The sequence below is a fragment of the Falco peregrinus genome, chromosome 4, assembly GCF_023634155.1.
Source record: "Falco peregrinus isolate bFalPer1 chromosome 4, bFalPer1.pri, whole genome shotgun sequence".
NCBI lineage: Eukaryota > Metazoa > Chordata > Aves > Falconiformes > Falconidae > Falco > Falco peregrinus.
In genome coordinates this window covers 40,284,522-40,356,610 of record NC_073724.1, presented here as the reverse complement: position 1 = coordinate 40,356,610, position 72,089 = coordinate 40,284,522, and the positions used below count along the sequence as shown (strand labels likewise).

At 41.3% G+C, this 72,089-nt stretch overlaps 1 long non-coding RNA gene across 1 annotated transcript; it reads right to left on the bottom strand.

Moving 5' to 3' along the window:
- Nucleotides 1-39,061: 39,061 nt before the first annotated feature.
- LOC129784412 (uncharacterized) lies at nucleotides 39,062-46,486 on the bottom strand. Its single transcript, XR_008747124.1, has 3 exons — nucleotides 44,169-46,486; nucleotides 42,543-42,643; nucleotides 39,062-40,682 (listed from the first exon to the last, which is right to left on the bottom strand). It is a non-coding gene; the product is annotated as an uncharacterized LOC129784412 (long non-coding RNA).
- Between the last annotated feature and the right edge of the window lie 25,603 nt (nucleotides 46,487-72,089).

The window sequence follows — 72,089 nt, the reverse complement described above, 5'->3', positions numbered from 1 at the left end:
TCAATCTATCTGGATATTCATACAGTCTCTCTAGTGCAACAAACAATGGTATGGTTGCAAAGTGTTTGGGGTTGAGTTGGTTTCTTTGCCGTATGAAAGGGCGTGATAGTGGCTACCAAATGTGTTTTGGATTAATTAACTTTATTATAACTGGACATCATGGTGAGCTATAGGGGTAAATAAATCATATTTTATTACGCTAGTGAGTATTCTTCTTGGTACTGCTTCAACACTTAGAAAGCCACCTAAAACTAAGATTTCAGTGTGCTAAGTGCTAGACAGAGGCCAAAACCATAGTCCATGCCCCAGAAAACATGCACTATAAATATGAGACAAAAAAATAACTGTTTGGTGACCAGGAAATATGAGACAGGAATAATGGAACTAAATGAACAGGATTAAGATGGCATGGGATGTCAGTGGGTGATAATCAGTCAGTAAGATAACTTGCAAACCACAGCAAATTCACATGGCTATTAAAAGAAAAATACTTTCTCAAATACTCAAAAATAAGACATGCCAGGGGACATTTTTACCACATGAATTTTTGTATTGTTTTGATTACAATATGGGGGTAGTACAACTTGCTGCTACATCTGGAAAAGAAAAGGTTAAAAAATACACTTCTAGCCCCAGGGTTGTGGGCCTGGCAAACCTGTGTAGCATAGGCAACAGTCCAAAGAAGGACTGGCACAGACAAAGGGAGGAGGCAGAAAAAGGGAGAGCTCTGTTGAGGTCCTCTGCTTGCCCTGCCCTGGAAGGAGAGCTATCTTTAGAAGGTGGTCTCGTTCCCCTAAGGAGAGGACTTTTGGAAATATTGAACATACACTTTCTGTAAGGACAGTAAAAGACCAAGACAGATTTTTGCTGTGACTGCCCCAGAGTCCTTAAAGCTGAAATCTCTGGCCACAACTATTAGGTATTTGGCACTTTTACAGTGTAAACCTGACTGCAAAAGGCCCCCATTTCCCCATGTGCACTATGATATTTGTTCAATGTATCTCAAGGAATGACATAGGACTTCTTCCTGCCTCTGTGCAACCTGAGGATCAGCTAGAGGATTTGCATCTGCGGGTTTTTTTTCTTCTCATTCTTGCACCTCTCTATTGACCTTGATTCCTTGTCATTGATGCACTCTACATATTTTCTTTTGTCCAGCTGCACAGCCTCACTTAGTTGTAATGAAGGGTCTAAGGCAGAAAGCTAAATGAAGCCTATATGTCCCCCTTGTAGACAGGATATCCTTAGTTGTAGCACAGGGAGGCAGCTAATGAAGAGGCTAGCTTTGCTGCATGTCAATATGGTCTGTGCAAGCCAGCCAATTTTCTCTGTTATTCTATGAGAATATAATTTCTTTCTGGAGTGTTGTGAATACTTGCTCTTTAATATTGATGGGTTTAATGGATCATTTCTCTAGGAACAGCACACAATACTGTAGGGCACTTGACATTTATATCAAGGATGTAGGGCAAAATTCTATTGTACTTTATGAATAGCTGTGCCTATGCTATTAGAAACCAAGGGCCAGATAACATCAACTGCCAGAGCATTTTGTCCCACGATGGTTCATAGGGCATGATTCCTAGGAGTAAAAGTAACATCTGTAACGTTTATAAAATTTATGAGATGTGTTTATCTCCACCATAGCACTGTGTGTGCTTTGCTGGACTTTAAACAACAATGTATGATTATCAACCATGAAAATATCTTCCCTTCAAAGTTCCAACAAAGAACAAAAGCCAAAAGCTTTGGGGCCTAGGCCACTGAATTTTCCTGGGAATTTTTCCAGTTTATCTTTCATATATTTAACAGCTCATAAATTGGATTTCATATGTTTATCCTGGAAACCAGATTCTCTTATATTTAGGTTCTTATCTCACCACCCTTGTCTCCTAGAAGAGCCTAAAGCAATACAATTAATAGTCTACTCCTGAAACCACTGATCTACACATCCAATTATTTTAGAAAGACAACGATACAAATGCTGTGAATTTGTAGTCCTGTCCTTGAAAGAGTGGAAAAACAATACTGGTACACAGAGGAATTCAGTTTTAAAGAGAGCTTGAATATTCATGTGCTGTCTAAAATGCCTTCTCTTACCAACAGTATAAGAGTGATATATTCAATGTATCTGGAAAATGCACTCTCTGAAGTAAATCTTCACCTAGCATGCTTATAAACCTAGCCACAGTAAAGACTAATCACAGTTAACAGTGAGTAGTGTGGGGAAAACAGACTAGAAATAAACTGCCAGGCAGTAAAGTCCTCACATAGCAGAACCCTCTTGAAGAGCCAATGCAAACATCCCCAGACTCCTAATTTATCTGACTTCTCTTATTTTATTCACTTTCATGCTTCTTATAAATATCTGTCACATATCTGCTTAGCTGCATTAAGCCACTGAAGAAGGAAGACTTTGAAACAGAGAATTTAAAATGTTGAACAGGCCAGTGATCACAGGACTACGTAATTAACCAAAACAAGTCATTCTCTTCTATGGCATTACACATAAAATAACTCCCCAATGTTATTAAAAAAAATTAGAATACCACCAAACAAAATCAAGGCCAAAGTATCTCTGTGTTCTGTCAGTTTTCAGTTCTCTGTGCCCTCTCAGTCAGAACAAGCATCAGGAATAGTATCTTGCCAGAAAGGTTGCCTACACCACCACAGCTTTGGACTGAGATGTGAAATGGAAACTCATACTATCTCAGGCAGCACCTCTTACCAGTGCCACATTCACATAAATTAATTTGTCGTTACTTCAACTTCTCCTTGAATTCTAGATGGACAGGATTAGCTTACAGATTCAGTGCAGGAATCTCTTGGTAAAGCTGTTGGTTGCTGTTGCACCAGTCATTTGCCATTATCCTTAGTGACTCTTGTGGCATTAAAATCTCTCAGCTTCTGCACTGGCCCCATTTATCCCTAGCCTGGATGGTCCACCTACTCCTCACCTCTCGGAGTCTCTGCGGACAGTAAGCATTATTGACTGACCCAGGCAGCAAACTATAACTTGGAAAGGGGACATTAATTTCAAAATTTCTGATTTCTCTTCAGTTTCCTGAAAGGGCATGTTAGGCTTGAGTCATGAGGTTTAACAGTCCTTGTCAGGCAGGCTTGAATGCTCATATCTGCCTCTGTAAGAACAGACTTTAGCAAAGCCACAGGATTTGTCATATACCATCTCTGTATGTGACACAGCATCTTCATTTCCCCCCTGGATCACCAAACAGGACATTTACCTTCCTGCCTGATGTCTGGTGCTTCTGCTCCAGTCCTCAGCCCAGTCCCTTTTTTAACTCAGGCTATATGTCTTCCTGACAATGGCATCACTGAGGATCAAAGCCAGCTAAGCCACAGGGGTGACTCAGTGACCAAAAAATGTCGGTTAAAGTGCCACTGTAGAGTGGCATTCTCTGGATGTATTGGCATCACCAACATTTAGCGCTCCCCAGAACTGATTTCTGAGGTTAAGCCCAGGGAGAGCTGTCTCCCTGGGGCTGGTGTCATGGGTATTAAACGAAGATAATAACTTTGAAGGTTTTATCCTCTCTCCATCTCAAAGTAGAGAACAGAGCTCTGCGCAGCCCAGAGGGAGAGGGAAGCAAGGATCACTCCTCCTATTTTATTTCCTTAAAGATTAATTTCTCATGGAGAGAGATTCAATCAAGGGGCTGGAGCTTCAGCTGCAGCTTTTAAGTGAAAATTTGTGTTACGAGACTTTCATTTATTTGAGAGAGGTTTGTTTTGTCCTTGCAAACTCTTAAAAAGGATACTTTTCAAGCGTCTTTTTTAATGGAAGATAGTATAAGTTTAACCTCAGTCTTGCAGCTGATGATGATGCAAGAAAAAAACCCAAAGACATCCACTGACATTGCATATTAAAATATACCATATCCCATGATGGTGCTGGATTCCAAACACTCACAGAATCAATAGAAAATGATGTTTTGCATGGGTGGTGACCACGACCACCTTTTCTACCTCAGCAATCTCTTTAGTTGGCCAAGACTGTAACTGTATAAAGCTGGCACATTAATCAGTTCCATTGAGTAAGGTGTCTTTTGGACTAATACTAATACTGAATTTCTAGTGTGAACCTTCTAAGGTCAGGAATCCTGACAGAGATTCTGAAATGGCCAGAGTAGGGGCTGGAAGGGTATTCAAGCACATATTAAAATGTCAAAATCATGTTTCCTACCTCTCCTTTCCAAAATATTTTATAAATCTTAAGTAATGAACCCCAACAGCATGTAGTTTCATAAAGAATAGTAATTCTTCATTTTACACAAGAGAAGGGAATTCATCCTGGCCACAGAAAAAGCCAGTGTCAGAACTGGAGCCTGTAGCTATCAGTACTAGCATCTAAACCTGAAAGCAGCCCTTTAGATTCTGCCTAATTGCCAGTCTAAATTAGCCATTAATGACTTCTCCAACTCCCATTTCCTTACTGCAGCAGGATAAAAATCAGAATGCAAGAGGAAGAAAATGCCTGTGCTGGGACTCACAAAATCTGAAAAAGAAATTATTTGCAAAAGCTGTTTTTCTTCTTAGATGTTATGATGACAGCTGCCCTCAGAAAAACACAGACAGACAGATGGATAGGGAATACTTTTGTCATGAGCTGAACCCAACATCTATCTTAATAGTTTTAAGTCAGGTGTCCCATTGTAAAAGAAGAGAAATGGAATAGAACATGATAATGAAATAAATTTTCCACTGGATCTTCCTCTTGAGGGATGGGGATAGAAATACTGCAGGGATTTCTACATCTCTCTGCTTAGCCGTTTTTAGAGGGAGCCCCCTGGCCACATTAACCTCCTGAAAAATGTCCTTTTGGGTATCCTTGGGGATATGGAGAAATGCTGCTGTAGGCCAGAGCCAGAACACTGTTCCATTTTTCCTTGCCCTGCCATCAGCTGCAGAAGTCATGGGCTGTGACCCTTGGAAGCCAGGTGGCTGGGTGGGAGTAGAAGCATCTAATTTCCCACAAAGACAAAGGAGTATCCAGTCACAGATCTCTTCACAACAGAGAGGATACCAAGGCCTCCTGCTGACTCTCTTAAAGGCTAATTAGACTGGAAACTGTTGGCAGGTCTTTACAGGAATTGTGCTGCAGGGACTGTTCAGTCATTTCAGTACTTCTAATAAGGAGACTTGACATATAGTACCTGCAGAATTCTGTGGCCTATCTCTGGATGCCTTTCTTTCCTCCCTGCTTGCACGCCAATGTCACTATTGCATGCAACATTTATTCTCATTTTCAGACTTCTGCTGCACCTGAGCACAAAGGAAGACAGATCTGCTTCCATACATCTGCTGTTTTGCAACCGTGCCATGGGCAAGTTCAGCTTGCAAAGTTAAGGAGCATGGTTTAGTTCCTATGTGCTCGCAGATGGGCCATCAAACATAATGTGAGCTGAAACAAAATATCTCAACTCATTGTGCCTGGCAAGAGTTGCTGTAGCAGATTCTGGGGGTGACTGTTTGTATTCATGTGCAGGCTCCCAAAGCATTGCTGAAGTGACAGCCTGCTTCTTTAAGAACTGCTGCTACAGAACATTACAATACAGTGATACAAGGAAATTGCTGCAACTCCCTGCATGTTTGATTTCTTGAACTATCAGTAGAAATGCTCCATCTGTGTCTTCCCATCTGTACTGCACGTTTTGGCAAGACAGCATGCCAAAACCGACTTATCCTCTATCTCCCTCCTCCCCGCTAGGACCTCATCCCTCCTCCTCCTCCTCTAGTTCTTTTTCTTCAGAAACACTGGGGAGAAAACAGCATCCAATACAGAGTTGCTGTTTCTGTCTCTTGCTTCATTTCTGATTACCCCGAAGGGAGAGGATAAACCACGTCATCTTCCCACTCTGCCCTGCAAGGACTACATGGGTTACAAAATTCAAAGGGTCTGGCTCTGGGTAAAACTTGTGATGGAGGCAGGAGGCTCCCGAAGAGAAAGATTATGTTGTCTTTTAGCTGCAGGGAACCCTGGGGGAGAGAGCCAAAGCTACTGTAGGAGGAAGCGTGGGGCGTGAGGCCAGAGGGAATGGAGATCCGATGGAGCTGAGCCCAGGAAGGAAGAGGAAGCCCTGCAGGGTCAGTCTCCTACTGCCAGGGGAGAGGGGGGGTCAGCACTGCTGCCCTTTGCCTCCCGTAGTGCTGCTCTTCTCCTCATGCATCCCAGCCCCTCGTTCTCTCTCGGCAGCAGCAGCAGCCTCAATGTGCATGGGTGTGCCACAGGCAGGAGAGAAAACATGGCCCCTTTGATGCTCCCAAAGTCTGCTGCTGGAGGCTGCTGCTTACTCTGTCTGTGGCTAGCTGTCCAAATGAATTCCTCTAGTTTGAATACTTATGGATTCCCTTTGGGTTTTATTCTCATATAGTCTTCTGACTACGGCATTCTAGTAGGTATGCCTGCTAATCCTAAAGTTATCACTTATTTCATCATAAGAAGGCTTGTTTGCCTGGATAATTTTGGACTGACAGGGCAGAGGAGGGGGTAAGACTGAGATTTTTTAAAAATTGTGAATGTCTTTTAAAAATACCAGAAACATGCTGGGTTTGTATTTCTCATTTTTTACACAACTCAGCCACCTGGTAGAAAGCACTAAAAAAAGACAGAGTGACTTTGCTTGCCACAAACATCAAATAATGAACAATCAAAGCAAAGTGATTACAAGCAACCCAGAGGCAGAAAACAATTTAGTAGGGTGACTCAGATGAACTGTCACAAGAAAGGAGAGCAGTTAGAGACAAAGCGCTAAACCTCAAAAATGGCCCAGTGGCACACACCAGGTAATCCTGAAGGGGGTCTGACCTGTAAGAGCTTTTAAAGCTCCTTCCTCTCCTAGATTGCCATCCAATAAATCTTTTGAGAACAGCCTTATATGTGAATGTGAGTAGCTATAATGGAAACTTTCATATGCCTGCAGTTAGGCATGTGCTCAAGTACTTTACTAGATCTACTATGTAAACGTGAGCAAGATTTAGTGTTTTACAGAAGGTAGCTGCAAATAGTAAAATGAGCAGGAGGCACAAATCCTTTTCCCTGGGATTTCTGGAGCATGTATGGTATTTAATTGATAGTTACAGTTTCTCATTCCTACTTCTTCCTCTCTCCCTCCCTCTTCCTCTGCCAGCATGAAAAATTCAAACACTCACACACACAGAGACTCTCACGGTGTCCTGATCTGACCTCACCACCAGAAGCAATATGGGACATCATTTAGCTATTAAAAAAAACAGCCCACAAAGCGTTGTGAAAACAACCTCAGTGGGCTTTTTGTTAAGAATTAACATAGCTTCCTCTCAGAAGAGCAAGCAACTGTGTTTAATCTAGGTCTGGCATCAGCTTCTCTAATGGCACACCTTCGTCCCTGTCCCTACAGGCAGCCTAGCTGCAGGGCACCTGCATCCCAGCTCGGGGTGGGAGCGGCCACCACCACATGGTGCATATTGCTTCCGTGAGAAGGTGCTTGAGTTGTTTCTCCACCAGCTGGTTGCCCCTGGGGTTATTACTGAGCAGCAGCCTGTGTACCATAAGGTGTCGTTTTCATGCATGAGTAAGTAACAAGTCACTAGTCAGTCTTGTTACACCAGTGCATAAAAGCCTGCTGGTGCTATAAATAAGTTCCCCTTTCCCAGTTGTTCCCTGGCATGTTCACACCACAGCTAAGATACTGGTGTCCAACAGTATTGCCTGGCTCAGCTTAACATCTCCAGACCCAGAAATTTTTAAGGCTGGAACACCAAACTGTTCATCATCCTAAATCGGGGAAAAAATTATAAATGGTGGTGTTTGCATAGGGCTTGGCTGTGCATGTCCTCAGTGTATGAAGTGTTTCGGACATGACTGTCCTGCAGATGCCTGGCACATGCTCCTACAATGTTTCACAGCTGTGTTTTCACAAGAACTCCCCCTTGTATGAAGCACTCACTGGGCTTTTAAGGCAGTGCCCTTTGTTTCTAATAGTTATTGATTCCCTGAATGCAGGGGAATATGGATTCAATTAGCTAGTCATAGCACCATAGTTCAAGGCTTGTCAGCATTTCCAGTATATAAGCTTCTGTTTTCAAGGTTTCTATAACATATATATATGTGTATATATATATATACATATATATATATTTATATATAACATATATAAATTTATATAAACTTTATAAATAAAGTTGGTATTCAAGGTTCTTTTACAGGTGATTAGTTCATAACATGCACTAATTACTTTTTTTATTTTAGTACCAGCGCTTACTGCAAACATATAGTGAGTTTCCAACAAAAGTTTCTTATTAAAGATGGGCACTTCCACTCAAGGCAGTGCTAGGCAGCCATATTCAGAATAAGTTATTTTTCTGATTGGGTGAAAAATTACTTGCAGAGACTTCTACAGGCACTATGAACTGCCACTCCAGAGCACAAAACTTTCCCATTGCAAGGAATGGAAATAATCTAATAGCCTCTGAAACGAACGACCCTTTAATGTAGGCATGACCTATTCCAATGTTTTTGAACAAGCTACTCTACTGCTATGTCTTTTCTCCAGAAATATTCACTTTTTCACGTTTCTCTTCATTCTCCAACAACAATTGGGCACCAGTGCTCTAGCAAAATCTTTAGGCAGTACTTACCCACATCTTTACCTTAGCTTTAAAAAGGGGACATCTCCCCACCTGAATAAAGGACTCCCATGTACACACCTTTAGGCTGTTACTGCACTGCAGCCTATGGAGATCTCACTGCTGGCTCTGCAGTGCCCCTGCCGCCTGGCCCTCCAGTTGTGTATTTCTTCCTGCTTTGCACCTGCTCTAACATCACTTTGCAGCCAGGTCTAGAAAAAGGTCAAGCCTGTGGCCACTGACAGCTGCACTGGCTAAGGCAGTGGTTTCCTCCATGGCAAAAATACACAGTCCAAAAAGCCATCTCACCCAGCATGCTCCTACATTTGCAAGGCAGCTTGGATCCTAGTAGTATCTTCCCAGCAAAACCAAGGATTTCCTAGATGGAAGTTCCTCCTGAATTAGCGCTCAGCAGTAATGTGAGATGCTGACGCTTCGGGGGACAGTATCTTGCTTGGAACACACTGGGGGCTGTGATCCAAAAACCTTTGGTGCTCAGTGCAGCAAGACACTGCCAGCCAGCTGACTGGCAATATCGCAGCACTGTGAGAGGCAGCCTGCCTCAGCTTTCTTGCTGCAGCTGAGCCAGGAACTCATCAGAGCTGCTGCTTCTCATCATGGCAGGATAATGCTCTTGTAGGAGGTGCTGCTAGCTTTCCCCTGCTACTGCGATCGCAGGTCAGAGCAAGCAGGATCCACCATGTCTTGTTGTGGTGGGCTTTTGTCCACGTGAGAAGCAGCTGCTCTTGGCTCCCAGCTCCTGTGGAGCTCAGCGGCAGACTGGTGAGTCTGAAACTATAACCCCTGTCTATTCTTTTCCTTCTTTTCTGGGTTTAGTGATTCAGTGTTTGAAAATAAGAAGTTCCTACTATCTTCCAGAAATTGCCTAATCCACTTAACTGGAGTTTTTTTGCTCTTCTAGCTCTAAACCTTCCTCATCTTATCAGTTCTTGGCATTACTATACCAGAGCAATACTTCCACCCATTTTGCTCTTCTTCAGGGGCATTCATTCATTCTTTTCCTCCTCCTATTCCCTGACAGACAGCTGAAATACACTCAGGATTTCAGTGCCTGCTATTTTCAGTGCACGCCACTGAGCTGCCTATCATGGAAGGTACAAGTTTAACATTCAGAACAGTTCAGCCTGAGACCACTTTGCATCACCCTGTTTGCTCTGCCTGGGTGCATGTCTTTGCCACTTCCTGACAGCAAGCCAGGCTGGGATGTGGGAACACTGTTCCTTTTTCCATGCTATGCCCTGTTTGGTTTCCATGTGAGGGAAGCACAGTGGATGGGCCAGGTGAGTTGCAGCTGGGCCTCTGAGCTGGGCAGCTTGGGGACAGGAAAGGTTCACCCTCAGAGCATGTGCCCTTCAGGATAGATGCAGCCTGAATATCTGTTTTCAAGATGTTTAATTGTTTTTTAACTTTACCCTTTCTATGATCTAATATTGCTTTTCTAGCTGTAGTGTCTTTTACTGTGAGTGTTGTTGAAATATACTAACTCCTAAAATACCTAAAATAACACGGATGTTTTTAATATACTTGGTATAAGGATGGCATGTTAAAATGTATTTACATCTCAAAAAATTTAACCCGAAGCAGACTTGATACTATCTAAATAATTTGTTTAAGAGAACACAAAATAATTTCCTCCTTTTCCAGGGGAGATATAATATTTACAAAATCTTATCTTCACAAACAGAATTTGTATTTTAAACATGCAAATTAGAATTTGCACACTAAGGACAGTCAAGCTAAAAAGAAATTAGGAATATGTGATCAGCAAAGGAAGAAAAAAACTGCTGGAATGTATCGCCATTACAACATTGATATATGGCAATCTTATGACAGGTAAATGTATAAGGACTTATTTGCCAATGCAGAACACTCTCTATGGAACATTGATTTAAATATAGCCATGCCTTCCTCTCTTCAGTGGGTCATAATGTAGTAGTAGTATGTCCTCTGATGTCCTCTACTTTCACAGTTGATACAGGGACCCAGGTAGAAAGATTAGAGAAAATGGGTGGGAAGTATCGTAGCAGACTGCAGCCATTGCCTTGATATATGCAGTGACATAGGACCAGTGCATTTCTGGAACTGGTAAGAATTGTTATTAACATCATGCTGGGAATATGCATCCCTGCAGTCACTCAGCTATGGTTTAAGGTGACATGCATTGCAGCAGCACAAATTGTACTGGCATCATTAAGGCTGAGATGCCATTGCTATGCCATGAATGGTAGCCTCTCCATTCCTTTTCTTCTATGTGTATCTGTATAGGTACTAGCATAATGACAATTATGTATTCAGATTGTTACAATGTGAGCAACAGTAATGGCTATAAGGGAGCTATAATGCTGTGTCAATTAAACAATATGCATTTTAAAAGTGCTTAAGTCTGAAGCCACATAATAGCTTGCAATCATTCAGAAGGGCTTTTAATAACATATTACCTAAATCAGTCTGTGTCAGCTGTCCTCTGCCCACTGTGGGGTGAAGGTCTTTTTTGCAGTTTTCCTGACTGGTTGTGAACCATGATTGGTTACTGTAGGCTGGCAATAACAGGATGACTTTCTTCTCCAGGACTTCCCCAGGTGCTCTTTCCCAATTGAAACGTAGGCTCATCCCCTCCTAAAGATACTGTGACCTTCACTGGTGTTTATTACTTTCAACACATTTTCAAAACATGGCCAGATAAACATAAAGGGATTTTTAATGCTGCCATAACTGCAATATATTTCCTGTGGATTAGATAATTTATTTATTAGAAGCTGTGTGCTTGTAAGTAATCTGCCACTGGGCCATCCCTTCTGCTCACCCCAGCCCTTCGGGGAGAGGCCAGAGCCTCCACCTTAACAGCTTGTCTTTGCCTCCATGTGGTCAGCCAGATGGGCTGCACTGGTCCTGTCCAAGCTCTCTGAGACAGCACAGGCTGCTGAAAGAAGCTTAAGCCTTTTGTCTAGGATGGCACCTAAAGATTTGTCTGTGACTATGCCCATGAGTGCAACAGGAAACACCTGTGCAGCTGCTGGGGCTGGAGCCAGACCCAGGATGGCAGCGCTGCATGCCAGGGCCTGGCGGCTGGAAAGCAGCAGTGAGGGAAGATCTCCAGGAGGCCTCACCGGCCTCACGCTGGACACCATCCCTGTCCCTGCCAGCAGGAACCTTGTGCTGGCCTCGGGCCCCGCCACCCCCTTGCTCACTGGATTTTGCAAAGATTGTGCAAAACAGACCTGTAAAACTGCCGCCGTTTCCCCACAGCTGCAGAGGGGAGCCATGCCACACAGTGGCTACGCGCCCACCCTCGCTCCTCAGCCCCGGCACCCTCTGGGGCATGAGGACACAATTTCCAGGGCAGCAGCTTCTCTGGTTGCTTAATAAAGTACCCACAGAGGCTCTGGGGCTTTTTTCTTCTTTTTTTTTTTTTTTTGGCTACATTTTATTGAGATGATAATAGTGAGGTGTCAGACTTTTCTGAATGCTCGGAAAGAGCTCCTTTCTGGATCTTCTGTCTAGTCAGCTTGTCACTCCAGGGCATTGTGTTACAGAGAAGGTGAGAAGAGGCAACAACCACTGCCACATGCAGTTGATGGTGTTTTATGGGGTCAGTGGTTTCTAGCCTCTGCAAAACAACCTAGAGTGACTGAATTTGGGCTCCTCCTCTGGCTTGTTCTCCTCAGGCAGGATGAAAGCACCAGCTCTGTTGGTGCTTTTGCCGTGCCAGGCTTGCACCTCTTCTCACACCTCCCAGAGACCATACCTCTCTCTAACTGCAGGTACTGACCAGCGTGTAAAAGCAGGAGAACTGTATTTTGTAGCATAAGGAGGCAAGCCAGGCTTAATTTTTCTTTAATGTATTATGTTTCTGTGGTGTTTTTTCTCTACATGTTGAGCAGTATGTGCTACACAGTTAACTTTGGGGAAACTCCACAGGTTTGGCATTGACATCGCTCAGGATGAGCCCAAGCTGACCCACAAAGCACTGGAAAGGGGTCGATGGTAACAGGTGTTTCTGATCACTGTTCACAAAGCCTGTAGAAAGGTGCCATTGTCATTTTTAGTCAAGTGCTTGTGTTGCAGTGCGTTGCAGCGTTACATCCAGCCACAATGCTACCCCTATAACACTGAGGGCTGGAAAGTATGTGGGCATCTGGAAGTGCAGCCCAACCTGTGAGGTATTCAGTATCTGCAGCATTTTGTATAATTGTCTCAGCTTGAGGAGTAACTGCTAGAGCCATAAAAATGCATGCTTGGTGGGGTCAAAAATGGCTAGTGCAGGTTTTGGATTTTCTAGATTTGAAAGTTCACTGTGGACATGGGTCTGGTTCTCATTGTGCCAGGAGACATGCCTCTGGCCTTGCATCTCTCCAGCACTGGAACTTCTACAACATTGTGCCTGATTTAGGGAGTTACAGAAAATAAGGGTGAGTACCAGATGAAGGAGAGTCTATTGACCCCTTCCATTCTTTTCACCTAACTCAACAAGAACTTTTTCTTAACCTTCACTTATCCTACCATTTTTAATTTTTCGTTTTCTATCTCTCAGATTTGTTTCCATGATATGTTTTCCTCCATTTTCAGCTGTTTACTATTTCTCGCCTTCCCTTTCAAAAGATTTCCCAGCATACTTTAAATTTGCTGTTGTGAAGTTTCATCTGGCAAATCCTGCCCTCCATTTGGTTTCCTCAGAGGCACATTTATATGCTAAATGTGTTCAGTTCTTCTACAGAAAATGGAAGTTCAGGCACAGAGGGATGTGAAAGGCATCTAGCTCATGGCTCAGTTCCATGCTTTCTCCCACAGTGCAAATGCAGAGAGTGAAGTAGCCACCACAGGAGTGTGCCATGGTGAGGGAGAGATACCACTGTGCAGTACATCCTCACCTTCCTCTGGTCCAAGTAGCAGCTGGAGGAAGACAGCTTACTCAGATGATGTATGCAAGCCTCCTGCTATCATCCCCACCAAGGACTGACACTGAAAGAACCAGGACTTTCCTTTATGTGGCCCAGTTAGATGCCACCTAGATACAGTAGCATGGCAACAGACTGCTTGGTAGCTGTGCTAGAAATGAAGCACTAACCATTTCTCTGTGTTGCTGTCTCCAAGGAGAAGTTCAATATAAGTCAGCCCCTTAACATCAGTTTGACATCAGCCTATGTCTTTGCCACATTAATTCAATTTATTACCCATTTTGATCCATGCTTTGCATTCTATTTAGGATGTCAGGGGACCTGTTCATCCCTAATGACTAAGGAAGCATTTGTGTTTTATAAGCTATTTGGGACACACCATAAGGAACTAAAAGTGTCTGGTTTATTTTCATTGTTAAATTTACCATGTACCCAATTCAGATGCTGTTGAAATTGATAGCAAACTTACCAGGGACCACTGCAACAGAAATGCTTTCTGAAATTTAAGAAGCCCCATCAAAGATGTTCTCCCTCCAAAAAGGGCCTACTGGCGTCTTCATAAATAATGCATGGAAATGTTATCGGGGTGGGGAGGAAATTACAAAACGTTAGTTTGTTGTTCTGTCTTTTATCTCTAGCTAAACTTTGATCTCTAGAAAGTGTATCTACTGTCATGTATAAGAGTTTCCTTAGTCTTTACTTGGTAGCATATTAAAATTCAGCTGACTAATTTCACTGGTTTTCTTTGATCTTTTCCCTTCAACATGAATTACTCTAGCTGAAGAGTTCATATTTGCTGAAGCAAAATTCATCTTCCTTCCTCTGTACCATCAGACATTTGGGAGTTTCACTGTGCTGCTTTTTTTGCCTACCTGTCCTTGCTTATTAGGTGTATAGCTCTTTCTCTTTGCCTATGCTCTTGTTTCCATGTGGTGTTTTGCTGTCTCAAGTATTCAGATTGCTGCAAGTGATGGGTTTCTGGGGCACTTCCCCCAGATGCCCCTATGGATTACAGAGCCATATAGGACAGTTTCCCCACTGACATAACTGTAAGTAGCCCATCAGTGTCCATACTCCTTTTTAAAAGAATGTATTTATTTGGGAATGAATGTTACGGATTTTGGAGTGTGGGATAGGAGATCAGTAGTGTCTGTTAGGGTGCAATGGTAAGACAAGTTTAGTAACAAACCAAGAAAAAGTATGTCAGGTTGTTGGCTTCTTGCATACTTCTGCTTTTGAGTCTGTATTTTTGCAGTGCTTGTGATTATATGGATGCTTGGACCACACAGTTTGCCCATCCCCACCCTAGGAAAAATGGACAAGCCATGGCAGGACATGGGCCAGGAGCACTCTTCCTCAGAAGTGCAGCACAACACGTGTAGGCTGGGCTGTGGAAGCAGTAACATCCTTCTCAGCAAACTCCCTCAGCCACCCAGAACACAGATGATCAGAGGCAGATGTGCTCCCTACATGTCCCACCCACTCACTGCTCATTTGCTCCTGAAGGGAGCAAAGAAAACATATTTTTCTTGTCCCCATATAAATAGACTCCATTGCTGTCAAACCCCCAATCTATGAGCACCATGCACATATGCTTGTGTACTCACACTCATACTCCACCTGCTTCTTTCTACACAAGTACTATATTAACTCTCTGCAGAACAAAAAAGCATTTTAAGAAATCCTTAGAGATGAAACAAGGATCGGCTAGAATGCCATTTACTTGTTGTTCACAATTTCACAGTTATGAAATCCTACTACATGTTACGGTCCATGCTTCTTTTCATATAGGCGTGTATTGCCTGTCCTCAGGACATGAAGATGTTTTTTCACAGGACTGTTCAGAACTTGGAGCACAGTGCTTTATCTAGATGGATCCTCAACATGCAGTGATTTCACCTGTCAAGGCTGCCAGGGGATACTTGATGCTTAGTTAGAATTATGTATTAGAGATGGAGATTATACTTTTCCAGACAAACAGTTGTTCATGCTATATTCTAGTAAAATACTCCTTGTGATTTGACATAGATCAGTACAAATTAAAAGAGGAATGAATCTGCAGGGCTTTGTGCTAGTAGAGGGATGCACTGGATAAGAAATTACAGATTCCAAATAAACCTCAGTGTCTTGGGACAAACCCATTAAGCGGTATTCCACCACAAAAATTATTTTCATTCAGCTCCAACTTTCGTCCATTATCATCAAACCCTTGGTAACATGTGGAGCTTGAACTGCAGAAGTTCAAGCCAGTTAACCCAACTGATTTTTTGAGACACACAAACCCAAGGTATCTAGGCAGCTGAGATCTCTGCTCTAACAGTGCCCCACTTAGCCTCCTGGCATAGAAAAGCCATTTGAGGTGCAAAGGGAATTGTGTATTACTCATTCAATGTGCCAGTTCACCGACTCAAGTTTTTCCTCATATTCACATTGAACTTCCTGTGTTTCAGTTTGTGCCCATTGCTCCTTGTCCTGTTGCTGGTCACCACTGGGAAGAACCTGGCTCCATTGTCTTGACACTTGCCTTTAGGATATTTGTAGGCATTGATAAGATCTCCTCTCAGTCTTCTCTTCTCCAGGCTAAGTTCTCTCAGTTCTCTCAGCCTTTCCTCATAAGGGAGATGCTCCTGTCCCCTAATCATTTTTGCAGCCCTCTGCTAGACCCTCTCCAGTAGTTCCCCGTCTCTCTTGAACTGGGGATCCCAGAACGGGACACAGCACTCCTGACGGGGCCTCACCAGGGCAGAGTAGAGGGAAAGAATAACCTCCCTCAACCTGCTGGCCATGCTCCTAATGCACTTTAGATAGCATTGACCTTTTTGGCCCCAAGGGCACGCTGCTGGCTCATGGGCAACTTGCTGTCCACCAGGATTCCCAGGCCATTCTCTGCAAAGCTGCTTTCCAGCAGGTCAGCCCCCAGCCTGTACTGGTGCACAGGGTTGTTCCTCCCTTGGTGCATGACCCTACACTTGCCTTTGTTGAACTTCATTAGGTTCCTTTCCACCCAGCTCTTTAGCCTGTCCAGGTCTGACTGACTGGCAGCACAGCCTTCTGGTGTATCAGCCACTCCTCCCAGTTCTGTATCGTCAGCAAACTTGCTGAGGGTATGCTCTGCTCTGTCCCCTCATTCAGATAACTGATGAATAAGTTGGACAGGACTGGACCCAGTAGTGACCCTGGGGAACACCACTAGCTACAGGCCTCCAGCTAGACTCTGCACTGCTGATGACTGAACCCTCTGAGCTCTGCCATTCGCCAGTTCTCCATCCGCCTCACTGCCCACTCACCTAACCCACGCTTCCTGAGCCTATGTATGAGGGTGTTATGGGAGACGGTGTCAAAAGCCTTGCTGAGGTCAAGGTAGGCAACATTCACTGCTTCCCCTCGGCTCTCCAGCCAGTCATTCCATCATAGAGAAGACTATTAGGTTGGTCAGGCATGATTTCCCCTTGGTGACTACTCCTAATAACCTTCTTTTCCTCCACATGCTTAGAGATTATGTCCAGGATGAGTCTTTCCATCACCTTTCCAGGGACAGAGGTGAGAGTGACCATCCTGTAGTTTCCAGGGTCATCCTTCTTGCCCTTTTTGAAGACTGGAGTGACATGGGCTTTCCTTCGTTCCTCAGGCACCTCTCCTGTTCTCCATGACCTTTCAAAGATGGTGGGGAGTGGCTTAGCTGTAACATCTGCCAACTCCTTTAGCACTGGGTGGTGCATCCCGTTGGGGTCCATGGATCTGTGGGTGTCAAGTTTCCTTAAATGATATCTAGCATGATTCTCCAGACTTCCTCTCTTGCCTCCAGGGTCTGGGATTTCTGAGGGCTGGCCTTAGCAGTAAAGACTGAAGCAAAGAAGGCATTCAGTAACTCTGCCTTCTCTGTATCCTGACTCATATCTCAGACAAATGCTGTGTATGACAGCACAACAGCTCTCACCCACAGGGTTATACTGAGCTCAGCAAATCAATGCTGTCTGCTGAGAAGCAGGAAGAAAGTCTCTACCAACAGAGGAGGGGTGAAGCACTCACTATCATGTCAGATCAAATCATCTCATGAATGCATCATGCAAGGCAGCCCCTCTGAAAAAGCAGTTTAACTCTGCGCTGCCATCATGCTGATGATGAGATGGTAATTTAGCATATCAGTACCTGCATTCTTTCCTTATCTGAGCTCTGGGTCCTTCAGGCCAGCAGAGCTAACTGTTGATGGTGTTACTTCATGATTTACCACGTACTTGACAGCCATTTAACTTTGTTACTTTGTGCTGTGTCTTTGCTCTCGATACACTTTACAATGAAACTGCAGCTCTGTTGTTTTTTCCGCTAGCAGGCAGACACCACAATCCAGGACAGAGATTGCTGTAGGACAAGTGTGGGGAGAAATGATAATTCTTTTTGCCTTAACTCCCTGCACGTCTGGTGGGAACGACAAGCAGAAAATGTCAGTCCTCTCTGCCTCTAATTTGCCTTCTCATTTCCATATATCTCCTCTTCATACTGACATGCAGCTCCCTCTTCCAGCTTTGCCCCTGGAAATCACAAGAGCTCTGAAGATTACTGCTTTTTCACAGCTCCATAGGTATATGGCAGTTGATTTCTCCCATTGAATGCAAAGGTCGTGTGCATCCAAAATCTAGTATTTACACTAAAACTTCTCTTTCACTTTCATAACACTGGCCAGGTAAATCCACCGAGGACAGCTGGAAAAGTGGAAGCTTGCTGTCTTCAACCTTCCTGAGTTGCTGCCAGGACATGGAAAGCATGTTCTCTAGTATTTATAGGATGTCATTAATATCTAGGAGTAAAATACAAAAAAAAAAACCCACCAAAAAAACCAACCAAAAAAAAAAAACCCCAAGGGGTTACAGCCTCCTTCAGGTGCATCCACCTGCTCCAGTGTGGGGTCCTCCGTGAGCTGCAAATAGATATCTGCTCCACCATTAATTCCATGAGCTGCAAGGGGACAGCCTGCCTCACCGTGGTCTTCTTCATGGGCTGCAGGGTGTCCTGCTTTAATCCCAGCCATCAACTAAGTATCACACAGCTGCTCGCTCACTTCCCCCACAACCCTGGTGGGGTGTGGAGGGTAATTGGAAAAAGGTAAAACGTGTGAGCTAAGAACAGTTTAATAATTGAAATAAAATCTAATATAATAATAATAGGATAATAATAATTGTAGTGAAAAGGGAGACAACAAAAAGAGGGAGAGAAATAAAACATGAGAAAACCCAAGTGATGTGCCATACCTGCTGACCGATGCCCAGCCAGTCTCCCAGCAGTGATGGCCCCTTCCCAGCCAACTCCCCCCAGTTTATATATATACTGAGCATGACGTTCTATGGTATGGAATATCCCTTTAGCTAGTTTGGGCCAGCTGTCCTGGCTCTGCTCCCTCCTGGATTCTTGTGCACTTGCTCCCAGGCAGAGCATGGGAAACTGACCAGTCCTTGACTTAGGGTAAGCACTACTTAGCAACAGCTAATACATCAGTAGTATTATCAACATTATTTTCATATCTGATCCAAAACACAGCACTGTATCACCTACTAGGAAGAACATTATCTCCATCCCAGCTGAAACCATGATGCAGGGGAATCTCTGCTCCAGTGTCTGCAGCACTTCCTCCCCCTCCTTCTTCACTGACCTTGGTGCCTACAAAATTGTTTCTCTCACATATCTCACTCCTGTCTCCAGCTTCAGTTGCTGTTGTGCAGTTTTTCCCCTTCTTAAATATGTTATCCCAGAGGTGCTACCACCATCATTCATGGGCCTTGACCAGAGGTGGTTCCATCTGGGAGCCAGCTGGCATTGGCTCTATCAGACAGGGGGGAAGCTTCTAGCAGCTTCTCACAAAAGCCATCCCTGTAGCCCTCCAGCTACCAAAACATTGCCACACAAACCCAACACAATTAGTTACTTACATAAATGTCATACTGTGTGGAGGAATAAAGAGCACTGAGCACCCCATCACACCAGCACTGTTTTTGCTGTAGAATCTTGAAGGTTAATTTCTTCCCAGCAAAAGTGAGGGTAGGACAGTATTTGAGCTGCAGCCAAGTAAAATCATTCACAAATCAGAAGATAGTGGTATTTCCAGGGAGTAATTTACTTCCTCTATAACCTGTATAACCTTTTGGGCATAGTTTTTCTTTCCACTGGCTTTAAAGGAATTTTAAGCCTTATATATATATATATATATATATGCCTAAAGTTAGGTGAGGTAAATCCAGATTCTGGGTTCTGTTCCATAAAGGGGCTCCATGTGGTCAGATCCTTTGTCAGATCAGATCTTCAGAGCAGGTCTTCACTTCAGAATAGGTCAACACAAATATGAATTTCTACTTTGGTGGTTTAGAGCCTTACTGGGGCAAGGTTCTCCTCAAAATTCTTTTGCCTCCCTTGCCTTTTGTAAGAAACAGCACCAGTTTTAGCCAGTCCTTGCCCTGCTTTAGTAGAAGCCAGCAGTTGTGGCATCACGTGACTCTATTAGATGAGTTTTAAACCAACTCTACTTGGACTTCTAGTATCAGCCAAGTCTTATTTGACTTTTAATTATTGAAAGCAGCATTGTATTATAAGAAAGCACATGGTATATAAAGACTCCTGGTGGGAGAAAAGACCCATCTTTGCTGCTCTATAGCTCACACTATTGTTCCTGTGAAGCAGCACTGACTGTTCGTAGGCCAGATAGCTCCCACATTCTGCTTCAGAAAAGGAAACCAAACTCATAGGCAAGCTCTTCTCTCTTTCTCAGTGTTTTCCAGACTATTTTGGATGTTATGTAGCACTAGAAAAGGTTCCACCAAATCACAATCACTTGTCTCCTTTAGGAGGAAAAGCACTGAGATATTATTGAGTTTCAGGCATTTTAGGCTGTCTTATCAATCTATAAGGCATGGGGAAGGGAAGCAGGCAACAGAGAGATCTTCTAGAATTCATTGAAGCACAATTGCTGAGCTACTCACCATGACTGTATTGTTCCTTGCGGATATATACAGAAGCTGAATGTGGAAGGTACAGTGCATTTCAACTATCCCAAGCTTACAGATGTATAACGAAGGGATAAGAAGTTTAAATAAAGTTTAATGTAGGAGACATAAACAAGGGCATCCACATGGTAAGACAAAGGCAACATGCTCAGCAATTTCCCCTTCTGAAAAAGGTCATTTCATAAGCAGCAAATACAATTTAGCCTGCTTTCAAGTACATCATCCTATTACACTGATCTCAGTTCCCCTCATAATTTTGATATTATTTCTTTTTTCAGTACCCTCACAGCAGACTGTCACATTTTTCACCTAACTTTTCCAAGGGCCAGAGGCAGCCAGCCTTGGCACACACAGTCATAGCGCTGGATTCATCAGCAAATGCTGCCTGGCTAATGGACTACCACCCTCATTGCTGGGCAGACCCCACTGTCAGATAATCACCAAAATCTCCCAGTGTCTTTCCCAGGCAGTGTTTTCACAGGAAATCAGAACTGGATTGAAACCAGGTATCACGAAGCTAAGGATGGAAGATGGATGACAATAAGATTGTGCATTTTACCTAGTGTTTGTCAATTCTAATTTTGTCCAAATGAAGACATTCACTTTTCATGGGTCTGTTTTGCCTTTTTTCCTCTTCTTCTGAGAAGCAGATTGCTTTGTGGAAGGCAGTATCACATTCTGCTCCCTTGGAAGGGCTTTTGTATGTCTGCTCTGATAGAAAAATATTTAGAAACTCTTCCTCCATGTACTTCAGGTAGCATTAGGAATTATAACAGGACAGAAAAACAAGTTACTTAGCAAAAGCTCTAACCTACAAATAAAATAGCCTGCCTATTTTATCACCAAAGCAGACCTGTGGATGATCTGACTCAAAAATTGCAATGCAAATCACCACCGTCAGAAGTTAATGCCTACCTTAGCAGTGTGTCTTAGGCACTGATCCCATGTCAGAGAGGCAGCCAGGTGCTATCCTGATAATACTGTATAGGCAGTCCAGGGTGTAACTTCATCGTTTGACACAGAAACAAGACTTTAAACAACTTAATTCTTCACCAATCTGTTTGAATTCCTTGTAAACCATGGCCTATAGCCAGACCAGCTTGATTGTGATCCCACCAGCTCTTAGAGGTCAAGCAGGTGAGGTGCAAGGGGAGCAAAGGGATGCAGGAGTGAAGGAAGAGACCTAGACATAGTAGAAAGGGTGTTATCAGTTTACCATGTGCCGTGACTGCTTTGGACTCTATAACTCAGCAACCCAACTTTGTTTTAGAGGAAAGGCTATTTTCATGAAAAGTGAAATAACCTTTTAAGGACAATCCTCAGTCCCTGAAGATACCCAGACTCAGTTTTAAAAAGTGTACTTTCTGGAGTTGACTTATCACTAAGGATTTAGCAGTGGTGGAAGTTTCAGAAGAGTACAGAAAGCAAAACTTTCCATCTCTGCTGTGCTATGAATCATGCCTTCCTAGAGAATGTGTCTCATCTTTTCCCACAAAGGCATCTGCAATTGATTTGCAAGTGATCACTTAGCAGAATGGAGCCCTGATCTTGAAAATGCAGTACAATACAAATAAAGGATAATAAATGGCAGGCTTCATAACTCTTCCTAAGGCATGCAGATACAATCTAGTCACCCAAAAATTTAGAGCAGATTGTCAACTGGAGCACTCCACGGTGCCTTTATCCAGTCCTTTAAATGTATATTTAAGAAGGAAAGAAAGATAATCCTGTGATTAATCCCAAGAAATGAGTTCAAGGGGAATCTCAGGCCAGTGGCAGAGTTAGAGATTGGCTTACTCAGTAACTGTCAGTTAATATGGCTTAACATGTCAATGCCTCCATTTTCTGTCAATGAAGGGCAAACAAGAATTCACATCACTTTGGGAGTGTCTGTCTTGAAGCTTTCACGTTTTTGAAGGACTTTGGGACTGCTAGGTGGAGACTGTATATTGCACAGTCTGTACAGCCCTTTTTGTGGTTTACTTAAAAGTTTAAATAGTCCCTTTGGTGAACTCAACTGCAGAAGTACCACCTGTCAAAGATATAGAAAACAGTGTTTATTTCAGGGACATTAGGAGGGAATACATAGCAAATGTTCCTCAAAGTAAAATGTTAGAGCTATACAGAATCAAAATAATGAATTTTTGTGGATGGATCCTCAGTAGTTCTATGCTCATTTGAAATTGTCAAACTTATTTTTCCACTGATTTAGCTTACATTTTTTTCCACTGTTCCTAGACAAAGACAGTGAGGTTTAAATTTGCAAAAGTCTTCAAGGAAATTTGCTCTGGGCAACTCCCAGTAACATCAAGGAGAATTGTAAAGCTAAATCCCAAACACTGGAAAGTCCTGAAAATCTAGCTGAGTTATATGCCATAAAAATAAGGACTTTAATGAAAATCCTGTTAAATGCAGTAACGTGAACATGGAAATGAAAGATATGAGCTATAGAGAAACTAAAGGGAGACAGTGTCTATAATTCTGTAGGCAGGCTATTTTCATAGCTAAACCTGCTTGTGCATGCTGGATGATAAATACCTCATGCTTTCAAGGAGCTCTTAAATAAAAAAAGGCTCCTTGAGAGATGCCTACCAATTCTGTTGCCATGGCAGCTGCAAGCATCAGTGATAACCCAGGATTTCTAGGTTATAATGTGCATGCAACCCCATTAACAAGTCCCACAGAGTAGTCCGTGTTAGTGATAGATGAGGTCATCTGGCGGCCCAGTCTCAAAACTTGGAACTCAGAGATCTATATCAAAGCAAGGTCTGTTTCTGATACACTGTAGTCCCACATGTTCATGATACACAACTGTCAAAGATGCATAATACCTTTCAGACAAAAATTTTACCTGAAGTTTGCAGGCTGCCCATGCATTCAGCTGCTGCAGTCTGGACTTGGAAGTTAGGAAACCAAAGCATAGAGAAATCAGAAAGCTGGGCACAGAGAACTCAGATCACATGCCAGTAATCAAGAATAAATACTGTTCTTTTGCTGTCCCTCAGCCAGGTGAATGTTGTTTTCATTACTCAAGCATCAGCTCTTCTAAAAAACTCACTGACAGATTCTTGCTTCCTTTCAGTTCAAATCTGGGACATACTCATCTGTTTTAAAGACTCTCTGGAAGCAGAAGAGACAAGGACAAAGCACAGAGGGGCAAAAAGTTACAATTTTTCCTACTGCTTAGCCTCAGATTCACCACTGTGAGGTAATTTCCTACCAGTCATTGGTGTTTAGTGCTGTCTTGCCCTATGTTATTGAAGGAAAAGGTACATGTAGCTATCTGCTTGCTAATGCGTGCCTCTTACCAAAACCCTGCAGAGTGCCTAATAGCATCTTCAGGAGCAATCATGGTTCTGGACAAAAGGCATTGCCATCCTGCCCCAGGATATTCCAGGCTCAAAACACTTCAATTCCCTGTTACTTTGCCTCTGCATCACCCTTACCTGTTCAGAAAATAGAGATGATGATTTCCTCTTCCCCACCTTGCTGTGTGTTCCCTGTCCTTGGCTTGTCAGTTCCTTTGAGCAGGAGCTATCTGCAATGACATGTATGCATGGCATTTAGCACAACCAAGCCATTTTTCAGTTGAGGCATCTCCTAGATACAATAATGATATAACACTGGTAACAAATAATTGCGTGAAGATGGTACCTCCCAGTTCCATAGATTTTAGGCTTCCTTTCTTTTGCATACCTGACTAAAGGAGAGAATTTCTGCCAGAGGGAAAATGAGTTCTGGCTCTGGCTCTAGGGTCACTAGTACATATGTGCAACTTCCCTTTCTGTTTAGATGACTTTGCTTTTCTGTTCCCCAGGTCCACTACTTTCATACATCTTTTCAGACTCAAGGAAGTAATTTATTGTTACGTCAGATAGTGCTTTAAAGTAAATGAGAGCATTAATATGCCACTATATATTGGCTGTCCTTTTGTTTAAGGCATCAGTAAATAAATGTTCAGATTGTTCAAGTGAAAGATAGCTCCTACTCACAGGCAGCTTTCCATAAATCTCAAACATCCTGAAATATATTGAAACATTCAATATATCTAAATAAATTTTTCTCCTCTTATAAAGGAGATTTCTGTGAATGGACTGATCATCTTAACTACTAGACTAGAGAAACATGTTTATTTCACATATTTTATTATTCCATTATTTTTGTTTCAGAGTTTTGTGGTGAAATGTGATAGAAAAATCTGTTTGTATTGCAAACAATGGAATCTAGTTCATATTTTATCCAACCTAAACTAGACATTTTTTTTTTCATAAGACTGTTTTTAAGGGACACTAAAAAATTGCTGCTCATCTTTATTCCAGAATATTGTAATTGATATTAAGATCTGTCACTGTTATATTACACTAATTATAAAGCAACACATATATATTTTCTGAAGCTACAGTGGTATAGTCGCACTATCATTAATACTGCATCTATGCACTTCTGGATTTTACAGGACTGCAAACTGGATGCAGATCAGGCTTAGGTATAAAGTTAAACCTGTGCCACATTAACTATAGTGCAAAAAGCTGATGCATATATGCTTGTTTTATGCTAGCTGTGAGAATACAGATGATATCTGGTTTCTTATAAAGACTGCCACTGCAATATTAAACCATAAAACTAACTCTCTGAGATAATCTGAACCAGGAGAGAGAGTTTTATCTGGACCAGTGTTTTGTACTGTATGGCTGCATCATTTTTTATTTTCCATCAGAAGCCCTAGAGCTGAGGTTATTGAATTGTTCAAGCACAGTCCAAATAACTTCTTAAATTCACTCGCAGGCTTGATAGTATATATCTTACCCTCTACAATCTTCCTTAGGACAGCAAACAGACCTATGATAAAAGTACATAATATGCAGAAACGTGAAGGCATGCTGCCATTTCTTGGAAATGAATCCAAGATTCCATTCTGGTTAAGATGAGAGGCAGAAACTTCAGTCATTCATTATTGCCTTAAGGCAGAGTTTAAGAAGGGGAAAAAAAAGAAAAAAAAAAGATCCTCTGTGGTTGCTAAAATGCACAGGCGGGCAATGATGATTTCAGTTCCTCAAATAGCTACACTGTAGAATAGGGCAGGATAAAGATAGAGTGCTCTGAGATCCCCCGGTGAAAGGTATTATCAGTAGGCTGAGTATTTTAATTGCTTTTATACTGCTGATTTCAAACTTGAAACCATTGAAGCTGCATCACTTGATATGTCAGAAAGTTCCTGTAAAGGTGAGGAAAATAGAATCTTCACATTTGCTGTCATTTTCAATCTCTTTCCTTTAACACCCTTCCTGCTGCCATTCTCCTCCTTGCCCCTATTTCCGTTAAGTAAACTAAAAAAAAAATTAAAAAAAAATCATTTAACATTTTGCAGAGAATGAGTGGAAGAGTTTCAAGGCAAAGTAAATACCCAGACAGGCCCATTTTTTTCCTACCACTAAATAATATTGCACACAAACCATTCAAACAGTTAAAAAAAACATTTTTTTTCCTAATGATTATTTTCATGTTAAATTCACTGAGGTGAAGAGCATAAAATTTCAACAGGCTGCAGTGCTCTTCTGGAGAAGAACAGCTGGTACATTTTATGCAGGTAGCAGAATTAAAGTGCTCTTTCCAAGGAGAAAGGATAGATATTTCTGGAAGATTTTTTGAATGTTTTCATTTGATAGCTTTTCTGTTTTAGCAGTGAAAGCTGGGAACACCTGGACCTACAGAATCCAGGGTTCATTTTGCAAATTGGACATCTCCTTCCACACCTCTCCCGCGGATTAGGTAAACCAAGCAAATTTTAATTCTGTGCCAGAGAAAGCATTGAACATGGACACCACCACCCCAGATGCTGCTGGCCAAAAATTACTTATACTGGTATGATTCAGCTTTAAATATCTTCCATGGACACCCTGTTTAATCATCCAGCTGTACTGTCACATTCAGCTGTGTGAATTTCCTTACCTTTAGAGCACTCTTTTTGTAACTTAACCTGCGTCTTCCAGGAGCATTTTAAACCTATTGTGACGAACTTTGCCTTTGATACTTAATGAGAATAATAGGTTTCCAGTATGCAAGGAAGAGAAGTCTGGTGTTGAGCAAAGCCTGAGGGCTGCCCCTGAGAGTACAGACACAGCTATTATCTTTCCTGTGAAGACATTTCAGTTCCATAGCTCCAGGAAACATACAGTAAAATGTTCAATTAAACTGGATTACATGTTCCTAGTTGGTCAGCTGTAATACCTAGGCTTGAGAAAGTATTAGGGGATCCAAGAAAGAATGCTGTTTCTTTAGTAACCTCAGAGCGCTGCCCTTTATGTTTGTAGATGCATTTTGCTTTCACCTTCCTTTGCAAATTTTCCTGGGAGCAATCCAGTTTTACAGAATGACTGCTATTACTACGAACATTATATCCTGCGCAAAATCTGGTCTGAACACCTTTGCATTGCAACAACTTAAGCTAAGAAGGGGGATTTATTTACTTCTATATTCCTTCATTGCATTACATTTTTTATTATGTACATCCAGTTCTTTCATTGCTTGCCAGCACTGCCCCTGCAGATATTGAGGCCTCAAAACCTTTCAGGAGTGAGTTATCCAGGTAGCTCCGTTTCCTTTGTTCTTATCCAAGACTGGTTCAGTTCTGACATGACATAAGAAAGATGCAAGATAACTAATCACTACTGCAGTGCATGCCTTTATTTCCTGCTGTAGCCATGTGACGATGGTTGGGGTTGCAAATGTACCTTGTTATATGGCAGGGATTGCTCTCCATTGGCTCCTGTAGCAATTACTACTAGAGGGAAAGAGCATGGTGTGTATTAGAGTGGAAGAAATAAAGCTGTATTGGAGCAAGTCCCTTAGAGCCTTTCTATTTATTCAAGTTCAGTGTTTTAGGAAGTCATTACTATCCCAAAAAACAGCTCAGCATAAAAATGTATTTAACTGAAAGCCATTTTATTCAGATCTCAGGGCAGACATAGTACATTGTGTTAATTCAAGAATTACAGCTATTTGTTTAATCCCCTTATTTCCTCCTTTAAGCCTGGCATTATTCCTTCTCTTGCTCCCAGACACGCAGGGCTAGGCAGGTCCATTACATTCACTGTGCAAGGCCCAGCAGAAACCTGCCAGCACATCCCAGACTTATCCTTCCACTGCTTCAATGTTTCTAAATGCAACAAGTGACTGCAGCTCTTGCCTCTAGAGGAACTGCTTAGAAAAAAAGCTCCTTGCTTTACTTTATCACCATCTGGAAAGCCCTCCCTGATTCACAAGCTGACATGGAAGTTTGATTGAATTCTTTCCCAGTCTCTCTCTTCATCATTTTTAACCAACCCCCCCTGAGGAATAAGTTTCCTCACACTAAAGTAAATCTATCAGCCAGCGTTGCTGTGTCTCAGAGTGAAGTGATATACAGAGCTGGCTCCATTTCCTCCTCCTCCAGACTGGAATCTCAGCTGGATACAGGTAGACATGAGCTTTTTAAAAATCCCCTCAGCATCAGAGATGCACCCTTTATATGGAACTGGCAGCTGCTCCTGCGTGAATACTTACACATTTTAAGGTATCTTTTGAATGGTACAAAATGTGAAAAAAAAACCCCAAAACAAATATGAGAACTAATCCAAGGGTTCTCAACACACCCATTATAACCTGTTGCAACCACCATCTTTTCGAATGGGTGCATCAACTTCCATTATAAACCTGCAGCTTATGTCTGGAGGATGCAGCTGAAAAGACCAGGAAACACTATGTAATCAATTATGGCTTCACTTAATGGAATGGTGGTTGCATCTAGCTCTCTGCTTTTTAAGTCAGTGCTGGAGGCACAAGTTTACTGAATAAACTTATGTAAGTGTGTGTGTAGGAAAGGTGAGGAGTAGTCTTATGGAAGGCAAATGGTAAGCATCAGCTTATTTTGTTTCTATGGGTAACAGTTCTCAAGTTGTTTAGAATTATTTTACCCAAAATCAATGAAGACAAATTAAAGAAAGTATTTTCCTTTTGAAATTTTTCTTACAGTCCAAGAAATCTCACTCTTGCTCTTCCAGACTGATCTTTTTGCATATGCAAATTAGCAAATAACTAAATTATGTGCTGTGTAGCAGTCGATAGCTGACACAGCTATTTTTTATTCTAAATGAAAGGAGGACGTATGTTGGCTCCCAGAAATTACTGGCTAGCTTTTCAAAAAGTGTGAATTAGAAAGATGAATATTATGATCCATAAGATCAGAAAATGTTATCATACTTCTTAGGAAAAGTAACGATAGCTGCTGCAGTAGATTTCTGCTTCTTTCTTCAGCAAAAGTGAGCTTTTTTGCTCTATGTTTGTACTAATGTAACTGCAGTGATGGTGTTACACGGCCACCAAACCTCTCTGCTTAAGATATGGCTGAGCACAGTTCTCAATGCTGTGACTTTAGACCGAGTTTATAGAAGCCCCTTTTAGTGTGGATGGCCTGGATTTGTGGAAGTGGGAGGGAAATTGTTATACTACCTTCATCACATTGGTTCAAGCTAATAAAATATCACTCTGAGATCCTACGGTGTTCCAGGAAGATATATCAGCTCATGATTTCCAAAGTCACTGTTTTTCTAGAGAATAATGTGGTGCTGTCATTATTGACCTTAATATAACAGGAGAATTATGCAACCAAGAAGTCATAGTGCCAAGGTCAGTCCTCATGGGAGATGAACCAGATTTTCTGAGGGAAGAGGTAGCTGAGACATGGGGTGTGCATATCCAGAACAGACTACATTTGCATAAACTGTGCTGGCATCTAGTTCAGTAAGGAGTTCTTTGTAACACTATAGTGAGATCTTATTTTAGCATTAGTTAAATACTGCATTTTCTCTTAGCATGAGTTACCACATCATCAAGCCATTAGTATTAGTTAATGGAAAGTGAGCACTATGGCACCACAAGCTATCATAACATTTCCTGGAAAACATATATGATATTTCCAGAAGGCATCCTAAACTACTTTTTTAACTGCTTTACATTCCAGGAAAGAAACACCACAAGCAATAAGCAATTGTAAACATTTTTTAAATAGCTATCATTTCAGAATTAGGAGGAGAAAAAGAATAATAAAGGAAAGAAATAGTCTCAGCAGATGAGCTTTGCTCTTGAGCTGAGATTTGCTGGAGAGCATAACAACTCAGAGCTCTGTACAAATACTTAGGACTTCTACCTTTGCAAGCCACATAGCTGAAAGATGGAAAACAGGAGAGGTGTGGAAGAGGTTTTCACCAGGCAGTCTGCAGTTGCAGCATCTTTGTAAACAACTTGCTTACAAAAAAGTCATTTTAGTTTTGTAAACCCAGAGTGATTTCAAATTGTTACCCAGCACATGGTGTTTGCAATGTGCTGTCTTAAGACCCACTACCAGGAGAGCAGGTGAGTAATAGGTGAACAAAGTGATACCTAACAACAGAGTGAAAAGGTGACACGGCAGGTCTTGGACTGCTGCAAATGTTAATTTTCCTGGGAAACAAACATATTCCCACAAACCCAGAAGTATGACAGAGGAGAACCAAAACTGTACACAGAAAAAAGCTAGAGAAATTAGGTTGGGGGCAGAGGGTCCTTACTATCTCATGGTGAGTGGACACAAGGGATTGAGGAATCAGAAATTAATGAGACACAGGTGTCAGGGATAACTGAAATATCATATCAGCTTTTAAAGGTATTTGATAACCCTTGACACACTTGTATAATTAATACCTTTAAAGACCTGGGCAGAGCGTCTGGCTTCTCTCTTTAAAAGAAACTACACATGAATGCTATGAGCCCTCCTAAGACAAAGGCATTCTGCTTGAAAGATATGAATGGTTTCCAGCAAAAGAATCAGGGAGGGAGAGAAAACCTGCCACTTCACCTAGTTGGTGGGTGGGTTTCTTTGGAGGGTATTTAGGAAGACCTGTTTAGAGTCCTGGTCTGGTGTGGCCTGGAATGGAGAAATAGGCAGAGGGATAGATGAATGGGTATCAGTCCTCTTTTGGTTGAGCGGCCCTGTTTCTTTTGTTTGGATTAGAAGTAAGGTCAGTTTAGGGAACTCCATCAGTCCATACCCACAGACACTGAACTAAATAAAGCCTGTTTAGATTTTGTAACGTCCCCCCTGACAGCAGGCCATGAGAGACTGTGATATGAGATGATGCCTAAGGCAGCCTCAGGTTACACAAGCTATTAAAGTTTTGCTTACTGAAAGCATCAATATTGTTATTGTGAAACATCTGGTTCAGGCTTTCTGGGTAGATTGCTGAGAAAAGGAGACTCAGCCCTGAGAAATGCTTCTGCGTACCAGGGACTCCTGGGGATAGGATCAAGAGAAGTCAGCAGTGGTTGATTCCCCAGCCATAGTTATTTCCTTTTGAAGCTGTGGGGGATTAAATATGCCTAGTGACTCTGAGAACATTAAATCCTAGCAGTCATGAACACTGGTCAAAAAATGAGAATAAGGGAGAAAACAGTTCAAGAGATTGTGAGTTTAGTGACAAAACAGCAACCTGCACTCATAAAATGTTAGCTTTTAAGAAAGATGGTTACTTCACAGTCATTGTGACACATGAAGGTAATAAAGCCTTATCTGGTATGACAGGAAGGATTCAAACTCCTGTTAATGCCCAACAAGTGCATACTGGCATTGAAATAACCAAAGGTATTCAGGGGATGTTATCAGGCTGACCTGAAGCAGGTCAAAACAACTCCAGGTTCAAAAAAACCTTCCTGCTGTCCTCAGTACTGAGATTGAAAGAAACAACGTACGTGAGCTACACAGAGGGCCAACATAAGAACATCCCAAAGACAAAAAACCATGCAATGGCAATGGTCCCTGGCAGCCAGCAAATGATTGCAAAAAGATGCAACACCAATAGAAATGGTGAAAGACAAGGTTCAGCAACCTGTGTCAAACTTGTCAGGAGGTGGTTTGCAAAGTGTTCAGAGAAGATGCTGGGAAAGGAGTTTACATGGTCACAGCATTTCAGTAAAGACTCTGCTTACTTTCAAAATGCAGTGCTCTCATAGCATTGGTTGTGAATTGATATTTTGGAGCATAGTAGCTCTATTCCAAATCTCTGATGCAGCGCTGAGCAAGGTCCTTTCTTCTCCAGGGGTCTCTCCCCACCCCACACATACTTTGTCTACCTTCCCTGCATAGCTTCCAGGCTCCTTGGGCCAGGAATGTCAGTTGCTATATGACAAGTGATGCCCTTGTTAAAACCTTTTTCCAGGCATCAGCCTTCTACAAATAATGGTGCATGGTACAGCACAATACAGTGACAAAGCTGCACTACGTGCAAGGAGCTTATGCTAAGCTCTGTAATTAAGACATATGGGGCCTTATCCACAGCTTAGAGAAGTCAGTGGAAACACTGTCTCGTAGGCTGGATGACAAGATGGTGATGAAGCAGGTTTTATTTTAAGGAATCACTTTATTCTATTTGGGGATATTGTGAGGCTTCAAGGAAGAACTGTGCTATTAAAAGGCATGAAAATGAAGAAGGGGGAAAATTAATAAAGTAAATAAAAGTATATCAGTGTTATAAATGGGCTTAAACTGATATCTGAAAAAAACTCAAACAGTAAAAATGGGATTTATGTTAGTGGGTCACGTTTTCACTTGTGGTTTTTTTGTTGTTTGGGGTTTTTTGTTTGTTGGGGGTTTTTTTTGTTTGTTTAGTTTTTTAAGGATCTACTCTGAATGTAAGTAAAGACTCTCCTCTTCCTTGCACTGTCACATAAATTATTTTATGGCATAGAGGGTACTGATGGACACGAGGAAATGAGAACCTGGCTCCAGATAATTTAAGTGAATTATAAGAAATAACTATAATACTAAAATAGGACAGAAGGTACATTTTTATCAACAGTAAAGAAAAATGCCAGTGTGCCTGTGGGGTGAGTAGCTGGCTGGACCACTTCATGCAGATATTCAGCAGATTTGTTTATGTGACGGTTTGCCTGTTAACAGGAAAATATTGATTCTTCCAGCTTTGCATATCAGTGCCCTTAAGTGCTCTGGCCAGAAATTCATAACACGGCAATACAAAAATGAAGTTCTCAAGGAATGAGTCTGGTCCTAAATGTTCACTGGGCAGAGGGAAGCATTTTTCTTGCTCACAAAATGACATTCAGGCTCCCAGTTTCCTGTCTTGCAAGGTATATGGTAAAGGCTCTGAAAATAAAACATACAGTAAGCATGGTCTGTTGTAAGCCAGACAATTATAGGCATCACAACAATAAATTTTTAAACAGTTAGGTAATATATAATAAATAAAAGATGAGCAGGAAAGCACTCACAGCTACTACCCTAATGCATCTGGAAAGTAATTAACTTTTTTTTTCTTCCGTTAAGAATGTAATGTATTATACCCTGGCAAAGGAGGAGCCTGGCTGTGCATCCCCAGCGAGGATTTATCTGAGGTTGGATTTGGAGGGAGCAGACCCGCCATCCATCCTGCCAGTGCAAAGCATCCCTCCAGCATCCCACCCCTGCTCCAGCGCCACCCCTTCCCCACGCAGCAGCAAGGTGCCATGGCAGGGGTGGCAGGGCTCAGGGTGGGCACTGGCATAAGCATGGGGCAGGAGGGCAGAGGGACACACCAGGGCCCGCCGTACGAAGGAGGCTCGGGGCAAGGCTCACAGTTGTCTGCTAAGGACTAACGGGAAAATAATAATGGAAGGGAATTGCAGACATATTTTCAGGCCAACATGCCTTTCCTGGAGCTCTTGGCATGTGAAGAAGCCTAAATCTTCTTATTGCAGGGGCTGGCACGGCTGGCTAGTCACTAGAGCCCAGGACTGGCATTCGTCTGAGGGCCTTGCTTGGCTCTGCCATTTCCAACCATTATGAGGGTGCAGCCAGGCCAGTGGCTCCCTGGGGCTGCAAGCACTGCAGGATCCTTAAGACAGGGGCACCAGCCAGGCCCTGGCAGCCCAGGCCCATCCCACCCCCAGCCTGGAGCAGCCAGGGGCACTGGGACAGCCCCAAGCATCAGGTGCCTCCCTGGGTCAGGATCAGGCCAGGGCCAGGCTGGGATGTGAGCTCATGGGTGGGCCTGGCTCAGCTAGGCCCATGGTCGGGCAGGTCAGGTCTGTGGGGAGCTGGAGACTGGTCCTGCTGCAGCATTGCTGGGGCAGGGGCTGATGGCCCCGAGGCTGACATGGGTCCTGGGCCATGGGCAGGGTGCGGGGAGCAGTCAGGGCTGCCATGACGTTCATTCAGCTTAGTCGAGCCTCTGGCTGCCTGAGCTGCTGGCCCCACTGAACAGTGGAGTGAGTCTGATCAAGGTCTTCTGAGGTGAAACAGTTGCAGACCACTGGGTCACTGTGTGTTTTCCCTGGTGAGAGCGGGAGAAGGTCCTCAAGTGTGTGTTGCCAGAGCCAAGTTCAGTGGAAACTCCTGAGAGTGGTTTAAAAACATGGAGTTTGCCAATGTGGGTAATGCATTGACTTTGGCATTTACAACAAATAGCACAAAACTGCTGTGCTCTGAGGTGTATTGCAAAATCAATTACTGCTGGGAAGTTTTGGAGAATGGAGATGTTGCTGACAGGCAAGTTTTAGGACAGTGAGAAACCTAAATTCATTTATGTTTTCTCAGATGATCTCATTGGTGGGTTGGTTTTTTTTTTAGAATTAACAATGCCTGTAATCCATTGTCAAAGATACTAGCGGTCAAGGTGGGTGACTGGGATTAATGTAGATTTAAAAATGCATCACATTAAATGCAAAATAAAGCACAGACTAAGCAAAACTCTAGGTAATGTTTTTTAGCAGACAGCTTTTCAATGTTAGATACAGATGATTCGATGGATGGTTTTCCATGTCTGATTTATATCATGTAGATACAGGTCATTGCTCCATGGTTACCCACTTCCTGGTCTAAACCAGCTACCCTTGTGTGTCATTTCATTTATACTCAAAGAAATCAAGTCACAACCAGACACTTCAGGGACTGATTAATTCCTGGAAACACCTGGTGGAGCTACACTATTATTAGACATGAACTTTTGACATGATTTGCAGGTCAAATCATACACAGAGATTAATCTCTCCTCAATAAGCACAGTCCTGGACTGCATCCCAAGTAAGGCACCATGACCCAGATTTCCAGCTGTGGCTGAGCAACAGCACAGAGTCAAGCCCCAAAAGGAGAAGGCCTGACCTCAACTTTCTGTGTGCTAGTCCAGTCCCATAGCAGAAGTTAGATCAACCTGTGCCAGCTGTCCACAGAGGGTGAGGTCTCCAGCAGTCATGAGTGCCCCAGTTGTGACCCTTCCATTCAGTCATGCTGCAAAAGTAGTCAGCAGGAAAAAAAGGAGTTGGAGAAGTGCTAAATCCCCTCTGAGCTCCTGGAATATGTCCCCTTTGATGGCTATACTGACTCTACAGTTTCACCATGTTTGTATTACATAGCTGAAGCTGCAGGCCTGTCTGACTTTTAATAATGCAGATGGACACAAGATTGTGTCTTGCATAGACAGAACCCTTGCAAAATACAATGTCGGAGCATTCCTGCAGCTGTGCATGAGGTACTCCTGCTCTTCTGTCTCTGGCATCTTTTTTCTGATGCTTGTTGTGGTACCAACGCAAACCCATACAAGATGACAGACTGATCTTAAAACTGTGTTTGTGGGATTCATCCTGAACCTCCATGTGACTCGAGCTGTGTATAATGTAGTGGCAACTGTTTAGGTCTTTCTCTGGACATCCAATCTACACATAAACATGTCCTTAAAAAGAACACTGGTAACATCACAAAATTCACAGTGAAAAGGTAAGAAATGCTTAGATTTGTCCTCTCACTTCTGTGTATATGTTTTAAGGTATGGTCCGTACTTATGCAGTTGCACATTATTTGGTCCATAGGGAATGGTCTAATTCAGTCCCACAGAGCTGGGGTTGTCTTGTGACTCCTTTGCTCATTTATGTGGCTTTGTCTCAGAATCCTTTGCCTGAGTGTCTTGGGTACATTGCAGTCAACGTAACTGACAGTGAAAAGCCTAACTGACATACTTAATATAAGGGCTAAGGCACAAGGGCATTTCCAATGCCTGATTTCTCAGATTACTCAGTGCCCATTTATGCTGCTTACTACTGCATTTAAAAATCAATTCCCAGTCATGCCTAAGTGACACAGAGGAAATCTGTGGCCATGGAGTCTCCAGTGTCTTTCCCACAAAACCTGCCTGCTGCTTCCTTCCCTTCTGCCTCTCAGCTCCTCCATTGTGCTGAAACAGTTGTTTGATTTTTCTCCTTCTGAGGAGGGCAATTGCAGCACTCTGAGAAATGAAAAGCAGATGAATTTCAGCAGTGTGTTACATTAAGCTGTTCTTTGGCTCTTTAATGGAATAACCCCCTCCAAACGTATTCTGTTTGACTATATTTTTTTCCTTTATAATTCTTCCCTGATTTGCACTGTATGCTTGTAATTGAATATAAAATAATTAACACACAGTAGCTATCTTCTTTTCCCTATTGTCACAATATCCCCTGGCACTAGTGAGCACCAGCAAGGAGGCTTGACATTCTAAAAACCTTTTCATTTCCCAATGAAAAGAGGTATTTAGGCTATAATTAAATTTAAAAATGCCCGAGTGGACTCCAGAGGCCACATTCACTTTCATGTACATAGGTCCACTCCCATTGACTAAAATGTGCACTTGGATCACAGATTCATTGATTTGCAGCTTTGGTCTGAGCCTCCAGTGCCTTTTATTTTCTTTATTAGGAAGCAGCTTACTTTCAGTAAGTTTCTTTGCTACAGCCGTTGCAGATACCTTCTTATCTGAAGCCCCTCACAGCACTAATGATACAATCATTTTCTGGAAAAATGTCAGTTATTATCTCTGTCTTTGAAACTCTTCAAACATCCAACTCCATTTTAGTTCTTAAGCAAGCTGGTATAGACAAAATTGTTTCCAGAGATCCAAAAACATTTCTATAACTGCATATTTTCCAATTAATTCCCTAGAGGATTAAGAGAATTTACATTTTCCAGTGGCCTTGGAGCACTACTAGCAGGTTTTTTCCCTGTTGCACCAGATAATTGCCTCCTGAGATTTCAGCCAAAATTCAGAAGTGATGCACAAGGTTGTGGTAAATTCTGTTTGATCTGTTTATATTCACACATATTTCCCAAAAGCCAAGCTCCCACCCAAATGCTCTCAGACTGACTTGGAGGTACTTAGCTGCAAACTGCAACTTATAAAAAATGAAAGCAGGTCTTGCAGAATAGTAGAATATAGAAATAAAGAAGAAGTTTCCCCCAGCAGCATGTCAATGGGTCAAGAAAAGAAAAAGGTTTTGAGTTCTAATTCTACTTTTGATGGCTATCCCATAAATAATCTTGATCATCTCACCTCCTGTTTCTCTGTATTACAGTTAAGACCATAAGGGAGGTTATAATAGGCCAAACCAGAATTCTGTCTATCCCTGTATCCCATGTCTGGTGTCAAACAGTAATAGTAGCTTAAGGACAAAATATCAGATCAGGGCAAATGTGAAACAGGGACTTTTTAGACCTGAAGTGGATTGGCATCTTGATGTTCAGTAACCATGGATGGAGTTTTCATTTGTGGGCTTGTCTAATTGCTTTCTTAATGAATTTATACTCTTGGCTTCTGCAACACCCTGTGGCAATAAGCTCTGCTGTTTAATTATGCACTGTGTGGAAAACCCTGACTGTTTCTTTTAAAACCTTAGTTTGACAGTTTCATTTGAGAGACACTCCTCCTGTGGTATAAAAAGTAATTTCTCCTGTTTCAGCATCGCCTATGATTTTGGAAATCACTTCTATCTTGTCTGTTTTCCTCATGGAAGGTAACTATTCTATTTAGTTTCTTATTGTACAGAAACTATTCCACAACAACAGTCATCTGTGTTGGCCTTCTTAGTACTTCTGTTGGTCGTTTTCTGATTCCAGAGAAGACAAGACCAGAACTGTAAAATTTAGGTGCATTGCTGTTTGATTTGCTGACTTCCAGACATGCTTTGTTTTCCTTTCCTTTTTTTTTTTTTCCTGTTATTTTCTTTCCTCTTTCTTTGCAAACAATTTCTAGCACAGTGTATGACTGACCCAGAACAGTGAGCTATTTTCACAGAGCTACCTATGCTGATATGAACATCTTATCCTTTGAATGGTAGCATCTGTTGTGGGACTTGTCAATCTTCATGTATAAGTGGGATTATTTTTCTACATGTGCATCAGGTTTTCAGCTGATCAAAAGACAATTTCACCTGCTGTTTTATTGCCCATCACTCACCATCAAGACATTGTCCTGCAAGTCTCCACGTCAATTTTAGTTTTTATCACTCCTCAGCAAAGGTTTCACTTTTCCTCTTTGTTCTCCTTTCCAGATCATTCACTAATACATTGGAGAGGACAAGTTCCAGCACAGATCTCAGTGGCAATCCCTTGCAGCACTTTTTGCACTGTGATAACTGAGCATTTATACTTAGATATATTTCCTGTCTTTTAATCACATACCGGTCCATGAGAAGAACTTGACCCTTCCACCTCACTGCTTGATTTCTTCATTTATTTTTGGGGAGGGAACTTTCAAGTGTGCTTTGCCAATGGGTTCATCACAGAGTCATTGACTTCCATTGATTTTAATGCCTGCCTGCATTACAATGAAGTTATAATAAGGAAACTCCTAAGCCGCAAGAAACCTAATATTTGTCACTGTTCACACAAATGTTCAATAGCTCCAGAAGTGTTGACTTACATGGAATGTGGTGCCTCTGAGGTGTGTTAGCCTTGTTTCATGCTGCATATGTTTAGATGTGAGTGTCTATAGGAATGTTTGTCTGGAACTCAGGTTGTTTCCTATGCCAAACAATTTTTAAAATCTTGGCTGATTTCAACCAGATTTGCAGAGGTATGAAGGTTTGAAAACAACCAGTCCTTCTAGAACTAGGAAGAAAGGATTGCTGGTGAAGGGTCAAGATCTCATAGTGTTGCCACGGAAGTATAAGTTTAACATGAGCACGTGTTAGAGCACCTTGTTAGACATCAAAGATTGAGAGAAACAGGGGAAGAAGGAGAGAAGGAGCAGGTGGTATGAAAGTGTCTGTTGTAGGGATAATCTTCAGTCAGATCTTATGAAAAATTAGACACTGGAGAATCTAACCATCAGTCACAAAAGACTTCGAAACAAGGCTTTGGTCATTCACAGACCACATGGCCTGATGGTGATAAAGTTTGTCCTTGGTGTCAACAGCTTAGCTCTACATATCCTACCAACATAGATAGCTGGCCGTCTATACTCCTGATTTAACAGTTTAGAAGACATATATCAATTTAAAATAACTAACTAACTTACTAAATAAATAACTAAATAGATAAATAAGGTGAAAGTGGAAGAAGTGCCATGGAAAATGTATCAGCTTTATTACATTTTGCTTTGTGAAAGAAATTGATGTATGAAAATAAAACTGTCTGCAAAGCGAAGTAAGTGTATAGGAATGTAGATAATTAATAAGAATAAGAGAATCAGGCAGTTCCTGGTCAGATCAACAGCTGTTTTATTTGAGGAAAACTGAGCCATGTAAGCTGAACTAGTTCAGTAAGTTACTGTTGTAATTGTGATGCTGACAGTAAGCAAACTTACAGCAACTAATACCTCACAGTGTCTTCGCTCTGCTCTATTCCCTTATCTGGTGTACCTATTGACTTCACTCTTGCTGCTTATGTAAGAAACTACAGTACACCACTGACCTTTTATCTTTCATTAAAAAAAAAATCACTACAACACCATAAACTGATATTATATTGCAAATTCCAGATTTATGTACACAAACAATTATTTCGCTTTAATAAACATATATCAGTCGTGTCCACTGAAAGCTAAAAGGAGCTTGGCAAAGCTAATATTTCTTAATAAAATTTTATTTCAGTGAAGAAATTCAGATTCTGTGACACTGAAATATTTACCCATTCATCTCAGTTTCAATAAAATATCTCACTCCATAAGAAGGTCCAAATATTCCATTTTCATATTTTGAAACAAAATGTTTTAATTTTCATGTTATAAACAGCTTCTCATTTGGAAAGAAAGACCCATTTTTATTGGAGTTTTTTAAATGGTTTTAACTTTCTGGTAGAAATTGCTGGTTTCATTTTCAGCCTAGAAAAAAACTAATTGCTAAAAATATCATCAGCTGGAGATGGTATGTTTTACATTTGCCAAGGAATTGAAGAACGTTATTTGCATACCTCTAAAATTCAGAGCTCTTGAAAATCATGACATTTTTAAAGTTATTCATTTTGATTTAGAAATTTTACTTCAGACATCTCCAACTAAAATAAGAAGATGTAGAGTCACTAAAATGCTCAGGATTCCACACACACCTGCACAATACAGAGGGATCTTCCTAAGAGAAGAATTTTTAACTTATAACTAGAAATGGATTCAGTGCACAGTAAGCGTGGTTTTTTTATCAGCAAACAGCCCATTAACATAGTAGTGTAAAGAAACAAGAGCGCATATACAACTACAATGTTCTTGTATGTATGTTGTATTCCATCTTCATTGTGTCCCAAAACATTTTCTGCAATGTGGCTCTGAGTAAGACTGCAACGATGTCCAGGCAGCTTAAAAGATCTTTTGTCCCACAAAAACCTGTTCTTTCAAGGAACTGATCTTTATTAGGCAGGCAGATTTTCCATCATGGCTGTTCTGCTTTGCCCACGTGACATCTCATGCTGCAGATACGACTGCCAAACTACCTGCCATTCATGTTTTAAGCTTTCTGCGCTGGCACACCGTGTCACCAGACTTGCTGTTGTCCTGCTTTTAGTGTGCCTCTTCCTCACCTGCTTTCTGTGGAAGGATGGGGGGTTTTGCTCTGTCTGTTTCTTCTCATTCTTTTTCTGCTGAGTTTTTGGTTCTTCTGCCTTGATTTCTCTTGGGCCATTGCTTTTGCTGCTAAGAAATGATGAGTGCAGACTTTCTTTTGTTGTTGGTTCTCAACAACTCTGGAGAAGCCTCAGGGAAGTTGCCATCTTCTCTTTCTGGCGTTCATTGTCCCTGCAGCCAATGACTTAGGAAGGTCCTCAGTGTACCCCCAGTCTTAGATGATCATAGACAGGATTTTGAAAAGGGCTGGATGAATAATGCATTTTTGGTTTAGTTCCCAAACTGAGACACTGTGGGTGGGGAATGAGAGAGAAAATTTTGGATGAATGTGGAAATTTATCTGATACAAAAGGAAAAGCTGTGTTGTGATTAGTGTTTAGAGCAGGGGTCCTCAAACTACGGCCCCTGGGCCGGATACGGCCCTCCAGGGTCCTCAGTCCAGCGCCCCGTGTTTACAGAACCCACACACCCACCCCTGCCGGCGGTTGGGGCAGGGAACCAAGCAGCCATAGATGACTGCCTGCCACTGCATCCACGTGCCGGCCCCCTGTTTAAAAAGTTTGAGGACCCCGGTTTAGAGTCCCAACAAATAATCAGGACAATTTTTAAACAAAAAAGTTACCATCTTGAAATGAAATAATATCAAAACTGTGTTTTTAAAGGCCAAATAAAACATATTTATATCCTTAGGAGAATCTCTCTCTTTTTTTTCTTACTCGAACCATTCATCATATTTATCTAAGGGATCACAGGCAGCTTGGCCACCCAAAAAGGGCTTTCATTTTTGATTAATTTACTTTTTACCTGCTTAAAAGCAGATATCCTACTGTGAGTCAACACTGGCATATTTAAATCACTAAGGCACTTAAAAAATCCCACTCTTCACCAGCAGAATTCACAAGACTTAACCCATATTACATGGGGAATGTGGTACACAGAAGCAAACACATTGAGTATTTGCAATCAGTGAAGGGAGCTGTGCTGATGACATTGATTGTATCTGGGCAATTGCACCATGATTTTCAGTGTACCCAATACAAAAAACACAATTATATCTTCATGTCTTTTTTTGTTTCACTTTTCACTGCCTAGGTCACGGTGTTCTTAAAATTTCCACCTAATATTTTTTTCAGAATAAGTTGATTGAGGAAGTTGGTGGTAGAACATGGCCAGCAGAATCCCTCCTCTTCTCCATCCTCTGCCTGCCACAGATACCGAATATCTTCATGCTGCTCCAGATGCTTTCTCCTCCTCACTGTATATCTCTGAATTTTGAAATTGAAATGAAGGGACTTTCAAACATTCCTCTGCATCTAAAAACGGCAGCAATAAAAGCTGGATACATGGAATTAAACCAATTACCACATACCTAACCAAACTGGGAAAAGACAGGCTTTGTGTGGTGGTCACTTATGGATCATTTGCAAAAAAGAGGTCTTAAAAGCCTTCCTGCTAATATGCTGAGTGCTAATAAAACATCATCAGGCTTTATGCTGACTCTGAAAAGACAAGACTAAACTCTCTCTTGTAACATCTTAAATACATGTAGCAGCTGCGTGCACAAACTGACTAAACTCTTCTGTTTTACAGCACACTCTTCTATCTCACACTCTTAAAGACTGGTAAAATTCAGCCTTGACTCCCTGCCAGGCACAATATGAAGAATTCTATAATTATCAATCCAGCGATGTCATTTAAAAGCAAATGCATTATCATGCACAGAAATCATCTCATGTCCCCTGTAGCGAGTTCCACAAGGACTGTCACTTCATTTGACTATAATTCTGGCTATATTACATTTAAACCTCTTCCATCAACAGACTTCCCCAGCCAAAAAAATTATTCTTTTATTGATAAAATAGCATGCAGTCTGGAGTGGCTGTCAATGTACCTAAAGGTCATATAATGTCAGAATCATTATCTTCAAATCATCTCATGAGCCCTACTTTGCAAGCTACCTATCAAAACAATAATAAACACAGAGAACGTGTGGTGCTACATAAAAAATTGTGCTGTCATTTTAAGAAGTATGGAATACAAGCAGAAAGATTCCTCCCTCCTCCTCCTCCTCTCAATATTGTGCAACCACTGTATTCAGCAAACCATTATATGAAATGTAATTAATAGTATGAACCCCCCTTTGCCAATACCTTTTTTCTCCTTGAGCCACTTGGTAATCCAAGACAATGCATTTACAAGACAGATTATCCATTGCAGAGTTGCCGGCTCTGTCGGATCCCACTATTTTACCCTGTCACGGATCAAAAAGATTAAAAGCAACTTTAAAAAGCACATGTTATGATGCTAAGTCCAGTAACTCTAGCCTGTCTGCTTCATCTCAGATTTGAAACTAAGCAAATATTAATGTTTTGAATGGAATCGGAATCAATGTTCTGTCAACCAGCTGCAGAGACAGGGGTTGCTGTTTTCCCATTTGTTTTGCTGGGTTTAGTTTTCATAATCCAGATGTTTTTCAATCACTGTTCACAGCATTAGGAAGACTGTGCTCATTCTGCAGTCCTGGGCATTGTTCAAACTAGTGTTTCCAGCCACACCTGAGGTGGGAGCCATGGGTCATTGGTTCAACAGGTTAACATGACTGACATAGATTGCAGTAACTCTAAGAGTGATTACATTTATTTGCTGACCTAGATCTTCTGTAGATTAAGACATACTCCTGCCTTCACCTTTTTTTACCCTCCTATTTCCTCTACCTTAAAAAAGATAAATTGGTTAACAGTTGTAGGCAACTGGAAGGCTTCACATTTCACTTCTCTGTTTTCTTTTTTTCAGTGACAAAAGCAGCGAAGGAGGAAAGGGGCTGAGATCAAAGAAATAACTGTCCTGTGTTTACCTCAGCCAGCTGTACCACACATTACCCCACTCTGTGCTGGTATCAGACACTAGTCGTATCATACCCTATTTGAAATCAGCCAGGGTTGAAACAGAAAACAGACTTTTAAATTTGTATATCCAGAGCTGACCATGTTTAGCAGAGCTGAGCTGCATGCAATGCTCTGCATGAGCTGAAGTCAACAAAAAGCAATTTCTCCTTATATTACTGTGAATTATTTACTACAACATTTGGAAATGACATCCAGATTCCGCACCACCACCACCACCACCCCCCCAGCCCTTGTTCAGAACTTTATTGCAATGAAAAGGGGAGAAGTAAATGAGTAGTAGGAGAGGGGAAATAAATCCCATTGAAATGCACTGGCTGATAAAAGAAGTGTCTTTTAAACAGTGCCTTATGCAAGAATAATTGTAGCATTTGTTACAGTGCTGTACTGATGTACTTAGGACCCTCTCTGACTATGGCAGAGATGTAGGAAGCACAGCTCCAGCTAGAGTATTCATGGGGCTGCAGGGCTTTGCTTATAGGTTGTTAGTGAAGACACACCAAATTAGCCAGCCCTGAAGATGGGGGGTTTGAATTCTTCGTATAAAATGTGGAGGGTTTTAGAGCTGAGATATTAGCCACACACACATGCATGCATGCAAACACCCACACATGCACAGACCAGAGAGGAAAGCCTTCCCTACTGCCAAGTGACTGAGGACATCACCTCTGGCACAGAGGACAGAGCAGATATTGTGCATCTTGTGTTGTGCCCTGAATACAGAAATGGGCAGGGCTGAGAACAGGTCCCTGTCTGTCTCTCTCACACAAGCATTAAGGGGGAGAGCCAGCTGACTCCTGAAAAGACATGTTGCCTATTACTCCCTGTCTCAGCCCCAGAGGTAGCTCAAAGAGAAGTACATCTAAACCTTACTGTACAGGAAAAGGCTCTGCTCCACAAGTTACATCTGGCTCCAGTTCTGGATTGTAGATGTGAACCTTCCTCCTCGGATCCATAGCTCAGGAGTTTCCAGACCTGTCACTGGTTTAGTTTTCATTTTAAGCAGTGCCAAATGAAGTTCAGATGTTGAGGACAGTTCCATAGGTGTGATGTTTGGATCAGATGATCCTTTCTTTTCCAAAACTTGTATTTGCTTCCAACCCATAATCCAGTTTTTTCCTCAATGAAAGTTTGAGCTGGTTTTACAACCTTTTCCACAGCTTCTGGCTCTTGCCACTAATGCTATTGCTGAATCTAACACGTGTCAGTTGAGTTTCACCTTCATTTCTAAGACAGACAGTATTTAGATCCACAGCTGTCATTCCCAGGTCTCACTGCAGCAAAGGAAGTTAAGGAAAAAGGGTGTTATGAATGTTATTACATAAGATTCTGCCTGAGCGAATTATTAAATGAACAGAGTATCCATACTTTTTTGACAGGATGAAAACTTATTCGGACAAGTCAGCAGAAATTTTGGCTGAGTGATTACCACAGGCAACCCTCTGAAAGTGGTACAGACAGAGCCACAAAGCTGAAGCAGCAGATAGTCAGGAATGAGAGGCAGTGACAAGCTGAATTGCTGGTGTCTCTGCATACGCAGCCAGAGGTGGGCATTTGACAAACTGGTAGTGCCATACTGGCCAAGAGCAATTCTGATGGAAGCAGTGAGCAAGCTTTGGGGACACGCTTTCTGAAGCTGTTTTGCTTGCCCACACGTGCTGATGTCTAGGCACCTGCAAAGCAGGTGCTGCCTGAAGGCATCAGTGACTACCATCAACTTCCTCCACTGGTGGCCAGCCTACTTCCAAACAAGGTATTAGTGTCCAGGGTGGCAGCAAAACATGATGGGACAACCCCTCACATCAGTAGCATACCTTCTCCTTGCCCCAGAAACAGCAGAAGCAAAAGCCTGATCATCTGTGGCTCTCTTCTGAACTCTGCTCCTTTTCCACAGTAAGAGCAGCCTCACCCCTAGGTCACAAAACTCTATACTCACTCTGGGACAAGTGCTTCTTCCAAGATGAGATCAGGAGTCTGAGTCCTCTTGTAACAGATCAGCTCTGACTGGCTGCAGCGATCCTGTTACTGGAAAGCTATGCATACATGCTTATCTCTTAGCCACACACCTCTTCTCTTGGGGAAAAAATCTTTAATAAAACATTTTCACAGTGGGAGGGAGAGAAGGAAGGAGAAGCTACTCAGGAAATAAAAGATTAGTGTGAGAAACAGATATAGATGGTGCAACCAAGTGTGTTTTTTTAAGGGGGGATATTTAATTGGGGAGAGAAGTAGGAAATTGAATTTCCCTCTGCGCATGAAGGGACAAACCCAGCCTTCTGCCTGACCAGGTTTCATCCTGAAGCATAAGAAGAGGTTGAGGCTCTGCTGTGTTGCTCTTTGTGCTGCTGAGCTGCACCTCTGCAGATCAGTCCCATGACACTGGTACGGTGAGGATGAAGTATTGGAATAAGGAGCAATCCCATACCCTAGCAGGACAGGGTGCAGGGCAGTCATGCCCCATAGAGTCTGTTTTGGTGATTGGGCTGCTCCTGGACACCAGCCCTAGAACTTTTTGATCAGTCCCATCTGCATGTGAGGCCTGAAACTGGAACCGTCTCAGTTATCACTGCTCTCCAGTGCCAGAGACACTTATGGATGCTCAAGTACTCACTGGATTTACTCTTGAGTGTGGAGCAATAAACATAACTACTAAAGAGTCTGGATGCTACAGATGCAGGCATGCCCAGCCTGCCTCCTTTGCTTTGACTGCCAAACAGCAAAGGAAGGAGAGAGCCTCTGTGTCAGCTCACAAAGGCAATGAAAACCTTCAACCATTCATTAGCAACATTCCTGTGAACAGACATGTGAGCCTGCCTCTAGTAACACAGGTAAGCCAACTTGAAAATACAGTAAAAATGGAAGAGAACTGTCAAGCTGATAATTAATGTGCAGTTCAAAAATTATGCCTTGTTGAGGTCCTGGTTAGAGGAACAGCCTTGGGGAGAGGCTCTGAACCAGCTTGTACTCTCACTCTGAATTTTCTGTTGTGGTAGACACAAAAGTGCAAGCACTCTTTAGCCCATTCCAACTGAGACAGAATAGTGCATATTTTTTATTAACCTGACTGCAGACCCAGTTACTTTGGTAGGTCTGTCCTACCTGAATGAAAGCAGCCTCTTTCTTTCCTTATAGAGGCAGACACAGAGTGCAAAAGGTACTTGCAATCACCTGCTTGCTGGTTCTAACACTTCCACTGGCATTGTTCATTTGTCCAGGACTCTCCTTTATTTTCCCGGGGTGGGGTGGGTGGGGGTGGGGGAAGATTTTCTGATACCATCACCCCATTCAATGTGAGGAGCAGGAGTTCTCAAGGAAGAAACACAGTAATTCCAAGCCTTACACAAGCCAGGCAAACACATAAATCTGGACTGGCATTAGAAGGCAATTGCTTTCCTTCCCCTCCCTTTCCTCCAGATTGTCCCTGTTCACAGAAATCCAGAAGGAAAATTCATAGAAGTGTCTTCACAGGCAATAAACCAAAGTTAATGATCTGATGTAAAGCCACTGGAGTAAGAATATTTTCACATGGTCAGACGACAGAGGCAGAGTAGGCAGAAATACGGCCTTGTGTGTACCATATGACTTCATATGTTACACAGATTCTGGATCCTTTTTCCAGCTTTTAAAAGGGACACTGCTCAAATTTAAAAGTTGTACAACAAAAAAGTTTAATGACTCAATGCAGAGGTGCTCTGAAGCAGAACTACCACAATAAGGAAGACAAACAGCCTTGCTATCCCATTGAAATTAAAAGCACACAAGAAAATTCACTTGTGGTTAGTAGGGCTGTACTGAAGGAGGTATGTTGTTACCTACTCCATTGCTCCACATGCAATGAAAGGAGCTCACACTCCTTTTTTGTTAGGGAACACTGAGAATCAGTTGCCTCCTGAAAGAAATGCTGCTGCACCGCTTCAGATATGTTACTGGTACATCAAAAAGAATTAACATCCTGCCTCCACTTACACAAAGAGAGGGGTCTTGTTTGATGCCAAATGGCCATGTGCACTGATACAGAAATAATGTCTTGGCAGCCAGCAGGGGTGAAAAGGAGCCAAATTACATCATTCACTCTCCTTTCAGTGGGGATAGAAGACTCTATTTACTACTTTGGCAATAGCCAGCACCACAGCTGCTGCTGATCACATGTAAGGGGAGCAGAGGGAAGGCAACAAAAAAATAATTGGATCCTGAGAGCCTAGGGATCTTCTCTGTAAAATACCCCATGCTTGGTGCAACAGGGTGCTATCCTAGGACTCAGAAAACCTCCATTCTGGTCCCACTGGTGTCACCAATGTCTGTTGTATAACCTTGGCCTGTCACTTCACCTCTCTTCATTCCTCCTGTTCTTGGTCCTGTTTATTTGGCTCATAAGCTTTTGAGGGCAGAGACTGACGTATTATGTAAACTCTGTGCTTAGCTCAGTGCTCTGCTGGTCTCATCTGGGTCCTATAGGCACTCCTGCAACAGAATAAAAACAACAGCAGCTGTATTTCTAATAAGAAAAAGAATACATTCAAAGGGCCAAAAAGGGGTAGATTTTAAAACAGACAGGATGAATATGTAACACGGATGTTACAAGACAGGAAGTTCTGCCACTCCAGAGCTGTGCAAATGATAGAATACACACAATGATAAGAAGTCACCAGTGTGGCTAGAATGAGCAGCAGTAGTTAAGTAGTTTAAATATTTCTAAAACTGAAATTATCAGGGAGAGGAGCTGAATTAATACAAGAAAGCAAGGATAAATGCCTCTGTGAATGATTGCCAGATTCATCTTTATAGGAAAAGCCAAAGTGCATAAAGAATACCCCTATGGGGCATCAAAAAAAGAGAACAAGTGTTTAACTGTGTGACATAACAAGTTTAAAGATTTGTCCAGTTTCCATTGTCAGAAATCTCAAGTCTACCTGTCTGACAACATCTTGTGTGCTTCAAGCAACCAATAATTACTAAACACAGAAGAGAGTGACCCCATCTTAATTTAAAATGCATGCTCAAGTGACACAACTTAATTCTTTTTGCTCAGGCAACCCCCTGCAGAGTAGTAATGTGATAAATGAAGACTAAAAAATACCCCCAAAAAACTGAAGCCTTTCTTTCAGGATGGAATGCAGTGCCAATTTATGAAACCTTTGTTAGGTATAATTCAACAAATCTGCTAAAAACATGAAGGAGTTGGTGCCTCAGAGAATTTTTGTACTTTTTAAATGAACCATAATCACCTTACAGAGAGAAGCTGAGGAGACCCTCATCTGTGCTTTCTCTGCAGAACAGATCCACAACTTCATTAAGAGAATCAGTGTATTTTGTAACTAAATGAGATTCTGTCTCGCTGGCAGGCAAATTCTGCTCACCGAACAAAGAAACCTCACACAACAACATTCCAAAGGGAGATGTCCTTAAAAAAAAAAAAAGTCATTGTAACACCATCAGACTGCAGAGTCTGCCAGAAATTATGACATTGTGGAAGGAAAAAAAAAAGACCAACAGGAATTAGGAAGCAAGCTAGATGCATGTGACAAGAGTCTGTTCTCTTGACCTTTCTGTTTCTCAGTTAATGCCTGTGAGTTTCTGCTTGTTATAAAGCAATTGCTGTGTTGTTTTGTTTCCCTGTATTCACAAGTCACACTGTTGCCCTCCAACTTCTGTGCCAGGGAGCTGGGTTTAGGGACATGGCAGCACCTTCAGAGTTGTTTTCGATGGATTTTTAGAATACCTCACTAAACACCTGGAGCCCTGGAGAATAAATCCTTGAAGCCTTTCTCTCAAAGGCAACAGGCTTACTGCTCACCTCCTGGTGTGCATGTCCTTAGCTGCAAGCCTGACTGGGCCCATTAGGCCTGAGATGAAGAACTGCCTGAAAGACAAATGTGAAAAATCACAGCACTAAACCACTGGGAAATGCAAACTTCTCCATGCATGGGAGCCAACAAGGCTGCTGATCTGTAAGGAAATACTCAGACACTGATCCATGCACTGTGTTCTTGCTCAGAGTCCAGGAGAGGAAAGGAATAATAAGATCTCAGATCTGGCAAGTAATGGTAGCAGAAGGCGAGAAAAGGAAAACGGAAAAAAGCAGCGGTAAATTGAGGATGCAGATGGTGGTCTGAGATCCAGAGCAGTTCTGTCTGTCATGTTTTACTTCTCCCCTTTAAGATATCCAAAAGCAAGATGAAAAGGAAGCTGAAGATAAAGCTGCAAATGGGATTTTTATGAGGGGCTTTTTTTTTTTACCTTATACATGGCAGATTGTTAATTATTGTATTTCAGTCGTCAGATAAAAGTACAGGAATTCACTAGATGGCAAACATTTTCAAAAACGTAAATATAAAAATAGGCAAAATTTACCCAAAATGTCAAGTGTGAGCTAGGTGTTCTTATTCTTCACATTTAGTTGACGGAAAGGCAGCTGCACAAGGAATTTCTTCCCAACTCCCTTAGACACACATTCATTTAAAAGAAACTAATCTGGGTGAAATATTACGCTTCAGTACATCCATAGTTAAAGGAGATGAATCTCGTAAGGTCACTGCCAGCCTGTAGAGTCACAACTTGGTCTGATCCCATGACTTCATTACAGCTTGCAAACAACAACCCATCTCTACCTTGCTCCAGTCTCTCCTCAGATATCTGAACTCTGAAAAAGGTGTTTGCAGCATTTATGGAGAGTTTAGCTAACCTGAGCTCTTACATTCATGGCAGAAGGAAAACCAGCCCAGAATAAGAAACATTTCTCAAAAAATCCCTCTTTGATGTCTGTATGTCTTTTACATTAAAAAAGCTTTGTCATGCTGATAACCTCAGTTGTGAGTATTGGATAGGAAGAGGTCAGCTGCCTCTAGGTAATGTAGATCCAAATCAGTTAGGGATTTAAATATAATTCTGAGACAACGAGTGGCTTCCTGTTTATTTTGGCTGGCTCTAGAGTGGCTCCATGCATGTGAAATCAGTATTAAACTCTACTCAGAAGTCAACTGCTAGCTTGTGCAGTCTGTAGCACTCTGATATTATGTGATGTCATTTTAAAACACCCTAGTAAATAGGCTGAATCATCCGGAACAAGTCTCCCGGGATATAAACACACATGAAACATATAAGTTGTCTAAACTGCAAGTGATGGATAAGCATACCATCCAAGCAAGAACATTTACTTATCTTATCAAGCCCAAAATATACTTTTCCACTTATGGACAGGCCCAGGACTTCTATTTCATGACCCAAGTTATAAATTTTGTCTAGATGCTAGCTAGCATCAAGCTCCACCGATACTACTTTCTTCAGTCTCCCAATATGATTTATGGATATATACATAAATTTTTTGTAAGTCATGTAGCCCTACTGTAAAGGGAAAGCCTGTCTTGACTAGTGAAAGTTTACTATGATGCTATGCCAGCAGGATATGCCATTCATTTCAGAAGATAATTGAATAGTTTCTACATGCTGAAGATGCTGAGATATTGGAGGCAACTTCTGTTTACCAGCTCATGTAATCATCTCAAGTGCTGACCAAAAGGAGTTAAAAGAGAAGTTTTATTCTCTTTATTTCTACAATCATTTGTTACCGAGCTTTAATAATTATTTTTTTCCAAAGCCATAGATTTTTGCTGCATGGCATTCACAGAAGGCCACAAAGACCATTCAAACCTTGAAGCATCTTTAAACAACCTGGAGAAAAGGCAATTCATTGTGTTAACACTAAAAGATTACGGGGGTAAAGCAATGAAATTTTTAAAGGAATCTGTAGGGTGAATATCAAAAAGAAATTAATCTATATGCACTCCCTGGTCTTACTTTCCCTGCACCCAGTGAAGCAAGTGCACCACAGCTGCTCCATCCCTCACCCTCCACCACCCCATTCCCTCATATGTGAAAGTTCACCAAGGAGTCAGAAGGGTCAACCCTGCCAACTTTTCAACAGTGTTACCTCAGGCGCCTCCACAGAGCAGGATGGTCTGTCCCTATACATGGACGTTTTTCAAAAAACAATCGTCTCCTCCTCTGCAGATGCTCTACCCAAATTAAAACCATGCTGGAACCCATGGAGGCTAGAAAATTCGTTAATGGATTTGAGTGAAATTGCTGTTTTATGGAATGTAATTTCACATATGGGTAGCTACACTATCTATGGAGTTCATGGTTGAAACAATTTAAAGCACTTCTCACCCTAACACAAAAGATAAGCTCATTTGATGAGCTTCTCGGCTTCCTCTAGCCCACATTAAGCACAAATCTATAATGCGAACAATATTCTTGTAAGTTACATCATCAAGAGGTGCTGAAGACAGATTTATTGTTGTAAAAACAGAACCTCTTTTAGGGTGATATGCGGTGTCCTGTCATTTCAGAAACATAATCCAAGGCATCAGCAAGCTTGCAGTTGACTTGCCAGATATCTTCTGGTATAGTGCACTAATTTTTAAATATTTAGGAGATACATTTTTACTCTGGGGAGATGTTTCCCATCTCCAATTGTTGTGGAGCATGACTGGCAACTAAGAAGTTATCTCCTCTCCAGAGAAAACAACACAAGTGTGTTCCACTGCAAAACCCACAACGATTATATGAATATTCTGCACACCTCAAATTCAAGGCACATTTTAGTGTGATATTAAAAACAATGTGGTTTAGCTTCCTTTGGTTCATCAAATGTCTTAAGTTTCTCACTTCAAATCAGTGTTTGGTGTCCAATACCTGACTTTCAATCATTCATTCAAACCAGGTCTTCTGCAAGAAGTATTTCTTACCTGATTCACTTTATCGCTTGTACACTGCATTTAGAAGATCTTATCACAAGCCATAGGCATGTTTAATATTATTGAAATTACACTGCTAATATCCATATCAATTATGTTTTGAGATTTATGCTTAGTATAGATATTAATGCAGTCTGGCTTTTCCATTTTTACTTCTGCAAGTATAATTTATTGAGACATAAATAGTAATATTAAAGCTATCAAGTATAAACATCAATACTTGACAGCAATGTGTAATTTAAGAGTTACATGCATCTAAATTCAGTTACAGTCCTTTCTGCATGCTCAAATCTTAACTGCAGACTGCAGCTCCCCAGGAATTCTGAGTTTCGGAAGCAGCAAGGCCGTCACGTAATACAGTACTAACATCTTGAAACAAGCTTTTCAGGACTGGGGAATCAGCACAACATGGTAGGAACATAAAAAATGCATGGTTTTCTTCCCCCCACCCCTCCACCCCCGCAATAAACAGTCACTGTTTAAATGCAGTAACCCTTTTTCCCATCTTTCGGCCAGTTTGGATTAATTATACTTTTGGTGTTTTAGTGATTCCAGAGACATATAGGAAATTGGGCTGGAAGGAACCTCAGTAAGTCATCCATACTGTCAGTTCTCCAAGTTCAGCTACACTGAAACCTCCCTTAATGACCAGCTTGTGTCTAACATCCTCCAGTGATGGGAATGCTACCCTCCACGAGTAACTTAATTCCTTTGCTGTGTTGTTCAGTGTATAAGAAAGTTCTATCTATTGCATGAAACAGGAGTAACTGGTGAGCAACGGTATGTGGTTTGGGGAAGAGAAAACATATGTGACAAGGCCTGGCAAAAAAAAATAATAAAATTACTTCAAACAGACATTTTTTTGGTGAACTATAAAATAAATAGGTTCCTTAATGTAAATCTTACAAAGCAGGGACATCTATTGCTCAGTTAAAATATAACTGGCAGAGAAGGTGGGGTTCTCTAAAGGCTCAGTCACTAATACAAGCTTTTCATCTTAGCTCACTGTGGACACAGACAATGTAAACTGGAAGGACTTGTCCTCTGGAAGTGTCTTCCCCTCTCCTTTGGCTACAGAGGGGACATCAGTGGCTTGGTCAAGTGTCTAACTTACATGAAGCTGCATAAGATGAACTTCAGTTTCAGTGTCTGCAAAAGAAGACACCGAGCATTTGCTATTGTTACAAGGAGCCCACATTTAGATTTTTTAAAATCAATGGATGCACAGTGCTGCCTTCAATTTGAAGCTTAAATTACTAGTGTTTTGGTTTTTTTCATAGCTGTTCTCAGGAAATAAGCAGTAGTGAAGTACCACTGGCATATTTTGAGAATATAGTGTTATTTGTGTTATGTATTAATGTATGCTGTTAAGTGGAACTCTTCTAAACTGACACTACCCCAAAGCAAAGCTTGTCTCTGTTTAGCTGAGGTGGTAGCATTAACAGTCCATGGCACGCTTCACATTGCATTTGTTTGAAGACACCAGAGAGAAAGTACCTTAAAATGAAGCAAACTGAGAAGGAAACCATGAAAGTCACGTTGAAGGCAGAAGTTTTATGTTGCTTTGGTTCACTGAGCCTCCTGATAGAGACAGATGCTTGTGCTTACCAAGAGAAGCTACCTCTAGCAAAAAGAGCTAAAGACCAAACTTAGCACTGTCAAACACTTACTAACCTTTTAGTACTTCAGGGTATAAACCTGACCATGCTCTGTAACTATCTCAAAGAGCTTTTGACCTTATAGCCTTTTTATCTTGTATAACTTTTTTCCTTTTTCTGTTTGGCACTCTGTTTTTATTAGGATTTGTCAGTGTGGTCAAGTGTGCATCTGAATAACCTGATAAATGTAATGGCACAAGTAATGGAGAGTCATATCTTGTTGCATCTGGAGGCATCTGCCCTTAAATATAGAGTTTCTTCTGCCACATGCAAAAATTTCTGTCTTTCTATCAGAAAACTGACACAACACACCCTTGCACTGGAAAGACAGACTAACTAAACACTACACTCTGTATTTCTCTCTGTCCAGGAGAAATATTGCTACAAAATGACATTAGTATTATTTGTTCATTTATTTAAACACCCTCTGACAGAGCAAGGATGAAACATTTTTCACCAAAGAAAGATGTCCCAGCACTACCAGTGCTATAGAAGTACCAGTATGTGGTCAAAAATTTCCATATCGGTCAAACTGGAGCTGAAAACCACATTGACCCCAGTCTGAATGCCTTGTGCCCCAGGTGAAACTCCAGCTTCCAATTTCAGTGACAGCCTGTTGTTTCCCAGCTTTGGAAAGCCTGTGGACTATGGAGGTATGACCAAAGAGGAAAGATACCTGAAGGATCCCTATCAAAAGGTACTGTTGACAACAGAAATGAAGGAATCTGTTTGTGGGTCCAGCAGTTCCATGAATTCCATTTTGGAAATATCTGTGGGATCAGCTGCATTTTTTTGCCTCGCTGACAATTTGCTCCCTAGTTTGTGGGGAATACAACAATATTTTAGGACTTTCTTTTATCTGTTAAGATTTTAAAATGCAGCTGGCAACATACTAATCTGTGTAACTTTGACCTCCTTTGAATGAGTTTTAGATTTCAGTAGTATTCATCTAATTTTAGCCAGTCTGACCAAGTTAAAATAAATGTGGCACAGACCATGAAGGAAGCTATTCATTTACCAGCAAGAGGCAGCTACTTTCAGGACAGATGTTTATTGTGGAAAAGGCAATGATCAAATGAAAATGTTGGCAAAAAATGCAGAGAGTTACAGTCCCTGCTGTCAGGAAATTTATGCATTTCAAAGTATCATCAGTGGTATATGGAGAGGTGAATTATTAAAAAGTAAATAAGATTCTCTTTAACTTATATTCTGTCTATAAAAACCTGAATAATACTTGGGATTTTGCCTGCAGCTGTGCAGGTGACGCAGCCATTATTCTCTCAGCCCTTGTTTTCACCCACTCACACACCTTCGTTTCACCTGGTATGTGGAAAGGCAGATTCTGCTTTCCTTTGAAGTAACTGGAAATGAGAATAACAACACTTTGCTGCTGTTCAGCCCTGTTTGCTGGCAGGTCTCAAGCTTCTTTACAGGAGCCATCAGCATAATTACCTAATTTTTACCGATGTGGAGTCCAGAGCCCAGAAAACAGCAAGCTGTCTTTAAGGATACTCAGTGAGCCAGTAGGAAAATCAGGAGGAACTCAAAAATCTTCATCTGCAGGTGGTGACAACACTGTATATCCTCTCAGAAAGGGTTCATTTCTTCGCCAGGGCACTCCAGGAGGAAGCCCCCGAAAGCTCACCTGCCCATCAGCAGGGCGACTTCTTTCAGAGGTTCAAACTCCATTTTCTGCCACATGACAGGTGCCTCATTTGCTCTGCTGCCAGCATTACCCCCAAGCCACAATAGCTTTATACCTGTTTAGCATTCACCCCGCTGAGGTGTCTAGCAACAAAAACCATGCTTCCTGTCACCCCCATTCTGGTAAATTAATCAAGCCAGGCTTTTCTAGTATCCCTTCATATATTATGCTCTCCATTTTCCTAACCTTCTTAATAGCCTTGTCAATCATGCATTCTATTTTAAAGCAATCATTTTTGATCCTAGGTGACCAAATTATACTCCACCTGCCAGCAGTGCATGCATACACCCCTCTTTCTGCAGGAAATAACTCAATCCATCTTTGGTTTACAGGGTCCTTGCCTCTTCTGTCATGTTGTCAGCCTGCATACAATGTTACGTGCCTTTATCTTGTCTTTTCTCTTCCTCTGCCATCCCAGCAGAAGGGCCTTTAATAGCAGGCATCTAATGCCAGCAAGTGTTCTTATAACTCATATGTCAATGCATGATTTTGCACTTTGTACTGTGAAATTAATGCTGTTTCTAATGCTCTGTCCTCAAATTGTATCTATAAAATATTCTGAACATCCTGTCTGTACCTAGGAAGTGTCATCAGCAAGTCAGATTAGTACACTCCCACTTTTTGTGTGAAATAAACCACATCTCTTCCAAGACAGTCCTTGAAGAAGTCCATTTCTTCCAGCCCAAGACATCTCACTATTTCTTTGCTTTCATAGGGAAAACAGTGATTTTATCCACCATTAAGGAGTCATGGCTATGTGCATGCTTGTGTCTGTGAGAGAGAGGGGGAAATGAAGCAGAATCTGGAATACTTGTTTTCACACTGAAAATCATCTGGAACTAATGGACAAACATTCACAGTAAGAAACACGATAGAAAAATCTGAAGGTAACCGTGCTGCTGCAGTCAGGGCAAGGTAGAAAAGTAATGTGACTTCAATATAGGCTAACTGCAGCAGTGCATGGCAGTGGTATCATTAACTTTAGAACATTAGTACTCTATACACAATGCAAGAGAGGGAATGACAAGTGGGAATGTAAGACATAAGCAATCATTTCGGAAAAGGTGCTTTTTCCAGAGAACAGCATCCCAAGGGTAATAAGATCTTAGCCACTGGAAGTGCCTGTCAGTTGCCTTGGCTATGGTGCTAGATGACACACACACAGTTTTCATGCAATTAAAATTAATTAAAATAAATTTGGGCATATGTAAAAAACAAAGATCAAATTCTTTGCATCAGACAGTCCTATAAAAATTCTGTATAAAATTACTGAACTACTAAGGGCTAAGTTAGTTTTGGTACCTGGTAGCAAAATTTTTACTAAAGTCTTGAAGAGTTACCATGAGTACTAGCAATCAATAAGCTTGGTTTCTGGACCATAAAAAATATTAGAAACTATAATAATGGTGGGGGTGGGGGGGTGGAAGTATGTGTAAGAAATATCAGGGAAAAGCCAGTATGGCTTTTGCAAAGGACAGTCATGCGTCATGTATCATACAATTCTCAGAAGAGGTGAGGAAAAAAAATAATACAGCGGATGAAGTCTGCTTGGATTGCCAAAAAAAATGGAAATGAGACCCTCTATCAAAGGGCTGTATGAAAACTGAATATTCACAGCATAAATGGCAATGATCAATTAGTAGCTACTTAAAAGAAAAAGAAAAGATGAGAATAATTTGATTCTTCACAGTATAATGCTGTCACTCATGGTGCTACTAATGCATTGGAGCTGGGCCCGGTGCTCCTCAACATATTCATAAATGTTGCAGGAAGCAGATAAGAAGGGCATTGATAATATTAGCTGATACAGAATTATTCAGGAAAGGCTAATCTAAAGTTGACCATGAAGTATTTCAAAAGATCATACATTTTTGTATTTAATTCCATGTTAGTAACTGCAGTGTGATGCAGCAGGGTAACATTCTGCTTATATATAGACAGGCAGTGCAGATACACATGTGTACATACATGTATGCATGTACAGACCATCATTTATAGGCAGTTAGGTGGTAAATTACCTAACATCATTTAGGAAGAATAGGTGGAGTCCTTCAAGATTCTTTGAATATTTTGAATACATGATACATCAATGCTCAGGAACTATCTAGAAAACAAAGGATATGAAGGATTATTAAAAAAGGAGAAAAGAAAAAATCAAATAACATTATGCTACTATACATTATTACTGTATATTTCATACTTATTATGCACTTCACTTCATCTCAAAAGGATATACTGGAACTAAGACAGAGAAGGGAAGACCAAAGACCAAACTTGTGGAACAGTTTTGTTACAAGGAGAGTGGATAGACTAGGTGACAGATAATAATAGACTAGATAATAGATGACAAAGATGGAATATGGCTGTGGTAGATATGATGAATAGGAAATGATTCATTCACTGTTTCTCACAATACAACAGCAGGTAGACTGATAATGGAATGATCAACCAGCAGTCTGAAAGCAGAGGAAAAAAAATCTTTTCACCCAAGGTCAGGGAATTAATTCTTGCAGAATGCTGTGGAAGCTACAGCATAAATTTGCTCCCAGCTGTCAGTGAGAGTTGCTGAATTGCAGGGCTACTGGCACCTCTGGACTAGAAACATCCAACCCAGGTCAGAAAATTCCTCAATGAGCAGTCCCCAAAGTTGCCAGTTTGTAGTGTAAGAAAAATCCCCGCATATTTGTCCCTTCTCTGAAACTTTCTTTCTAACCAACATTAAAGACAAGTTCTAGAGGCCACAGGAAAACCTCACTGGGACATGTATGTATTTGCAGTTTTAGTATACCTGAATGAGGTTACATCATACAAAGTTTTGAAATATGTCCAATGTATTTCTGTAACTCAGCGCTGTCTCTTAGAGAAGAAAAAAAAAGACACATGACTTCCCTGTTTCTGTTCTGTGATTGAGCACTTTTCCTTACAATATACTGGGTTTTGACATGCCTAGTTTTGTTACTGGAATCCCCAGTTTATTCACAGAAGTAATCCCTTCATTCTGTCTACAAATACAAGAGCCTGCCCGTTTTTCCCCATTTATTAAAAGAAGCAAACAAAAAACCCCCACAATTAAATAAGGTCAGGGCTATTCTGTAAAAATCACATTCTCAGATGAAATAAATTACTGTAACATTATTGGCTTCAGTGGAGCTGTGGCAATTTACGGCAGCTGAATGATTCAAGTTATCAAGAATGTGAAATGCTGCAATATTGATTCAGAAAAGTCTATTTGAATTTATTTTTCTAAATTAATTTGCTCCCAGATCCATTAAACCTAGTAGGAAAATATTTCTAGAATGCATATTAAGTGCAAAAATGTAGACTTGAGTCCAAACTCACCAATGCATTTAGGTATTCCTAGGCATCCTTAGGCTCCTAAGTACTTTATGAGTCTGACCCTCATGGTGCAGGATGGCACCAATAGCCTATTTAGCAAATGTCATTCATATGGATTTTTTTACATGTAGTCCTAATATTACCACTGTTAGTTTTTGCTAATGATAGTATTCCAGTAGCACTCATGGGTAGTGTCCTCCGACAGAGCTATGGACATACCCTGCCTTGAGATCTCACAATTTATAGAGACAATGTTGGGAGTGTACATGAAAATTCTCCCTTCAGAATGAGCTTGCCCCAGTGACCCTTCTACCTTTCCATTGTAGAATGGTTAATTTCCTCCAGATACCTCAGCAAAAATGGTTGCTGAGAAGGATCGCGAAGGAGGAAATGACATTGTGATTCAGTTTTTATCAGCCAATCCATCCATAAAGTCAAGGTTGAAGAAAGTATAAAGGTCTCTATTTAGATTGTCTGCTATAAATGTGTAATTTACTCATTGTAGCCCCTTCTCTCCACTGATTATGAAGTCTGGCAGCAATGTTGGCACCATGATTTGCTCCTTTCGCTCTTAAACTTACACAGCAGCAACACCTGATAGACGTGCCTCAAGCCTTTTGCCTACCTCTGCGCTACAGACAGTGTTGGATAAAGGAAGCACACCTGCAGTCAAATCTGGTGTTGGTAGCGAGGCAGAAGAGGCAGGACAGAATGTGTTGACACAGGGGATAACAAGACATTTTAGTTTTAAGAGTCTTAATGACGAAGGTGGTGACTTTAAGCTACAAAGAGTGGTTGGGGGCTCCTGTGGGCAGGTAATGCCTCTGTGAAAGGAAGGAGCAGGAAAGCTGCTGTTGGCACCTGCTTTCTGCAAGGGATAACTTGGGGTGAGAAGAGACACAGCCAAGGAAATTTGTATTACTTGAGGACCGAGGCAAGAAAGGCTTAGATGAGAGTTTGGGGTGGAATTAAAAGGCGAGATGCCTAAAATGCCATAAAATAAATTGCCCTAAAAGAAAACACTCTACAAGAAAATTGGAATGCTGTCATGCAGCTGTGGTGCCAAGGAGAGGGCATGGCCCAAAGGAGGAGGATCTTGTTATTTTGGCACAGGATAAGGCTTTAGTCAAATGGTTTGTTTTCAAGCTCTGCCACAGGTCTCCCATGTGATTTTGGACATGCCATTACTTCTTCCTCCCAGCTCCCCACCTGTGAAGTGCTAGTCATATTCCATTTCTAATGCTTGTCTTAGTTTTAAGTAGCTGGTGGTAAATTTGCTGGGGGAAAGACAAACTTTATATGTGTGTATATGCATATGTGCATGCAGCTTTTTGTAAGAGTCCAGTTTTCAGCTAGACCTCTGTAAAATACTGTAAAACAAGCTTCAGTTTATCCATAAAGCATGATTGTAAAATTGTAGGCCTTAATGACATGAAAATTATAAGACCATCAACAATAAAAAAGTAGAAAATAGATGATAAAAATAGAAAAATAGACAATATCTTTGAGATAAATATAAAGAAGACAGTGCTGCTTTCTTTTCACCTACGTGTACCTTTGACTCTCACCAAGTCCTCAAAGATGTTTATATTAAATATTTTTGGGAATCCAGGTGATAACCATAAGCAGTCTATATGTGTTAGCATCATGAAGAGCAGTGCTAAGCTTTTTTCTTTCTACTTACAAAATTTGTAACTGGCACCTACACTTACTAGCACCGTAAACAAGTGAGAGAGGGGGACAGTTTTCCTCCACTGTCTGTGTATTTATCTCATGTGTTTGGCAACATTTGGAACCTGACCAAAACCAATTTAAGTCAATACTCAAGTTTAGTTTATTCCCTTTATAGCCCATTTCTCCTCTTGGTTTGCGTGGGTATTTCCAACAGCAACAGTGAAGAGAAAATATTTCAAAGCAAAGTGAAATGTGGTTATATAACAGCAAACAAAGGCAGGAGGTTTCAAGGGGAAAATGTGACTCCTGAAAACAATTTTAAGAACTTATCTTTACACAGACTGCTACATACGCTAATATAATTACAGAAGCACAAATCACATACACACATACCAATGCACACACTAAATACAATTACATCAGTGCTTATATGAGCATGACATATTTTATTAAAGAAAGATGAAGAAGCTGAGATGGTATTAGATCTGCATGCAGCTTACATCCCTGATACTCATTATTGTTTTCATTCAAACATTTACACACCTCATACATGTAGTCAGACTGGTACAAAACCTGGATGTAGAGCAGCACTATCCTTTCTGCTCCCCACCCCTGTCCCCTGCCCTTATTTTAAGGTTCTTTCTTTTCTGAGATCATTTAAATTATCATAAGGTTGTGGCCTAGTCAGCCCACCCACTGGATAGAGGTTTGGTTCTAGCAATGAGCTGTTTAGTAGTGGTTTAACTTGTTTGTTCTTGGCTTTGTGGCAGCTGTTGAAGGTGAGTACTACAGAGCTCTAGCAGCATTTAATGGAACCCACCCAGCATTATAATAGTTAGGAAAAAAACATACTGCAATTAAATAAAATGTGTTGAGTTAAAAGGACTTTTTAAATTCAGCTTTTGGACGTGTGTATGTTCTTAATGGCTCACTAGTTACTATGGGAACAAGGGCTTTCCCCTCTCCCCTGGGTTTTGCCTTTAACTGTTCAGCATGTCATTCTTTGAGCTGGTTGAGGTAGCATCATATACTTTTATTGCAATACATGTATAGCCACCTACAGAGAATGAAAAGGCTGATTTTCTTCTCTGTGGCAGGCATGGTGTTAGGTAACACAGTTACCTGATTCTAATAGATAATTTGTTCTGCTTGGGTTTATTGGCTTATTTGCTTTTTCCTTCTTTCCCTTCTTTTAAATATTGAGGATCTTAAACCTATCACAGGTTTTGATGTCTCTTAAAAAAAATACAAGGTTGAAAACCAACTGGCAGTGCAATTAGTAATGTTAAATCAGTGTGAATTCTAATCATTTAACTTGCTTCTTAGCAGCTGATACTAGGAATATGAATTAGAAGGTGGCCCTAGAACTGAACTATTGAAACTGGAAATCTTCAAAATAAAAGACCCTGGGTTTCAGACTGAGAAAACATAGACTTCTTTTAACATGGCAAGAAATAAAGAGAAGACCAGAACATGAGTTTAATGTGCACATGTTTGTTTGCTTTCTTTTCAAGAGGCTGGAAGCTCTACACTGTGTGACTGTGAGGATGGCTGCAATGGCACAATGAACGCTCTCACCCCTTCTTCCTTTGGTTCGGGTCAACGCTCAGCTCGCTGCTCAGCAAAGATCAAGAGTACAATAACTGCTGTGTCATGGACTGCTCTCCTCCACCTCCCACTGAAGGAGGGGAATATACATACCAAATAACTCTGGGTGTCACTAGGGAAGGGTTGTGCTGCCATTTGCTGAGCTGCTGTACCTGAAAGAAGACACTGGAGACGTTTATCCATTTATCTCTGCTCCAGGCACATCGTTTCCTTCATCTGACAGCAAAAGGATGCCACTGCAGTGGAGTTCTTCTTTTTCTTATTTTTTGATTTAAACAATGTCATAGCTGAATGATGAGCAAAACATGCTGATTCCTCCAAGTACTGCAATCACGCACGGCTACATTTTATGTATGGTATCTCCCAGCCTCGGTCACTTTGCTTAAAGCTTTAGGCTCTGTTTCTGTCTCCTGACAGGGATGCACACACCCAAACTTCCCAGTTCGCATGTAATACCTTCCAACTTGAAAAGCAATTATTTTCCACTAGCATTGGTTTCAGTTGTTCTTTCTGTCTTCCGTCTAATTTTGCTTTGAATACTCTTTCATGGGGAAGTTGAATCAGACCAAATGAGCTTTGCATTTTCTTCTGAAGTTGACAAGTTCGTTGTTATCCCAAGACTCCTAAATCTGGGATATGTGCAGAAAAATTATTTGCTTCACATGCCCCTAGCTTCATCATGAGTCTTGCATTTCTTGCCAGCTTATCAGTGACTGAGCTGTTGCAAGCAGCCTGCAGAGAAAGGGCGGGGAAGGGGTTGGTGGTTGGTGGCTAGAGCCAGTGTCATGAGGACTAGTGTGGTGTTGTGTCCTAAAAGAGTCTAATTCATAGACTATGTTGGGTTAGTCCAGAGTTTAGCTAGCAGGTCTTAGGTTTTCTTTGCAGTTTAGTTCCTGTTTACTAATTTTTTGAAGTAGTGGTAGGAGAATAAAAAAATAACTAAGACTGAACTACTTATTGCCCACCCATGTGAGTTGCCAGGTAAGCAGCAGTAAGACATGTAAGCAAAAGTACTTTCAAGGTCAAATTCACTAATCTGTCATATTAATGTCCTGCCAGAGCATCTCTTTGGGCCTTCCCTGGGGCCAGAGTATGTAGCTTTGGCTTCCCCAAAGTCTTAAAAAGCTCATGTGGATGAGCTTGCTATGAATGGGTGCTAGAGCTCTTTGTCAGGCCCACTTTCCTCCAGGTATCCTGTCTGCTTTTTCATAATGCCATATAACCATCACACATACCAGGTGGCTCAGGTCCTTCCTACAAGGCTTTGAAGTCACCCACCACAAAGCCACAGAACATTTATGAGCGCCTAAATGCATAGGGAACAGATTTAAGATGCTTCTTCAGCTTCAAAGTGCACCACGTCCTGGGAAGCTCAGGAGCAAGGCAGGTGTAACCTAGGAGATCCTACGACTTTTCTATTGCTTTCTGCAAAATTGAAGATCATGCTTCAGCTCCCAAAAAATCTTTTCTCCAAGGTAGCAATGAAGACCTCAGCAGAGGCTTGCGCCCCACACTTTTTCCTGCAGATTGCACGGTCTCCACAAATACTCATGCATATGAAGCTGCATTTCAGACTGTCACACATCAGAGGGAATTTGAGAACCAAGCTAAGCAGGTGTAACTCCGCTGATAGCTCCCACCCACACCCTAATCTCAGTCTCCAGTGTAACCATATCATGGCAAAGTACACTCGGGGAACACATGCTGCGGTGCTGCTCGGAAGGTACTCTGTAAAGAAGAAAACATCTGTTTCATTGTTTGGTTGTACATGACACACCATGGAGGAGCTTCTCTATATAATGTTTTAAATTAAGAAGTCGGTGGAGAGGGGCCCCTTTCTCAGGTTAATTTGGTTTTAATTCTTCACAGATTCCCACTAAGGAATACTAATGTCACAATGGAGAACAAATCACTCCGGTATGTCACACAAAGTCAAACCTTTTCATCTGACCTAAGAGATAATTTCTCTAAACAATATCACCATAGTCAAAAGGAATTATAATTAATTCATACAGTGAGAATATAATTAGCATTCCTAGAAAAGAACCGACTGCTGATGTACTTTACTGCTTTATGAAAAGATTTTTCTTAGGAGGGATTGAAATAAACTAAGAGGCCTGGAAAATCTCTTTTTATTAGTCTCATGTGAAGGACTATCACATTTACCACTTGCCAGGCAGCCTTTTGGAAGTATAATATATTAAAAAGCTGTACGTCAAATATAAATACAGAGTTGGCTATCACAGAAATGGTGTCCTTCTGTATTAATAGCTGAAGAACAAGCAATCCTCTCCATCTTCATGTCTATCTATGCAGTCAATTTCAAATTGATTCTTATACTGATTTATAGATATGATATCAAAAAAGCTGAAGAACAAGCCTTTTCTTTCTAGGCCCTGAATGCGCAGTACATGAAACCTAACTAAAACATCAGTATACAGTGCAAGAAATACCCTCTGCAGGTCAGGTCAGGTAGGAGGGAAGACATCTCTATAAGAAGACATTTCTAGCTGTTTACCCTGGGGTTTCCCCGGCTGGAATGCACACTGCCGTAGGACATACACTTCAAAGTAATGCCACTTCAGCGCACTATGTGGTCCACCAGTATGAGTGCAGGCTGTGAGCCCTGATTGTAGGTGTCATTTTGCTGTGGCCAGCTGCTCTGCATGCAAAACAGACTTACACACCCTAGCTCAGGGAGGTCTGCTTGTGCACTGTGCTGTGTCCATTGACAGTTCCTGAGAATAATAAGCCTATAGGGATTTTCATAAACTTGAATGGAGCTGAATGGCATAGCAGAAGTCAGGAACACTCACCTGAGGAGCAGAACCAATGCACAACAGAAAGTTACACTGTTAAAACCAGTAAGGGTTTTGTCCTTGGAGTTGTCTTTTCCAGTAATACAGCAAACTGACTGTTTAAGTGATTTGTTTCACATTGTGAAGCCTGGGCACTCCTGTTTTGGGCTGATACTTTTCCGTTTATGCAGAATATGTTATTCTGCTCATCTCCTTACTACTTCTTTCCTATTTCTGAGGAGTTAAAAAAACAGCCATACCAATATAAGTAAGTATTTTAATTTCTGGTTTCATGTCAGCTGTTAACAAAGAGAGCTTTCTGACCATTTGACAGTGCATTACACCATCATCGTACTCTAAATTTTCCAGATTTTTCCACAGACATACAATATCAACATCCATTTAATGTTCCCTATTCCTTTCCTTCAAGGCAATCTTTGCATTCATAACTTAATCCCAGGAACACCATCCTTAACCATTTGTGCAAAAGTGATTAGAAAGCATAGCTACACATGTAAGTTTAAAAATTAATACCCAAAGTGATGAAAGAAGATTTAAGTTCTTGATTGAATCAATTACTTTGTGAATAGTAAAAAACTGTGCACATACTAAACAGTGAATTGTGGGCTTTTGTAACACAGCAAAATTGTTTTCACTGGGGAAAAGCAACTGAATCAATAAGCACTAAGGTTGCAGACTGGTTTTGTTGATTGATCTCATGATCTCAGCAACTTCTAAGCAATACAGTTACTACTGTTGGCCATTAAAAAAAAAATATGCATTTTCTGAAGAACTACTAAACAAATGAAAAAATACTATTATTTTTAAAAGACTCCTAATTCTTCCATTTTACACCAATTTTAATCATTTGAGATTGCTGCTTTTATGTAGAAACCTCCAGGATACGTTAATGCATTTTAGCTTAGTTGTCCTCTATCTGGAAGGCCATTTAGAAGTCACTTGGCTCAGACAGGCTTTTGCACAAGATTTTACTTATTTAGTGTCATGTCTAGTCTCCACCATGACTTAGCAAGGAGCCACGTTTCTAGTTCTTTTCTGTATGTCTGTATTTTTATTGTGTATGTTATAAAGGTGAGTAAATTTCTATGGAAGTCTAAAATCTTCCTTATTTGGCTTCAAGAAGAACTTCACTCATAATGGGTAAGGGACATGTTTATAGTGCAGTCATGTGTCAGGTCTTTCACTAGGTGTTGCTTCGACCTTGGTAAATGGTTTACTGTCTACCCAGGTAGTAATTCCATATCAATATGCCCAAGGCAAATGAGAATTTCCAAAGCATCTTTAGAAATCAATGATCCTCTGTGGGAAGTATTACACCTGATATCTTCATTCAACATCAAGTGTATGAATTGTAATAAAGCCTCAAGGGGACATCTGAGTCTGAAAGGAAGCTGAAGGAGAAAAAAAGTATGGGAGAAGACACTACTCTCCAGCTTAGTATTCTTTTGGGGAAAAGCAATTCTGCGAACAGACCTTGTCAGAGAATCAGTTCCCATCTGACAGATGTGGAAACTACCAGATACATTTTCAGTTGAATGGTATTGATATAGACTATCTCAAGCTAAAAAAATAATAGGTAACTAGGAAAAAAAATGGATTTTCTCTTTTCACTTTTTTCTCTACCGCTGTCCCTAATATATCTTACTTGCTTTCTTAAGCGTGCTATGCTGGATTATTTTGTGTTTACAATAAGGTCTAGCTAGCATCATGGATGACTATGGGGTGTCTGGCAAATCACAGCATCCAACTTTCAACAGAACAGCCAACTAAGCTATTGGTGCCCAAAACCTCAATTCAAAACCAGAGCTAATGCACAAAGAGGCACTGAGCTGAGGCAGCTGGAAGCCCTTATGGGATTTCTCTAAGCCTTTCTTCTGTCTTTTACTTACAGATACTCATGATGTGACCCACAGACTGACTGGTGATCATCAAGTCCCCTCATCTACCTCATTTTGTAAGCCCATTAAGCTGTTTTGAGGTCCTCCCTTCAACTACCATAGCCAGTGATGGTCAGGTGAGCTGAGATCTTCTTTCCCTGCAGAGGTGGAGATCTGGCTAGGGAGCCCTGACTGTCTGAAGTCTGTGTCTGAGCCCTGAGTATCCTTTAAACTTTCACACCAACCAGCTACAACTAGCACAACATGGCAGCAGTACATGACAGTGAGCAGGCAGGTTTCTGAGCTTGCTGTTAGCTACAGGAAAAGACACCACTAAACAGGGGGAAGGAAGGCATTATCCAGCGTATGGGAGTGTGGTCTGCAAACTGAAGAAACATCCATCAATATTCAATTTTGGATGAATTATCTAGACATTTCCTTGGATGGTAACATAGATTTGGAAATTAAGCATAGTTAACCATATGGATTAACAAAGAAAGCGAGTGCATATTCCTGCTTTCCGTTTGTTTCCTTCTGTAAATTCATTAACATTGCCTAAATAATCATTATGCTACATAATCTCCCTGAAACTTTAGACAAGGTAGGATTAAGTCCTTGTGAGGTGAGGAAGGGAACAGAAAAATCAGTCCTGCTGCTGCTCACTGATTGCACTTGAGGAGATATTTGTCACCATTGCAGTTTTTTCACCATTTGAGACTCTTGCACAGAAGTGAAATGAGCGGTGCTTGTTCCACATGCGTCAGGAACCATCTTCTGAGAGCAGCTTTCCATGCAAGGCATGTAGCATTCGCAATTGGAAGGCAGATGGGGCTCAGTTATAAGGCTTCCAAAGGCTACCAGACCTGCTGTGTTCCTTTAGAGCTAAAAGGAAGCATTAGAGAGACACAATGATGCATCTCTGTATTTTCTGTTGTTCTGCATAATGTTCTGTACTGTGGAGCCATTTAGACAAGTCGTTTCCTTTAAGTGTCCTCCCATTCCTTCTGCTAATGCCACCTATGAAGCCATGATGTCTGTGCATAGGAAATAAGTGATAGAAGAGGTGTGAAAGTAATTAGATTTTAAGAATGTTCTGTGGAAAAACCGATCAAAATCAGAATTTACTCTTAAAAATGTTTTCAGCTGTTTTAAAATCAATCCAGAAATGACTGAAAACTCTTCTGATTAATAGAAAATAAAAATCTGAGGTAGATAAATGCTTCAGAAAAAATATGAAATTTTCAATTTTATTATGGGGGTGGTGGCGTTTGTTTTTCAAATAACTAACTGAGCAACTATGCATTTTATCAGATCTATCTCTAAAGATAAAACCTATAAAATCTCTCCACAGTGTTGATTAATATTTAATTCTTTAGATTACTTTTAAATCAAGCAACCAATTAAAATTAGTTTTCTTCTGATTGGTCATACTTGAATTTAATCTGATTTTAGCAATATTGATAGCAGAAATATCTGAGGATAATTCTTGATGTTTCAAATGTGTTTAAAATAAATGTCACTTTAGGATTTATGACTTCTGCTCATGACCAGTGGGAACTGAACAGTAGGGAGGCTGAGTGATACTAATGACCTAAAAGCTTCAAATTAAGTTTGAGTATCACCAAGTAGTAAGCAGAAACTAACATACCCTGCAAGTAAAAAGAGCAACACGATGGATCTTGTTCCTGGTATGTTCTCAAATGTCTTAAACTCATTTCAAGAAATGTAAAAGCAAGTATGGGAGAAATACTGAATATAGGAGAAAAGAGTCATACAATTTCTGTCAATATTTTTAGTTGTCTTTTACTGTCCTCAGTGTCTGCACTGGCAGTACATCAAGTATCACCTGTCACGGACACGCACCTGAGTACGGTACAGACTGAACAAAAGCGAGATTGTTTCAATAGGGGTGACAGTGGTTAGATGCAAACAGATGGGTGAACATGAAATAGTAATGAAACACTAATGAACAGTGCAGCCTGAATGGTGTTCTGTCTTACGGGCACTCAAGGACAAGGAGAATTTCAACAAGGTTTCTGAAATTTGCGGGAACTCCTCCTAGGTAAAACAGACAAGACAGAAGCAAATCGTCAAGAGGAAAACAAAACCTGGCACAACAGTGTGGCTGGCATGCAAACTTGACGTTACAACTCCAAATGAGAGCTGGCTGGTTGGAGGCATGACTGTAAAAGCCATGACAACTGCCATAAGCTTAAGGCAACAAAATGAATCTAGCATGAATTTTACATGGTTAGAGAAAAGGACAAGTTACAGTCTGTGATCAGAAACAGACAGCAGTGGGTGAAGTCCTTTCTTTGAAAAGAGATTTAAACACCAAGTAGAAGTCAATTGACACAAGCAAAGGGTCAGAAGAGTCCTCAAGCTCTCCACTGAAGTTATGTAAGGTGAGCATGAAAGATAACAAGGGCAAAGGACAGAGCCAGGAGTTACGTTTTGGCAATAAGGTTAAATTGAAGGAGACAGGTCAAAGGACAGTGATATGACATCAGTATAGTGAGAGAGAAGAAGAGAAGCCAGTGCTTTTTTAAAAAGAGAAAGAATGGAGAGGGGAGCGTCAGGCCACCTAACTTAGCACCAAGATGGGGTATGTAAAGGAAGGAGAGAACTTCTGTGAGAAAATGTTAGGCAAAGGGATACAGGTCTTTAAGTACCAAAAGTCAAACAAAGCACTCAGATTTTTTTGATTGGCTGTACTCTGTACTCTTTTCAGAGATGGCATGGATGACGGAGGAGACATAAGGAGAAGAAGTAAGATTAAGTGAGTGGTGGCAAAGGGAAGATGCGTGACATGCAGTAGTAGAAGGACATGGAGAGGAGATGTGCAAAGGATTCATTGGAAGGAGGCCAAAGGAGGGAGAAGTGGGCAAAACCAGGCACACACTAAAAAGGTGTGGTTATGGATCGTGGCTTGTCTGGTGGAAGAAGGGAAGAGACTGGGAGGATAAAGGAGCAGAGAGACCTCATGAGAAACTCTCCAGGTACATGAATTGTAGGGACATGAAGGGGAAGCAAATGGAGGCACTGGGGAGAGAACAGGGAGATGAAGCAGGAGGGAGAAGGATTCAGTGAAATAAGGCAGAGAACAGTGAAAGCTCTCTAAAAGCTGAGGCTGGAAAACATTACAAACAAGCAAACCCCCAAATCACCAGCGCCTACAGAGTCTTCTCTTTGTTTCAGGAGAGGTGAAAGGGATAGCATCGTTTTGACTTAGATCTTCTTTGGTTTGCCTGCAGCTGCCGTTTTGCTGCATGCAGTACCATGCTTATTTCAGAGAGGGGAAAATACCCTTTAGAATGGAGATGGCTGTTGTCTAAATTTCAGAGGCAGTTGTTCTCCTCCACCAGCCAATTTATAAAGCAGCATCCTGGCTAAAATGAAATTATTTTTTCTTGGCAGAAATATTAACTTCAAAAGACTTTTGCTATCTTTCATTCAAGGCGATGGGCAAAAGAAAACTTCAGAAGTATTCATATGAATATTTAAAAGTAGGGGATATAAACAGTCCAGATATGCTGCAATTCCATCTAGTTCCCACAGGCAAAATGATGCCAATACATCTCTCCAAAGAGCTGTTACGTTGGCATTTATTGGTCCTCGTCAGCTGCTGATTGGAGGGGGAAGGAGGTAATGTTCAAGAAACAAATATATTAGAGGGGTCCCATTTCGTGCTTTGGGATTTGGATTTGCTTGCAGTATTATCCGGTTCCACCAGTTCATTTCTCCTTGCACATGTAGGTTCAGTACTGAACCAGATTCATCTGTGCCTTTCTGTCCCTATACTCCCATTACTGAAGGAAGCAACACAGTGACAGATTAGTGAATTTGACCTTGAAAGTACTTTTGCTTACATGTCTTACTGCCGCTTACCTGGCAACTCACATGGGTGGGCAATAAGTAGTTCAGTCTTAGTTATTTTTTTATTCTCCTACCACTACTTCAAAAGTGTGGGCAAAGGGTAATTTAAGGGACTCCAATTCCATGCATTGGTGGTTCCTCAGGAGGGCCTTTACTTTATTTGCACTTGTCTGTCTATTAAGCCATTTACACCACATTTAACCCACTTTCTGACAGAAACAACTATATGCTTAATTCTTACTGCTCAAGTGAAGGTGTATTTGGGATCTGTCATGATGACAACCTGCAGGTTTTCAAAATATCTGTACCATTTCCAGTGCTTTAGTTTGGGCTGAGCAATTGTTCCCTGGTTTTCTGGAAAGCTGAAAGTCACTGCTCAGCTCTTGCCAATGCTATCTTCTTTCTCGTGCCTTCCAGTTCTGACAGCTTCCTGACGAACAATACATACCATACTGTTCCACTGGGACCCCTCCTATCTCTCACCTGTATCCTGTAGCACATCAGATGGGACAAAGACAAGGAAAGCTTTCAGGTTTTAGCATAAGAAATAAGAGTGGCTGGCCAGGTGCAGCAGAAAAAGCTCACAGTTGCCTACATTGAACACATAATTGCCTGAACTCATGTAAAACATCTAGTTTGTCCTCTGAGTAGGCAACAAAGGTCAGAGGTCAGCAACGGAAAGCCTGGAGAAAGCTGGATGCAGACAAGAGCAAACTCTCTCCTGCCAGAGACCTGGAACAGCCCTGCCCCGAGGCGTTTCTGATGCAAGCCAGGGGAGTATGCCGACTTCATTAGGGGAAGCTTTGATGACAGAATGAAACACACCTCTTCCTCAAGAAATTCCTCCAGGACGAGATAGTGATGCAGAACCTGCCTGACTTCCCGTGAAAAGCCTCCACCAGCCTATCACCTGGAACCCATCTGCAGCTGTGCAGCGCAGCAAGTTGCAAAACGTAAAACCTGTCGCCCACCACCACTTGGGCAGTGGGTGTAAAACAAGGTCGGTAATCTGAAAGGCAAACAGCAGCCTCCTCACTATATGGCTGAGGTAACTAAAGATAAGCGTGTAACTGATAAGATGGCTTGCTAGCCAAAAAACAATTTACCTGGCTTTGGTCAACGTGATTGGAGGCTAGGCAGCTGAGGGGGAATTACGCTTCATTTTTTTTTCTTACACACACACACACATGCCCCCCGTTTATTTCTTTTATTTTATTTTTAAAAAGGTTAATAAGATGGTGGGAAAATCTATTTCAAATGGCGATATTGCATGAGAAAACCCAAGAAAATGAAAATGTTCTAAAGAAGTATCTAATTTTGACCAGAAATCACTTGCCAAGTTTTCCCATTAATTCACGAATAGCTTTATATTAACTAAAAGCTGTGTTTTTCTTTGAAATAAAAATTGCTGAAGTCTGGCTTTGACATGCTTTCTGCCATTAAATGTTTCTGAATCGGCAGATATAGTAAATCTCAGCTCACATG